This window comes from Arvicanthis niloticus, chromosome 28 (assembly GCF_011762505.2).
Source record: "Arvicanthis niloticus isolate mArvNil1 chromosome 28, mArvNil1.pat.X, whole genome shotgun sequence".
Classification (NCBI taxonomy): domain Eukaryota; kingdom Metazoa; phylum Chordata; class Mammalia; order Rodentia; family Muridae; genus Arvicanthis; species Arvicanthis niloticus.
The window spans coordinates 16,232,252-16,304,340 of record NC_133436.1 but is presented as its reverse complement, the minus strand read 5'-3'; the positions used below and the strand labels follow the sequence as shown (position 1 = coordinate 16,304,340).

The 72,089-nt window shown below is 44.1% G+C and overlaps 1 protein-coding gene and 1 long non-coding RNA gene across 2 annotated transcripts in view; both read left to right on the top strand.

Annotated features, from left to right (window-relative positions):
* Nucleotides 1-29,914: 29,914 nt before the first annotated feature.
* On the top strand, nt 29,915-46,203 carry Iyd (iodotyrosine deiodinase). The gene is made up of 5 exons (XM_076926790.1): nt 29,915-30,129; nt 35,982-36,173; nt 37,778-37,937; nt 41,927-42,083; nt 44,111-46,203. The coding sequence occupies exons 1-5, from the start codon at nt 29,964-29,966 to the stop codon at nt 44,291-44,293; spliced, it is 858 nt and encodes a 285-aa protein (XP_076782905.1). The 5' UTR covers nt 29,915-29,963; the 3' UTR covers nt 44,294-46,203.
* A 22,443-nt stretch (nt 46,204-68,646) lies between these two features.
* Nucleotides 68,647-72,089, top strand: part of LOC143440118 (uncharacterized) — a 15,752-nt gene continuing 12,309 nt past the window's right edge. The window contains exon 1 of the long non-coding RNA XR_013108000.1: nt 68,647-70,939. This is a non-coding gene — a long non-coding RNA (uncharacterized LOC143440118). The remainder of the gene's footprint in view (nt 70,940-72,089) is intronic.

Below are 72,089 nucleotides of genomic sequence, written 5' to 3'. Positions count from 1 at the left end.
CTACATAGCCTACTTGCTTAAATGCTTCTGTAGCCTCTCATGCTTCTTAGGGCCAGCACACCCACCCAAGTTCTGGCCCAAGTGACATCTCAGCTTCTTTTCTAACCCAGTCCTCCCTGATCCCTGGCTGGGTTGCTCTGCTGGCTTCTGACCCTGCTCTCTAACTGTCTGGGTAGTTGGTTTATGGCTCTTCTCTTAGCTGGCTCATCCTTATCCTCAGGCCCCAGCTCTCCTGCTCCCTTCTCTGACCCTGACTTGGGGAACAGCCTTCTTTACTTCCTCTCTGATCCATAATCTGCACAGTGTGCAGACACGTTGCCTGATTTGTCAGCGTTACCGCTCCAGGACTGCCCTCACACTGTAACCTAGTGAGGCTCTGTAGTGAGGAGGGTCGGCACTCACACACCCTGCATCTTGACCCTGAACCAGCAAAGGCAACTTTGAGCTGACGGGGAAAGAACTGTGCAGTGAGACTCACAGAGAAAACCCCTGACTTCAAAAAAGAACAACCTGAGCCCACTAGGACCAATGTTTTGTGACTGTAAAGGTCTAAAGCTCTGTATATCATTTCCAGGTTTATATCCAGTACTTTACTTTTCTGAGGGACTGAAAAGGAAATTACACTTGCTATTCTGTCTCAGATTGCTGTTTTGGGCAAATACTTCAGATTCCTGTTTCTTTCTCTGGTTTTATTTTGTCTCCTTAGAAAAGCTTTCAAGTGAGGTATGCTGACGCATGCATACAATCCCAGTTCTTGGTAGGAAGGGGCAGAGGATTGTGAGTCCAAGGGCAGCATCAACTACATAGCAAGTACACCACCAGCCTGGCTTATAGAGCAACATCCTGTCTCAATAAACCAAACAAAACCAGGAAAGTTTCTAACCCATCTGTCCATGCAACCAAAGTTCCCAAACACCACGAAGTCAGATAGATGACCGAAGCATGTGCCTGGGCAACACGGAGTATTGCCAGTATACACTTCAGTTTTATCAACCAATTCCATGCAGGAGGATTTTAAGAGACATGAAAGATTTCAGCTTAAAGTCTCAAAAGTGAAGTCGAACAGTATCTCTTAGTTAAGTCATTAAAAGCTGTAAGCCTTTGCTGTCCCCATGGGCCAAAGCCACTGAAGGCTGTCCTCACTGATGCTGTCCTTGTGAGCCATGGTATTCAGCATTCACCAGACTTCGTGAAAACCTTCATCTTCATCCCCAGCCCTTGGTTTACATTCATCCATGTCTGAGTTAGGGTTCTGTTGCTGTGAAGAGACACCATGACCAAGGCAACTCTTACAAGAGAAAATATTTCATTGGGTCCGGCGTCTATTTTCATAAGTTCAGTCCATTATCATCTTGGCAGGAAGCACGGCAGCATGCGGGCAGAGCTGGTTCTGGAGGAGCCAAGAGTTCTACATCTTAATATCTTGATCCAAAGACAGCGAGAAGGAGGTTAAATTCCACAGTGGGCAGAGATTGAGCATAGGAGACCTCAAAGCCAGCCGTCACCATGACACACTTACTCCAGCAAGGTCACATCTACACCAACAAGGCCACACCTCCTAACAGTGCTAGTTCCCATAAGCCAAGCATTCAAACACACGAACCTATAAGGGCTATACCTGTTCAAACTATCACAATGTACTTTTAAAATATGGAGGAGAATAAAACATTTGCTTATCTCAAACTAGCTTTATTTTAGGATTCACTCAAACTTTAGGTGTATTTAGATAAAAGCAGTTCAGTTATGTCAACTGTGGCTGTTACATCTCATCACATTCGGGGATGTTTGCATACTTGTTGGAAGCTATGCTTCCTGCCTCCCTCACCCCACCGCCCAACTGAATATAGGATCTCTGTCTAAAGTTAAATCTGGAATATCTGGATACTTAAGAAGTCTACTTTCATTTAATAACCTATGAGGTCCACAAGTTGAAACATGTTTTGAAGTTAATGGGGACTCTGTAATGAAATATCAGTACTTTAGAACTCTAATCTTGAGGTCGGGCCTTGATTTTAATCTTTCACTGTACTGTGCCCTTTTTATTTATAGCACTAAGTGAAAAGTGTCAAAAAAAATCACCTTTCTAAAAATTACAAAAACGAAACAAAGGGATCAACACTGGAAAAACTCTTCTCTTTCTGCGGAAGCTGCACTGGATCCTGTCTGAGTCACACCCAGGACAGCAAAGGGGCCTGCACTGGATCCTGTCTGAGTCACACCCAGGACAGCAAAGGGGCCTGCACTGGATCCTGTCTGAGTCACACCCAGGACAGCAAAGGGGCCTGAACTGGATCCTGTCTGAGTCACACCCAGGGCAGCAAAGGGGCCTGAACTGGATCCTGTCTGAGTCACACCCAGAACAGCAAAGGGGCCTGCACTGGATCCTGTCTGAGTCACACCCAGGGCAGCAAAGGGGACTGCACTGGATCCTGTCTGAGTCACACCCAGGACAGCAAAGGGGCCTGCTAGGGAGCTTTGTTATTCCACACTTGAAACCTTGAAACTGGGAGATGTGATGGGAGGGACTCAGGCAGTTCTGTGTGACAGGCTGTCAAGATGTTCAGTCTCCAGGCACAGGCACGACTGAGGAGTAGAAGTAGGTCTTTCTTTCTCTCTCTCTATTCCTCCCACCTCTGGTCCCACAGAAGCTCACTTTTGCTCCCTGCTTTCAGAGGTCAACCAGACTTCACTGCCAAGCCTCCATTCCATTCAACACCCTTGAGTTGGCAAACCTGTGGGTCAGGCAGAGAGCCAGGCTAAATACACACAGATAAAGGCTATAAATGGAAGTTTTGGCTCTAGGAACAGTGTGTGTGTGTGTGTGTGTGTGTGTGTGTGTGTGTGTCTGTGTGTGTGTGTGTCTGTGTGTGTCTGTGTGTGTCTGTGTGTGTGCTGATGTAGTAGGGGGTACTGAGGCTTATGACTTTGACACCCAGGTGAGAAGAGTCATGCCATCCCAGAGAGACAGCTTCCTTCAAAAGCTATCAAAGTTGAGGACTGACACTTCCTAAGAAAAAGCTCTGGCCTCACCAGGCAGCAGGGACAGCAGGTTTGTGACAGAGTGAGGGGTGACCCTCCTCTCTCCAAGCTCCTCAACTAAGCTGTGGGGAAGTTTCTCTCTTTATCCTACCTTATCCTCCATGAAAGTCTAGCTATGGTGACGGCCAAGATGTCCTCAGCTGAGAGCGTGACCCCAACACTGGCTTTGTGGCCAGAGAAGGGGACACCCACACACAGAAGTCCACTGAGGTCCCACAGTTCACCACCATCCACACACCTCATCAGGGAGTCCCACCTGATGAGAAAGCCTCTTTCCAAAGTGCATGTCCTCCGAGTTTATTAGAACACAGGGTACACTGTGCTGAGAATCCTTTCCGCTAAGAGGTTTTCTTAGAACTTTAAAATTAGCAAGGAAGAACCCATCTGCCCTCCCTTTCTCCTAACAGGGAACATCTGAAGGCTAAGTTCCTTCCAGACACAGTTACTGTTCGGTCTTCTTGCATGTCCCTGCAAATTCTTGCTGGGAGCAAATCTCTGCCTCCCAACTCCCCCCACCCCACCCCACCCCAGTAGTGTGTTTCAGGACACAGGGCTCCTAGTACCTCCCTTTGAGCATGCTAGTTGGAGGAGTGGGCCTCTAGGCTGCAGGGGAGGGGGAAGTGCAGGTAACAGCCTGGCCTGTGGGTGCCGCTGTTGTTCTTGTTTCTTCATTTACAAATTTGGAACAATTACAGAGTGTGAATCAGGGGTGAATTTAGGGACAGCAAAGCTTCCCTTTACAGGAAGTCTCTTCTGACATGTTGTAAAAATCATGATTTTGCAACTTACTGACCTTGGAAGTAAAAACAGAGTTATCAATCAGAGATGAAGTGCCAGGACCACACACCACTTCCTATGGTGGTGCACCAGGGAGCCACCAGGCCGGCCTTCCCTGGGATGCTTGAGAGCCGGGCTTCTGCTCTCCAAGCCTAGAGCCTCTTTTGCCACTACCTGGGCTACCTGGTCATGGGCACCCCACTGCCTTCGTGTCCATTGTAATCATCCCCAGACTCCCTGTTCTCTGTTCCCATGTGGTTAGGGCTGCATTTCGGAGAGTGACCCCAGTCAGTTGAAGTGTACCTACTACAAAGGAGGGGTGTGTGCCATTGGTAGTCTTCTGAGGTCTTCCTCGGCATCTGGTAGCCTGGGAAATGAGATTTAGGAAGCCAACAATTTTCCTGGAATCCGGGTACCTGGGGGCTCTGTTAAACGATGGGTTTTCATTAGGGGGCTTGTGTGCTTTTTGGTTTTTTTTGTTTTTTTTTTTTGTTTTTTTTTGTTTTTTTTTTTCACTGCAGCTCTAGGAATAGCTGGTATAGAAGGGTGTGTCTTGATCTGCTCCTAGCCTGATTCCTAAAAGGAAGGGGACAGGAAGGTGGAAAAGGAGAACAAAGGAGAGAAGAGAGAAATGAAGGAAAGGCAGACAAGGGTGGAAAGAATATTTTAGGAATGGTTAGAGTGTTAAGGAAAGCAAGGTAAGGAAAGTAAGGGAGTTTAATGTGGTCCTATATAAGATAACCTCATTCCTGCCTTGCTTGAACAAGTCTGCAGTTTGGGGTGGATCCTGAGACTGGCCTTAGTATGATGGTATGTAAAGTTACTGAACAGGAGACAGGGCATAGCTAGACTGCTAAAGCTCTTGCCATCAGGAGGACCTGGTTTGATATCCAGAACCCACATAAAATGTCAGGATGCTGGGTACTTATAATCCCCGCTCTGAAGCAGGGGTCAGGACTCCCGAAGCTGACTGGCCAGACTACCTACCCTAATCAGGTGAGCCCAAGGCCAGCGACAGACTCTATCTCAAAGGAGGTGGATGGCCTTCCTGAGGATGAAGCCTGAGCATATCTACTGGCTACTACTCACCTGCAAACACATATGCATCCCCCTGTGAACATGTAAACACATGCAGGCACATATATACCCATTAGGCCCACTAGGATAAAAAAAAAAAAAAAAAGCCATTGGTATGTGATTGCCTGACCCAGTCTCAAAAGATTTTAAATGACCTAAAGAAGATTGTTGAGGAAAACTCTGTAGAGCCTGGTTCCAGAGGCTCCACCATCAAGGCTAGCATTTTTCTTCTTTTTGTTAGGCACCCTCATGTGGGATGGCCTCCCCGTGTCAGATACCATCTGCAGGCTTAGGTTTAGAGAGCTTTTCCTCCCCATCCTACCCAGCAGTTGCTAGCCATCACTCCATCCCTTAGCACGGAAAGGCACTGTGGGAGATTCCAAGGACTTGAGAGTTGGATGCCAGGAAGCAGGAGGAGCAAATATACATTTCATAGCATTACGCTATCCTGGCCCTCTGAGCATGCAAATCCCCCTCCTCTGCTCTGCTGCAGCAAGAGCAAAAACTTGCAATAGGAACTCTTACCATGGGCCTTTTTTGAGTCAGGATCCAGCTAACCAAGCAGTTAATGCTATTAGATTCTAATTTCCAGCCTTAGATAGGGAATCTGCTCTGTGGGCTCTTATCAACAGTGTTGGTCAGATCCAGCTTTGTGTTCCGACTGACATAATTTCTATCACTACACACATTCCCTTGGTTTCTGTCTGCCCTGGTTAGTTTTATGTCAACTTGATACAAGCTGGAGTCATGTGAGAGGAGGGAACTCAACTGAGAAAACACCTCCAAAAGATCCAGCTCTAAGGCGCTTCTTAATTAGTGACCAGAAGGGAGGGCTCAGCCCGTTGTGTGGGCCATCCCTTGGCTGGTGGTCCTGGGTTCTATGAGAAAGCAGGATAAGCAAGTCATGAGGAGCAAACCAGTAAGCAGCATCCCTCCATGGCCTCTGCATCAGCTCCTGCCTCTAGGTTCCCGCCCTGTGGGAGTTTCTGTCCTGACATCCTTCAGTGATGAACAGGCTGAGTAAACCTGTTTCTTTCCAGTCTGTTTTTGGTCCTAGTGTTTCTTCACAACAAAGGCAACCCTAACTAAAACACTGTAGATATTAATTAGAAACAAAGTAGTTATCCCACAGTGTAATATCTCTCTCATCAAGTGTCACTTGACACTTCATCTTCAGGAACCTGTCGGGACTTGAGTCTTACAGGCCAGAAAGGCTTGGGAGGGCTCAGAGTAGGGCTTTGAGCAGAGAATCCCAGAGTCTTGAATGACATCTTCCCCGAGGGGTCATTATCATTTGCACAAGTGTGCAAACAAAATACTATTCTCTGAACAAACCCAATTTCATTTTTTAAACCTGTTTTTCTAGGCAATAGAAGCCAAAATATATGAATAAAAATATTCATTTCTCTAAGATTCTATGAACATGGCCTCCTTGCTATTCTTGGGATGCAGAGAGATGCTTCAAGAGCCCCCTGTAGAGAAATCGGAAAAAGGCGAGCTGGCTGTGCAATTTACTGGACTTTCGAGGAAAATTTTAAGGTTCATTGTTAACTATTGTTAGCTGACATATCTACCCATCTATCAGTTAATTTATTAAGTATTTGTTGGAGGCCTACCTCAGCGGGTACAGAGCTTGTGTCATGCTTTGAAAGTGAATATTAGCTGGAACTGTTTCCTGGGAAGGAAGTCTAAGTTGGAGCAGGATAGCTAATACCTTTGCAGCAGCTGTCTTTCCTCTTAGCATCCACTCCATCCCCTGCGCCCCAGCTGCTCCGCGCCCCCCCCCACACTCCCCCACACACACACGTGTTTCCCTTAGGCAGACACTGGAGCAGAGTAGGAGCCAGTCAGAAGTGGGAAAAGAGAAGCACCACCATGTTTTGTTATTAGTTTGCACGGAAATTTCCTCCAGAGGCTCACATTTCTGTCCAGTTGGCCCCCAGCTGGTGACTCTGGTTTGGAAGGTAGTAGAAACTTTGGGACTGTCATTTAGCTAGTTGGAACTGTTAGCAGGAGATAATATCCACTCCCAATCCCACTCTGCTTCCTGATCCACTAAGATCAGGTGTGGTGCATGCTATAAGCTCCGATGAACACAGAGTCAGTGAGTTTAGCCACCATGTCTTCCCTGTCACGGTCATCTGAAGTGGTGAACCCAAATAAACCCTACCTCTCTTAAGTTGCTTCTGTCAGATATTTGGTCATGATAACTCACAAGTAAAGGTACAGAAAGATGATGCCAGGTATTGGGGTTGTTACTGTGCTGATAAACCTTTATCTTATTATCTGTGAAGGAAGTACCACCCACAGAGGGGAAGTCTTGCCCATTATAATAAAGTCCTACCTACATAGTGGATAGTCTAGTACTGCCTTCTCCTTGTTACATGCCTACCAGTTCCCAAGGCTTCACTTTTTGCCCCTGAGTGTCACAATTGCTCCGTGAGGCAGAAAGAGGGCCAAGGTTTGGTCAGCTTCATTTTACAGATAATAAAAGAACATGGGAAAGTGTCTTAGAGTTTCTACTGCTGTGTTCAAAGCCCCATGCCCAAGAGCACCTTGTCATAGTGGGGCAGTGGCGGGGGAAGGGGGATGATTTACTTCCTCTTACAACTTTCAGGTCATAGAGTGTCATGGAGGGAAGTCAGGCAGGCAGGACCTGGAAACAGGAATCCGAGTCAGAGACCACAGAAAGCACTGCTTATGACCTTGCTCAGCTTGCTTTCTTACAGGCTTCAGGACCACCTGCCCAGGGATAGCATCACCCACAGTGGCTGGACTCCCCACATTAGTCATTACTCAAGCAAATGCCCTACAGACTTGGCTACAGGCTAATCAGATAGAGGTGTTTTCTCAATCGACGTTCCTCTTCTCATAGAACTCTCACTTTTATCAAGTTGACAAACAGCCAGGACAAAAAAGGTTGAGTGACCTGCCCAAAGACAGGCAGCCTGAAGGTGGCTAAGTAAGGGTGGGGTTTGGATGTGTACCTTGGTGTGGCACACTGACCTGGGAACTTTAGGATCCAATGATATGGTGAAAGCTACTTGTCCTTTAGAAAACTGGATCTTGTGATTCCCCAGAGTTTTCTGACATTCTATGATTCTGTTTGCTGAGATGTTTCCATCCTTTTCCATGTTCCACTTATCTCTGGCAATGGCACAGATATGCAATGCCACTGCTCAGGAGAGGTTAGTTTATGGCTTTGAGGCCAGCCTGAGCTATGAAGTCCTATTTCTTTAAAAACATAAATGTACGGAAATTGGCTTTGTAGGTGAATAATTACCAGTGAGAATTCACTTTCTGCCTATAAGGTAGGATAGCTGGAAAAAAAAAGAAAGAAAGAAAGAAATCATTAAGGAATTAGCAAATCCCTCAGTAATCTCAAACCTCCTTAAGTTGTTTGTGCCACAGAAATCCAACATTAAGCTCTGGCTTTGTTCTAGGGCTGGCAAGCTGCCCAGTGGCAGTCCTGCAGGAGTCTCTAGAGTGAGGCAGCAGCTTCACCTGTAATTCTTTCTCAGGAGAGCTGTCATTCAGAAGCTGAGCAATGAGCCAGCATTACAGTCTGGAGCTGTGGATCCTTGGAACTATAGGCCACACACCAAAGCCATTTCCCCATATTCTTCCTTAACCTGTCTGAGACGGGATTTGACCCTTCAAGATGGACCTTTTCCCCATCGGTAATGAGATTCTGCTTTCCAAAAAGAGCCTCATTTCTATGATAATCCACTAAAGGGGAAATAAAAAGATAAGTTAATGTCACATGAATTCTTTAACCAAATCCACATGAAGAAGTAGACTCATAAGGCAAGGCTGCTGGCAACATCCATTCTCAGTTCTCCAGATCAGCCCAGCCCCTGCCTGCTCTCCTGGGAACCGTCACCCTTTAGTGCTGCTCTGTTATTCTTTGTTTACTACAATGCTCTGGTAATTGACGTTAATGCTGCATTAAACAGATAAGGCTATGCCAGAAACACCTTGACTAAAGGCAGTTCAATTCTACCTGATGTGTTGAGCATTCTCCCTTAACAATTTAATTTTGTTCTGATGGCATCTAAGGGGTGATAGCTTTTGAGCCTTCTTGCTCTGTTTCCATTCCCTGCAGATAGGGAATAAGACTCTCTCTCTCTCTCTCTCTCTCTCTCTCTCTCTCTCTCTCTCTCTCTCTCTCTCCCTCCCCCTCCCCCTCTCCCTCTCCCCCTCCCCCTCTCCCCCTCCCCCTCCTCTCCCCCTCCCCCTCTCCCCTCCCCTCCCCCTCTTCCCTCTTTCCTCTTCTTCCCTCTTCCCTCTTCCCTCTTCCCTCTTTCCTCTTCCCCCTCCCCCTCCCCCTCCCCCTCCCTCTCCCTCTCCCTCTCCCTTTCTACCCTCTCCCTATTCTCTCTCTCTCTCTCTCTCTCTCTCTCTCTCTCTCTCTCCCTCCCCCTCCCCCTCTCCCCCTCCCCCTCTCCCCCTCCCCCTCCTCTCCCCCTCCCCCTCTCCCCTCCCCTCCCCCTCTTCCCTCTTCCCTCTTCTTCCCTCTTCCCTCTTCCCTCTTCCCTCTTTCCTCTTCCCCCTCCCCCTCCCCCTCCCTCTCCCTCTCCCTCTCCCTTTCTACCCTCTCCCTATTCTCTCTCTCTCTCTCTCTCTCTCTCTCTCTCTCTCTCTCTCTCTCTGTTCTTTCTATGCTGTCAGAGTTGGCAGAGTGAAGACATGAATGGCCTTTGTTGAGGTGGGGCATAGAACTTCAAATTGCTGACAAATAAATTGGGCTGGTCGCCTCACCGACAGATAACTAGGAGGAAGGAAGAAATTGTGACTAGCACCTAGAACTTGACACTCTACAGAGGTCATTCTGCAGCAGTGATGGTTAATGCTGATCAGCAACTGGAGAGGATCTAGAATCACCTAGGAGACACAATCCCTGGTACAGGATTATCTAGAATGCATCAGCCACTGTATGAGCCTTTGAGGGATTGTCTAGATGGGTTAATTCAGGTGCAAAGATGTACCTTAGTTGCTGTGGCCTCCATTCAGTAGTTGAAGTCCTGGTTTGTTAATCATCACTCTCTGTTTCCTGACTGTGGATACACAAGACTGCTGCCCTCCAGTGACTGAGGATGCCCTGAAGGGCTAAGTCAAAACAGATCTTGCTTTTCTTAAGCTACTTTTGTCCCGGTATTAATTACAGCAATGAGAATAGGGGAATAGCAGATGCAAATGCTGTGACACTAAGTGCCTGGGCTTTGCAGGGAGTCAGTCCTCGGAGATTCAGACTGGGGGCGTGGCTTTTGGGGGCGTGGCTTTTTTCCTGCTTTAACTTCCACAAGTAGAATGACTTAAGCAACATAGGAAGGGAGTTAAACATAGTTTTTCTCAGGATAATTTCTTCAAGTACTGTCCTAGGCCTATGCAATTCAAACCATAGACGTTCAGGCCTGCAGGACACCTTAGGGAAACTTACCCTCTGGAAGGGTATCCATTTCCCAGGTTGTTTTCACAATAAACACAGGCAGGGTGGCTTAAAACAACACAGGTTTATTTTTTATGGCTCAGAAAGTCCGGTGTTAACAAGGCCTTGGCTCAAACCTTCCACGTTTCATCCAGCTTTGTCTACCATTCATCCTGTTTCTATGCCCTTAAGGCTCTGATGCCATCCTCCCAGGTTAATTTTCTAGAGAAACAAACTTACCACCCACGCCAGTCATTGAGGTTGCCAGCCTGCCTGTCCTGGTCAACATGGCCCTCTCCTGCCATCTTGTGGTACAATCTAGGTTTTGGTTGACTTTTTGTTTGTCAGTCTTATTTTGTCTGATGCTGTTTCAAAGCCCAAACTATGTAGATACTGACTCTCCTAAGTCTCCCATTTTGTCCCTCCTAGCCACCAAGCTGAACTACAACTTTAAGCTCACTTTCCTGTGACTAGCCCATTCTGTCCCTAGATGTTCTCAGTGTATCCTTGGTCTCCGCTCACAACTCTAAGACCCCACAGTTCGTTTTTCTGCTCTCTAACACAGTCTCTCTTGGATTTTTTTTCCAGCCATGGCTATTTAACCCAGTCTACAAATGTCAATCTTTTCTAACCAATAAGACCAGTGGCATTCATATGTTTGTGAGTTAGACCACCAGGGAGAAATTAGCTTTCTTAAGTGTGCAAGTGAAAATGTTTTGACTCTCCTAAGTGCCATGAGAAATTCTTTATTGTTCTAGGATGTCATGCATTCATTCTTCTGTTCTAGCTTGTGGGATTGGAGTCCATTAAAAATGATTCACAACCTTTGGTTCCTTTTACAACAGCCATTTACACCAGAGCCTGTGGCAAAATTAACACAGAAACCTGCTTTAACTTTCTCTGTGTATACACATACATCTGTGTGTGTGTGTATGAGAGTGTGTGTGTGTATTAGTGTGTGTGTATGAGAGAGAGAGTATGTGTGTATGAGAGAGTGTATGCGTGTATGAGGGTGTATGTATATATACACGTAAATCTGTGTGCCTCTGTGTGTGTTTGTGTGTATGTGTATGAGAGTGTGCATGTGTAATACACATAAATCTTTGTGTTTGAGTGTGTGTGCAAGAGAGAGTGTGTGCATGTATGAAAGAGTATGTATATGTACATATACATAAATCTGTGTGTCTATGTGTGTCTATGAGAGTGTTTGTGTATATAAGAGTGTGTATGTGTACATGCATATAAATCTGGGTGCCTGTGTATGTGTATATGTGTATGACAGTGTGTGCGTACAGATAACTGTGAATGTGCATGTGTGTGAGGAAACCTGAGGTTGACATTGGGTGCCTTACTCAGTCTCTTGCCACCAGGGATTTGTAATTTCTGGATGGTTCTAGGGTTACAGATAAGTGCTATATGGGTCCTGGGAATCCAAACTCAGGCCCCTGTGCTCCCAGAGCAGGCACTTTACTGAGACACCACCCCAGCCTAGGCTTCAACTCTTACTTCCCTCCTATATTAATTTCCTGCTAGCAACAGGAATAATTCTCTCTCTCTCTCTCTCTCTCTCTCTCTCTCTCTCTCTCTCTCTCTCTCTCTCTGTGTGTGTGTGTGTGTGTGTGTGTGTGTATAAGAGAGTATGTGTGTACATACAAATCTCTGTGTGTACAAAAGAGTGTGTGTGTATGAGTGTATGTGTGTACACATAAATCTGTGTGTACATCCTCTTCTCTCCTGTGCTCCTTCTACTCCTCTCCTCTCTCCTCTCCCTAAAACAGGGTCTCACTATGTAGATGAGGCTGATGATATGCAGCTTAGAACAGACCACACCAGACCAAATGGTTCCAAGTGGGGTTTATTCAGGAGATAGGGCAAAGATGGGGGGGGGAGGGGAAGAAGAAGAGGAAGAAGAGAGCGAGGTCAGGGGGTTCTGCCTGTTTTATATGGGCGGTGACATAGCCTTTTGCAGCTAAGGGTGGGAAGTAGCCAGGTGAATTCTGGGAATGTATGGCAGTTGCCTTGGCAAGCATGTGGGGGTTGCCTAGATGTGATGACACTGAGTTCGTAGCCTGATACCAACATACCTCCCTTTTTCTTATTATAAAGAGAAGAAAAAAGGGGAGGGGAAGCCCATGGTGAAAGGGGAGTTGGGGTGCTGTGTCTCTTAAACTACTTCCTGCTGTGCAAGGGTATAGTCTATCTTGGGGGTGTAGCTGTCTTTCACCATCAGGGTCCACTTGGTAGAAGTGTTCATCAGGTTCCTCTGTGGACAGCAGCTGGTAATCCTGTAACAGAAACTGATTAATAGTTTGGTTAGAAATAATAACATCAGGAGGATGACTAGAAAGGGTGTTACAAGAGAGGATCTACTCTTATGTGGGGTTTTACCCCACTGGGAACCATTTGGTCTGGTGTGGTCTGTTCTAAGCTGTGCACAGACGTATATCATTGGTGTGTTGGGCCGAGAACCTGAAGACTTTGGGAACTACGACCCATGCAGCTGCCACCAGTCACTGCTGGCACTGGGTGCTGTGACAGTGAGGAACAAATTCCATGTGAATTGCTGCCACCGCAACCACTACCGCCACCACCACTGCTACCCCACGTGGACTGTATCCGAAGCTACCCACCATCACCGACCGCATAGATTTCCACCACCTCTACAGACTAACTCCACCCACTGCTGCGAGGCTCACGAAACTTCCACCATGTGAGATGTGTCACTGCAGCCCCACACGTGGAGCTGTGGTCTGCCAAGTGAGCTAGACAGCCAGACAGGCCCCACACAGACCTCACGGTTCCACATTTCCTGATACCATACTGCAGAAGCCTGCAAACACACACTGGCATATTGATTGGTAAGGAGCTTCCAATTCGTGGGAGGGACCCTAAATGCCCAGATAGCACCTGGCCAGCCTTTCCTGGGCTGAGGGGTTGGCGTTTCAATGCCCCAGTCTATTTGACTGGCCTCCTGGCTGACCTACGACTTAGGACTTAGACTGTTGGGTGACTACCTTTCTTGAAAGCATAAATCCCCCAAGCTCTTGCAGCAGCCAATAAATCTCCAGTAACAGGTTGAGCTGCTTTCTGTTGATCTCTGGGAGATCGCCACTGCTGGGGCCCCTAGATATTCTCGTGATAACCTGATATCTAGCTTGCCCATCTGATTTCTTACCGGCTTTTCTCTAAGGCTGCCGATACAAATAGTTCGGTAACAAGCCACCATCACCCAATAGGCATTAAATTGTCTTCGATCGTACCCCCAGACACCCCACTGGGTTGTCTCCTGAAAAACCTCAAATCTCTAAAATTAACACCTAATTTGGGGCCTTCCAAACTGATACACCTCTGCAATAAGGTCTGGATTCAGTACCCTCTAGATAATGGTTCAAAATGGCTACCTAATGGCAGGCTAGACCCCATCATTTTAAAGGATCTTCATACATACTGCCAGCAGTCTGGTAAATGGAAAGAGGTTCCATATATCCAAACATTCATCTACCTTCGCTCTAATCCCTCTATGTGTTCTGCCTGTTCCCCACCCCAGCTTCTTTTAGCCATGAAGCCTACTCAACCACCATTAGATGACACCACACCCTTAGATCCAGCTGACAAACCAACCGCCTCCCTTCCATCCCAGACCTGTTTCCATGCCGCCAAAAACCCAAGCTGCTGCCTCCGTTCTTCTTTTCACCAGGATACCTCAGAGTCTACTAGCCCGACCTCTCCAGACCCCTCCCCTCTCTCTATCCCTCTATACGTCCAGTCACAGGACATATTTGCCTTTACCTGGACAGATCCTGACACCCACTTTTCTACCCAACTTACCTAGACTGTTCTACTTCAGAGATTCCGGGACAACCCACACCTATTTGGCCAGGCCCTGGCTTCTGACCGTCTCTCATTATTTCTCCTTAAATCTAAGATTGTACTTTATGTAGATGATGTTCTTCTCTGCAGCCCCTCTCTAGAGATTAGCCAAGCTTCCACCTCTGCTCTTCTAAATTTCTTTCCAGTCGTGGTTACAGGGTCTCACCTTCTAAAGTCCAACTGTCCACTCCTCAGGTCACCTATTTGGGACTAACAATTACCCCAACCCACAAGGCTATTACCTTAGATAGAAAGAATCTGGTTCAGTCTTTAACTGTTCCTTCTACAAAGGAAGAGATTTTTATTATTCCTAGGAATGACTAGCTTTTTGCATTCCTGGGTTCCTTCCTTTTCCCTACTTTCTCGCCCCTTATATGAAGCAGCATTAGGCTCCACCCACGAACCTCTTTCCAAACCTGTTACTAAGCCCTTTCAAAGGCTCCAACAGGCTCTCCTTAAGGCCCCAGCTTTACATCCCCCTGACCTGACTCGTCCTTTTTCCCTCTATGCAACTGAAAAGGAGGGATTTGCCCTTGGAGTCTTAGGTCATCAACTGGGACCATCTTTTGCACCTGTAGCATACTTGTCAAAAAGACTAGATCTAACCATCCAGGGATGGGCACATTGTATTCATTCATACCTTAGCAGCTGCTGAACTCCTTATTCGAGAGTCAAAGAAACTAACCTTGGGGTTGCCTATAACTGTCCTCTCTTCTCATAGCCTGTCACAGCTCCTGACTTATAAAGGCTTACAGACTCTACCTCCCTCCAGGGTTCTTTCTCTCCAGGCAGCTCTAATAGAAGACTCCACACTCTCCTTCCAATCATGCCTGCCTCTTAATATTTCCAATATTTCTTTCTCAACCTAATACTGACTACTCCCTATCTCACTCCTGCACTGAAACTTTAGAGAAACTATTACCTCATCCTTCACACATACAGGAGGGCACATTGCCTCAAGCCATCTATACCTGGTATACAGATGGCCCCTTGTATACAAGGGGCCAGAAAAGCTGGCTATGCCATAGTGTCAGACACCAAGGTGGTGGAGGCACAGGCCCTTCCTGCTCATACCACCAACCCACAGGCTGAACTAATAGCCCTTACCTGTGTCTTCCAGCTGACACAAGGATAATCCCTCAACATCTACACAGATTCCAAATATGCTTTCCATATCTTACTGTTCCACGCTGCTATCTGGAAGGAGCATGGGTTACTTACCATAAAAGGAGGATCGGTAACTAATGCAAACCAAATTATGGCCATGCTAAAGGCTTCCCATCTCCCCACAGCTATCGGGATTGTCCACTGCAGATCCCACAGGACGGATAACTCTATTGTCTCCAAGGGAAACAACCAAGCTGATGATGCAGCTAGAGCTGCAGCCCTTAGGAGCTTAGACTCATCCCACCCTCCCAGGACATTCTTACACTGCAACTCACATCCCCACCTACATCCCGTGACACTTGTCAAACTCTGTCCTATCTTCACCAAATCTTTCATCCTAACAGCCAAGCATTGTCTTATTTTGCTAAGACCCACCTACAGCCTACTCCTGAGGACTTAAGTTTCTTAAAATCTATCACTGTTTCTTGAAAAATCTGTCAGATATCAGATCCTAACTCCAGGTATCACAGCACCCCTTTTCCTACCCATCAGGCTAGAGGTTCCCTTCCTGGAACTGACTGGCAACTTGACTTTACCCACATGCCCACTGTCAAACGTGTCAAGTACCTCCTAGTCTTGGTAGACACCTTCTCAGGCTGGGTAGAGGCTTTTCCCACAACTAACAAAAGGATTCAGACAGTCTCTGATCTCATCTGAGAGATCATCCCTGGATTTGTTGTCCCAGCCTCCCTCCAGTCAGACAATGGCCCTGAATTTACTTTCCAAATTTCTCAAATTCTATCTAGGGTCCTAGACATCCCCTGGCATTTTCACATTCCCTACCACCTTCAATCTTCAGGTAAGGTAGAAAGAACTAACTGCTCTTTAAAAACCACTCTTGTCAAGCTGTCACGGGAACTTCATCTTGACTGGGTAAAACTCTTACCTCTGGCTCTTTTCTGGCTATGAGCTCTCCCCAAGTGGCCTCTCCTTATCTCACCCTTTGAACTCCTGTATGGCCATCCAGTTCTAAGTCCTGGTCTTTCACCTAAATGCTCTCCCCTCCCAGACCATCTACTCACCCCATTACTTTGCCACCTCCATTCTCTCCTATGGAACTCTTTGCTGACCACCATATACCTCGACCATACACTGTCTCCTGTCCACTGCCTGTCAACATTGGAGACCAAGTCCTTCTCTCCCCCAGAGATCATCAGCCCTCACCCATCTCTACCAAATGGCAGGGCCCTTTTAAGGTAATTCTTGTGACCCCTACAGCTGCTAAAGTCGAAGAACTCTCTCATTGGGTCCACCTGTCTCACCTCAAGCCTTTCATCCCTCCATGTAAAATCAACTCTTCTTCATACATGTCAACCCTAACAGGACTGTGCTCTATTAAGCTCCAGAGGACACTGAGATCACCCATCTTGTGCTCAATCCCAGAAAACAAGACTCCACTCCAGCAGCTGAGCTCAACTTCACTGGACTAGACATGGGTTTCTTGTCCTCCCCCTGCTGCTTGCTTCCATCCTGGTCAGCCCTTACATCTGGAGATTCGAGGTTCAAGAGACCCCCACAGATAACAAACAGTCTTTCCAAACAAGGTCAGGAAATTGCTCCATAGCCGGATGCCGAGAACCAATCCAAATTGCTATCATCTCTGTATCTATTGTCCCATCTAAATATTATGTTCTCTATACTTGCTTCCTCTTTGACCAAATAGAAGATTATTATACAAACTGGCCAGACGATTATGGGGACTGCCCATATTGGTCTTGTCAGATACATATGCTAGGATCAAGGACCAACCATTTCTTCTACCAACACTGCAAGACACACTTTTCTACATACAAATCCCATGGATTCCAGCTGTGGTGCTTCAGAACTGATGGGGGCCAGATGTCTTGACAGCTAAAAACAAATGGTCTCTGCTGGTTCCTCCAAGAAGAATGCTGTTTTTAAGAAACATGAGACCTCCAGTTCTGAGATTTTATTTTATTTTTTAAAAAAACATATAAAAGTAGATACTCTCTTTTGTAATACCCTTTCTAGTCATCCTCCTGGTGTTATTATTTCTAACCAAACTATTAATAAGTTCCTGTTACAGGATTACCAGCTGCTGTCCACAGAGGAACCTGATGCACACTTCTACCAAGTGGACCCTGATGGTGAAAGACAGCTATACCCCAAGATGGACCATGCCCCTACACAACAGGAAGTAGTTTAAGAGACACAGCACCCCAACTCCCCTTTCACCATGGGCTTCCCCTCCCCTTTTTTCTTCTCTTTATAATAAGAAAAAGGGAGGTATGTTGGTATCAGGCTCTGAACCCAGTGACACCACATCTAGGCAACCCCCACATGGTTGCCAAGGCAACCACCATACAGTCCCAGAATTCACCTGGCTATCTCCCACTGTTAGCTGCGAGAGGCTATGTCACCACCCATAAAAAACAGGCAGAATCCCCCTGGCCTCGCTCTCTTCTTCCTCTTCTTCCTCTTTTTTCCCTCCCCCACCGTCTTTACCCTATCTCCTGAACAAACCCCACTTGGAACCATTTGGTCTGGTGTGGTCTGTTCTAAGCCCCACGTGGACATCTATCAGCTGGACTCACAGAGAGCCAGCTGTTTCAGCCCCCCAAGTACCAGTACTAAAGGCCTGAACCACCGTGCCTGATCATGAGTAATCTCTTTAAAAACTAAATTAGACTTAGTATCGTAGGACTGATAGTCCTCCAGCCCAGTTAGAATAAAGTCCACTTTATGGGGTTCACAAGCTCCTTTAGGGAAGGCCCAGCTCCAATGGGACTTATGCTTCCACTCACCCTGGATAGCTGTGCTCCGGTACCCAACCTGCTGGCTGCTTTGCAAAGACCACTAACATTGGTTGTTGCTTTCTTTGAAACTTAATTCTCACTCTCATAGTCTTGTCCTTAGAGTGGCCTTCCCGAGCATCCTATCCAAGTCTCAACACTTCTCAATCTCCCCCTCGTTACTGCACCTACAATAATTGTCCTTCAGAATCCTGGGGGTGAGGGATGTTCTACGAAATTCCTTCTTGGCTACTAAGAGTTAAGATTGCACAAGACCCTAGTGCAAATGGTACACTTTTCACACACAGTCTACACACCTCCCTATGTAGGCTTTAAAACCTCCATATTGCTTAGAATCCCCAATTCAACGCAAATTCTATATAAACAGCTACCCTAATAATTGTGTTGTACAAGGAGAAGACTGTACAAGTTCACAATAGGTCATGTTTTCCCCAAATATTTTAGACCTGGTTGGTTGAAGATGGAGATGCAGAAGGTTTGGCAGGGGAGGGGCCAACTGAACTTGCTGCCCCTGGAAAGCATGCAATGCTTTGCTCCCCTTTTTTATGGTTACCCTGTGAGTGTCAGCTCCACAGGAAGAGGAATGTTCTAGCCTCTGAAGTAAGGGTTGGGGCACAGGTCTTGATCACGGCCAGTTGTTGGCATCAAGAGGAAGAGAATCAACACTGGGCAGGGGAATACCATTCTCAGCCCACCCTTGATGGACGACTGAGAATTGGCTGGCTCTCAAGACTGTCTAGATCTGAGGTTGTTTGGTAATTCAGCGGGCTGCCTCAGGAAGGTGTGATGTTGGATAGGACAGTCCCCCCACTTCACTCCTTGTCCATCCTCCGCCTTCTACTAGGCGCGACCCAGCCGGCTGAATGGTGGTAGTACTGCCACCGTTGCTACCCGATCCATCAAGATTTGCCGCCTTCTCTTTCTCAATTTAAGGTCTTTATTAAGTCTTCATACTCAGTATCACCTTATTCTAATCCTATGCCACGTCCTTGTTAGATTTTAGCTGGTATAAAGCCATTCTAACAACATGAACCGGCGCCCAAGAACTCAAGTAGTTCCATATATGACCAGTAGGTGACAGTATGTTTCCAAGAGAAAAAGAAGAGTTCCTTTCAGTAAAAAGCTGTTTATTTGGGGTTCTTTATTTAATGTTAAGTAGTGATTGTTTTGAATAAAACCATGATTATGTCAATGCTTCTGATGCATTAATTTTCACAGGTAGCCTATGCTGGGTAGGCAATCTGACTGTGGGTGCTCCAGCAGGAGCCTCTGGCTTTATAGGCAGACAGAATCAGTCCTGGCTCACCACTACTGTGGAACTGGGTTGTTTCAAGAGGTGGGGTGGGGAAGAAGGTGTTAAAATTGAGCCTTGTTTGTGAGAAGTGTGCCATCCAATTGGGCCAAACGTTTTCTTTTTGTTCTATACAATGAGAACTGGCACAGGGGTGGTAAGGTTTTCTTTTATATATATTTTTATATGTTTACATATTTATATATTATATAATGTGATGCATCATATAATATAATTATATTATACATTATAATATTATATATTATTACATATCATGTTCATATTGTGTAGTATACATACAATATTATATATTATTATATATTATGTTTATATTACATATTATACATATGTTATATATCATAATAGTAATTTTTATATTATATATTTGTATAATATATAATCATATAACATAATAATAATAATATATAATGTATTATATTATAGAATAACATGTATAATATATTATGTATTTCTTATTTAGTTATGTTTATGTGCCTGGATTTGATTATGTATTCTTGCACACATGCTTGGATTTCATTATTATTTATGTGTACATACTCATTTGAATTTATGTGCAGCATATACATTCAGGTGTCCAAGAAAGTTAGAAAAGCACATCAGAACCCCTGGAACTGGAACTGGAACTAAAGGCAGCTGCAAGCCTCAGGTTCAGTGCTGGGAACTGAACCTGGATCCTCTGCAAGAGCGGCAAGCACCCTAGCTGCTGAGCCATCTCTCCAGCCCCTTCTGTACATATAATAGCCTACTCCTTAACTTCTTGGGTTAAGGTCCATCATTGCATGTATTTCACAAAGGAGTAAATAGAGGATCGAGCCGTTAAGTAGTCTGTTTAAGGTCAAACTATACTTAGCTGGCCAGTTATTGGAAACACAGTCATTCTGACCCAGAGGGGACACTCAGTATTATGGTTTGAATCTTAAATGTCCCCAACAAAGTCCTGTGTTTGAACACTTGGTCCTAGCTTTTGAGATACTATGGAACCTTTGGACCAGTGGCCCCCGCTAACAGAATTGGGTTGCTGGAGGTGGGGCTTGAAGGTTATATTTATCTCCGATTCAGCCTGAACTCTTTGGTTTCTGACCTGCCAGCCTGTGAACAAGCTACTCAGCAAGCTCACACTCCCTGAGAGCCAGGCACTGCATCACCAGCCTTGTGGACTGTATTCTCCAAAGTCGTGAGCGCAAAACAAACCTCTTCTTTAATCAGACATTTTGTCTCAGTAGCAAAAAAGTAACTGATATGCTCGCCATGACCCGATTTTCTTTATAAGCAGTTCCAAGTCCAGGCACATCACCAAAAGAATCCTTATTGGAAATGTATTTTCAGCCTTTAAATTTCACAGAGGTATTACATATATTTGTTAAAACTATGAAAATATTGAGAAATATAAGTAGGGCATTTAAAACCAAGCACTACTCAGAATTTGGTAGTATTCATATTTTTATACAAGCTATTTATATAGATAGGATGTGTACTGGCTAGTTTTATGTCAACTTGACACAAGCTAGAGTCAACAGAGAGGAGGTAGTCCCAGTTGAGGAAATGTCTCTAAGATCAGGTTGTAGGCAAACCTGTAGGACATTTTCTTAATAAGTGATTGATAGAGTAAGGCCCAGCCCATTGTGGGTGGAGCCATCCCTGGATTGGTGCAAGCCATGAGGGACAAGCCAGTCAGCATCACCCTCCTTCAGCTCCTGCCTCCAGGTTCCATTCCTGTTTGGCTTCCTGTCTCAACTTCCTTCAAAAATGGGCTACAACGTGGAAATGAACAATAAAGAAGCTGAATGAACTCTTTCCTCCCCAAGTTGCCTTGGTCATAGTGTTTTAGCATAGCAGTAGTAACCTGAGGACAGCATGTTTTATATGTTCACTTTGTCCTATAGGCTTATATTATAGGCTATAGGCTCTTCTGGTAGGTATGACAAAATACACCAAAAAAGCAACTTAAGGGAGGAAACATTCCTTTTTCCTCACAGTCTGAGAGGTTCAGTCCATTGTGGTGGGTGTGGCTTGCATCTGTGGCAGCAAGAGCATGCGGCAGCCAGGAAGGAGAGCACTCAGGATGGAAATGGGACCGGACTACAAGCCAGAAAGCCTGCCCCTGTGTCACCCACTTTCTCTACATAGTTCCTGGCCTCTGAAGGTCCTATAACCTATTAAGAGAGTGCCACTAACTAGGAACCAAGTACTCACACCCATGAGCCCACTAAGGATATGTCACACTCAAACTATACCAATGCTTCTTAACACTGGAAAACATAGAAGGAATGGATAAATTCATGAGTACATATGACCTATCAAAATTAAATCAAGAAGACACAAACAATTTAGGGGGCTTTGTTGGTGGTGGTAGTGGTGGTGGTTTTTGTTTTTTTGTTTTTAGTTTTGTGTTTGTTTTTGTTTTTGTTTGACCAATGAGACTAAAACAACTGCAGAGACTCTTTAAAAAAAAAAAAAAAAAAAAAAAAAAAAAAAAAAGAACAAATGAACAAAAAACAATTCTGAATTCTGTCAAATCCCACCATAGGGTTCCAAGAAACGATAGGAGAGAATGCAGAATACTGGGTTCCACTATGAAATTCCACAAACGTGTATGATTGCACATGGCTCATATTAATCCCATCACCCTATCTCGCCCCTTTTCCATTTTCCTACCCCTCTCCCCCACCAATAGTCTCACTTCAATGTCAAGTTCTCTCACTTAAAAAAAAAAGAAATCTATATTTCACATATGAAATGTGATATTTGTCCTTCTGTCTCTGGCTTATGTCTCATAATATAATGATCTTGAGTTCCAGCCATATTCCTGAAAATGGCAAATTTTTGTTTCTGTTTTTAGCTGAGTGAAACTACATTTTATTTATATGTCACCTCTCTGCTATCTATCTATCTATCTATCTATCTATCTAATCTATCAGTCTATCATTTATCTATAGTCTATATTATCTATCTATCATATATTTATAATCTCTGTGTGTCATCTATGTTTGTATGTATGCATCATTTCATATGTATGTATGTATGTAGGTATGTATCTATCTATCTATCTATCTATCTATCTATCTATCTATCTATCATCTCTGTCTGTGTGTCATCTATGTACATATGTATGTATCCATCCATCCATCCATCCATCTACCTATCTACCTATCTACCCATCTATCTTTTGGTGGATATCCAGGTTGGTCTCATGCATTCCTGAGCTATCATAGAAAGCATCACAGTAAACACACCTGTGTGGTCATCTGGGTCATGGACTGACTTAGATTCCTTCCAGGTGGTTCCAGAAGTGGCATATTTGGATCTTATGTTTTAGATTTATTGAGGAATGTCTGCATCCAAGTCTACAGTGGCTGTACTAATGTACACCCCACAAGCTATGTCCGAGGGTCGGCACTGCCCACATCCCCACCACTGCTCGTTATTTACGTTCTCGATGGTGTGATAGCTCCTTGGCCGAGATGCTGGAATCTCGGTGTAATTTGATTTGTATTTCTGGGCTGGGGAAAATATTTCATAGTCATCTGAGCTTCTTTTTTAAGAACTGTTCAACTCATTTGCCCATTTACCGGGGGTGATTTGGTTGAATGTACTTTTTTATATTCTTTGCATGTTTCAGATCATAACCCACTGGTGGATGAATAGACGACAAAGATTTTTGCCCATCCTGTCTAAAGCAACTTTAAATGAACAAAACACATTTTCTCTGTGTCACATTTATTATACCTGTTATGGTTCATTTTGAAGTTTCACTCTTACTAATTTTTAAAGATTTATTTATTTTATGTATGTTATGTATTGTAGCTGTCTTCAGACACACCAGAAGAGGGCATCAGATCCCATTACAAATGGGAGTGAACTACCATGTGGTAACTGGGAATTGAACTCAGGACCTCCGGAAGAGCAGTCAGTGCTCGTAACCACTGAGCCATCTCTCCAGCCCACACGTACTATTTTTATAAATAGGGGTTTTGAATATTTCCCATTCAAATACATACTAACTAGGTCCAACCTGCTTACTTCTGAGGTTGGGTGTGCTCAGGGTGGTATGCATGGCCACAGACAATGTTTTGAATTCCTAAGACAACATCAGTTTTATGAAATGTTCTTCTTCTGACTTATTCTGCTACTTTGATTTTTTTTTTTAAGTGTCTTGGCCAGGTGTTCTGGCAAGGCACCTGCCCAGGACCTGAGCCGTGGTTCTGACCCCCTTCTCCCTGCTCCTTCAGAACCCATTCTCCTGGACGACATCATTGGCCGCTACTTCTGGGGTTCACAATGCAGCCTGCTGGTCATGGTGTTGTCAAGAGCATTCCAGCCCAACTACCACTCAAGGGTTCCCTTTGACCCAAGGAAGCTCACTTATGCAGGCAAGCATGGGATGCTCAGTAGCTGTCTCCATGGGAACAAAATCACTTGTTGACAGACATACCTACTAGCAGAAACTTATAGATCAAACTCTCCTTGAAAAAAACTTGATACATGCTGGAAGCCAAGACTTCCTTCTTCCTGAGAGCAAATGTTAAGTGGGTAGCCTGAGTTAAGGAAGACCTTATCAGCTTTCCTGCCTGGGAGAGAAAATTAGCCTAACAAATGTTTTACTGCCCTCTTGCACCAGACAAAGTGGTTTCAGCTAAGGAATGCTTGCAAGAACTTAACAATTACTGGATGGCCCTGGATCCTGACCCTGATCCCTGCTTGCCTTTACAATGACAATCCAAACAATAAAGTTTAAGCACTCAATCAGACATTCAGACCTGTGCTTCTTCCTTGTGTCTCTTGTGTCATCTTTCGCGCCCCCCTTCCCTAGGGTCTCTCTGAATTCCTGCGGGCCAGGGAAGATACAGGCTTCTTGACCAAGCTCTGTCATCAGCTGGTCTAGTCCAGTTTGGGCAACAATACTGCTGAGTCAGTTTTGTTAAAAATTCTCCAGGCTCAATACCTAATCAAATTGCTCATATCCCATTCTTAACACCTTATCACCCAGGCCATTTTCTGCTGACAGCCTGTTATGCAGGTCAAAGGAGAGTCCTCCTCCCTTGCCGCTTCCGTGATTACTTTCCATCCACTGACCCCTCAGCATTTCCTTTGGTATCTAATTCCCAACTATCTTTGCTCTATTTGATGCTGAAGCCAATCTTTTTCATCTACATTGGTTAGAGCAGTTGTTTACAAACGTAGGAATGAGTTCCTTGTTAAGATTATATAATACTAATAGGATTGAAGAGTGATTAACATTTGGGAACCCTGTCTGATTATTTTGTAATGCCACTTGTATCAGGTAATATTTAGAAAACAGTGCTTGGTCCGGCTTGGTCCCGGGCAGCCGCCATTTTCTCACTGCTCTGGCTGTGACCTCGGCTCCGGCTATCTAGAAATTCTGGCCCTGGCACCCATAAGACACCAACGTGGTAACTGGCTCTGCCAATCCATCATGCTGTCTCCACAAAGCTTGGCTGAGCCCCTGACAATACCCACCATCCTCGCGATACCCAGTAGAATGAAGACTCTTAATGCTTAAAGATCATCCAATGGATTTATATATTTAGAAATACTCAATTAACCATATGCCCACACAATTAGAATAGTTACCCAATATCTAACCTTTTAATATAAGTTCCTACCCAGAACTGCTTTCAATGGATCCATCCTTCTAGCTTCGTTTTTTCTTCCTCTTTCTCTCCTTCTCTCCTCCCAATTCCTCACTCTGCCTACCTCTCATACTGCCCAATTGTTGAGCTTTATTGCAAATGTAGAGGGAAAATCTCACTACAGTGAATATTTGTCCAACGTGCAGAAAGTCCCTTTCTAAGACATTCTTCCAGGGGACATTGGAGTGTGGGTCCAGAGGTTCTACACTGGGAATTTCAGGATGACACTATCTACACCATACTGTCCAGTGTAAGCATGGCAGTCTGTGATGAAGGCACACAAGGATGGCGCTCATCTTTCAAGGTTTAATTTTTTCTCCACCATAAGGACAGTAAGTGTGTCTACCTCAGGGTGCTCCAGGTCCCTTTCTCTGCTCCTTGGAACTCAGACCCAGACTCAGAAATTGCACAGTTCAAGCCAGAACATCGGTTTTATTACTGGTAAATGTCAACTCTAGAAAGCACTTAGATGTGTGTGGAATCAGGCTCCCCTGTCTTCTTTACAGCTCCTGTCATCATGGATCCTGGCACCTCTGAGCCCCATTCTGCTCTGAATGAACAAACAGCACATGGATGCTGTCAAGCCTGGAAACCATACGGCAACCCTCCATTGGTATGCTGTGATATGCTGTGTGCATGTGTGGGTGGGAGAATGGTCTGGGAAGCCAATGGTAGCGGTGGAAGGGGGATAGGCACGTTATGTAATTTTCCACCATGAAGCCAGGCTTACCAGGGGAAATGCTCAGGACAAGCATCAGTGGCCTGATAGTATCAGTAACTGTTGTTACAGCTCAGCAAGCACAGCTGCTGTCTCCTTCTTCTTGCCATTTGGCCTGAGGCTGAGCTCTTTCATAAGAAAAGCACTGGTTTCAAAAGATGATGTAATACAGAGATTGGAGAGTTGCCATGGTTTTTCTTGTGGGCTCCACTTGTGCCCTGAGAAGCACAGCTTGGATACTGCTCAGGTGAGGGAAATTCCTGGAGGCTCCTCCAGTCTCAGAATGATTTCCCTAGGAGCAAAAACAGTCATGGATGAACACATGCTTTCACAGTTACTGGCTTTCTGGGATCCGTGACTTCTCTTATGTGTCTTTCCTGAGAATTGTTTATAGCCAAGAGTCTGTATTTGGTGACTCTCAGAACTGGCGAAGCTTAGATGTCCATTGGGATAAAAAAAAAAAAAAAAAGTACATCAAGCCTGTGAGATCTCACGCTTTTCTTCTATGGGGAACATAAGGAGCAGGACTAAGAATAGATTTTAATGTGTGGTTTGCTTGGAGAGGGAAGGTATAACCTTTGATTTTACAGGGTAATTAATCTCCAGTGTCACATCAGGCACTGGTGAGATCCTGAGAGTTGAGATTCCTGTTGTCTGTTATCTGAATTCTAAGAATTTGTAGAAAAGCTACAGGAAACGCTACTGTTTGCTTTCTCGGCCACAGCCTTTCTTGGCACCTGATTTAACATGACCAGAGTCATCTTATATAGTATAAAACAAACAAACCCGTTTTCATCCTTAAGACTCTGAATTGATGTTTATCGGTATTTTGTTGTCTGTAAGATACTGTGTGCAGTTGAAACATGCAGTAGGAAAAAAAAAAAAAAAAAAAAAACGTTTCAGTTAACACTTAACCTTAACAGTAGGAAGTTCTGCTTCTCTCGGAGGTGTGGGAGCCTCAGTCTGAAGAATCTGAATTTGGAGTAAAGTCAGGGTTGAGTGTCTTCCCTCTAGGCTAGTCTTTCTCAAACTGTAGCCAGCAGTAGAGTCACCTGGGGGGCTTGTGAAGACCAGACTGCTGAGCTCTTCCCTTGGGGTATATGACCTGGTAGGACTAAAATTTAGCCTGGAATTAGCACCTCTAACAAGCCCCCAAGGGATGCTACCATTAGAACTAAGGTCTTACTTTGAGACCCCCCTTGTCTCACTTGCTCCTCTATACAGCCAATGACACATGTCTCATCCTGTGGACTCAATGGGATAATGCAGAGGCAGACTTAACCATCACTGGCACAAAGATACCATGAGTGTAGGCATGATGCAACCCAGTGAGTGTCAGGTAGAGACATATCCTTGGGCGGGATAGTGTCTTAGTTAGGGTTTTACTGCTGTGAACAGAAACCATGACCAAGGTAACTCTTATCAGAATAACATTTAATTGGGGCTGGCTTACGGTTTCAGAGATTTAGTTCATTATCATCAAGGTGGGAACATGGCAGTGTCCAGACAGGCATGGTGCAGGAAAAGCTGAGAGTTCTACATCTTCATCTGAAGGCTGCTAGGAGAAGACTGACCTCCAGGCAGCTAGGATGAGGGTCTTAAAGCCCACACCCACAGTGACACACCTACTCCAACAGGGCCACACCTCCTAATAGTGCCATTTTGTGGGCCTAACGTATATAAACTATCACAGATAGAATAGGTGGTCTGTGCATAGATGAGTCTGACTAATTCATTTAAATGGACTTGTAAGTTCCTATGTCTCCCTGACTTCATACTTGATCTAAGATCAGATCACAGAGTTCAGTCCACCGTACAGTGGCGACCTGAAGCTTTGCTCTGTACCAACACTGTCATAAGCTGAAGGCCTGGCCACTGACAAGGTGTTAAGTTTAGAGGACAGTGAAGCCCACTGGGTGAAAAAAAAGGAATTCACTTGGCAAAAGATGGAGAGTGGGACACACTCTTTCCACCCCCATCGCTGTTCTCTGAGACCTGCAAATGCACCAGGACAGGAGGAACTTGGGTGGGTTTCAAACTCTGGAGTTGCAGTTTCTTTCCTCTGGAAGCCTTGGCTAATCTCCACTCTGCTCTGTCGTCCATCCTGCTGCTGATACAGCTGCCAGGCTTATTGCCCCTGCACTGTGCTTAGTTTTAAAATCTCTTTTCGACGGGCGGTGGTGGCGCACACCTTTAATCCCAGCACTTGGGAGGCAGAGGCAGGCGGATTTCTGAGTTCGAGGCCAGCCTGGTCTACTGAGTGAGTTCCAGGACAGCCAAGGCTACACAGAGAAACCCTGTCTCGGGGGAAAAAAAAAAAAAAAATCTCTTTTCTCTGAGCATGAGCCTTGGCAGTCAGGTAGCAATGCCAGACTGCTAGATGGTGTTAGACGTCCACGCGCAGCTTACAACAGACCACTCCAGACCAAATGGTTCCAGGGAGGGGGGAGTTTATTCGGGAGATAGGGCAAAGGTGGGGGGAAGAAGATGGAAGAAGAGAGAAGAAGAGAAGTAGAGGCCGGCCATGACCACGTGGAGAGAGAGGAAGAGAAGGGGGAGGGGAGAGGGGAGAGAAGCTAGAGGCAAGAGAGCAAGAGATTAAGAGATTGAGAGAGTAAGAGAGTAATAGGGAGAGGAGGGGGCAAGCAGCCCCTTTTATAGTGGGCCAGGCCTACTGGCTGTTGCCAGGCAACTGTGGAGGTGGAGTTTAGACAGAATACTAACACAGACAACCCTTACCCCAGCTTTCCCTGTAACCCAGGCAGGTTCAACAAACATTTCAAGCTTCAGAGTTCTAGTCCACACTGCAGAAGAACCCAGCATGGGCTCCTTTTAGCCAAATAGAGGCTATTTATGGTCCATTTGTTTTCTACTGGCATTTTGCATGTTATTTGAACTATTCGTGCCTCGTTCATTCGAGCGAAAACGGGAGCCGTAGTGGGAGCTGTGGCATGAGGATTTGTGAAGCATCTGTGATTTAGTATGTGGAGTATGTAGGGGTCACACGGTAAGCTTTCCATGAGTAATGGGTCTCTCCCCAGTTCTTCCTTCCTCCCCCATCCCCGGTTGTGAGAACAGTACAAGCCAGGAGGAACAGCATGCTGGTCCCCAGGGCTTGGACGGCTCAACCTCTGGAACTGTGAGTCGCACTGTTTCTGATATTTAAGTCTCTCAGCCAATGGCATTTTTGTTATGACGGCCTGAACAATAAAGACACAGGCAAGGATAAAAACAAGGACAAAGAGCCGGGCAGTGGTGGCGCACGCCTTTAATCCCAGCACTTAGGAGGCAGAGGCAGGTGGATTTCTGAGTTCGAGGCCAGCCTGGTCTACAGAGTGAGTCCAGGACAGCCAGGACTACACAGAGAAACCCTGTCTCGAAAAAACAAAAAACCAAAGCCAAAAACAAAAAACAACAACAACAACAAAAAAAACCAAAACAACAACAACAACAAAAAAAAAAAAACCAAAAACCAAGGACAAAGAAACAAAAACTCTCAAGTTTGGATATAGTCATCTTAGACTTTTTGCGTCACTTCCCCCCCCCCAGATTAAAATCTTTCTCTATTATAAAACATGAGCCTTCTCTGTTGCATATGCTGGCATGGCTGTTAAAAAAAATTTACAACCCCAGGGCAGTGCTTCATACATATGCTTTTGAAAATATACTTTGACAGCCTCTTTCTGGACATCTTCTTTCAGGATATCAGAATCTATATTTATAATTCTGTTCTTTTAAAAAAAAAAATGAGCTTTCTGGGCAATTCCTGGCTTCAGGCAGGCTGAAGATGCTCTGAGAGAATAGTTAAATAGGAGAAAGGTCAAATCTTTTTTTTTTTTTTTAAGTACCACCAGTAATCTAGTACATTACAGTACTTAATACACTCCATAGTCATTAATGTCTGAAAATATACTGAGTAAGTGCACAATTTTAAAAATGTTTGCATCAGAGCAGGACCAAGCCCACATGTACTGGACTGTGAACTTCGCTTCTTTGTAAAGTCCTCATGGAGTTTGACAGTTTGTACTTTGCTCCTTCCCTGGCACACCTCCCCCTGTCTACATCGACTCCCAGCATTCCCTGCTTCCATCTCTGTTTGTATAAAGGCCAGTGCGGGAATGTGCACACCTTCCGGGTCGGACTTCAAACCATGTTTCTCCTCACTCCAGTCTTGGTAGCAGTTGTCTGTATCTTGGTTGTATGGGTCTTTAAAAATGCCGACAGGAGCCTGGGGAAAAAGGAGGAGGAGGCTCAAGCTCAGCCCTGGGTGGATGAGGACTTGAAAGACAGCACGGAACACCCTCAAGTGGAAGAAGGTAACAACTCCCTGCGGCGCCCAGGGCTTTGCCCTGAATGTGTTTATGTGTTTATGATGACAGAGAGCAAGCCATGGTGGCAAACCATCAATCCTGTTGTGAAAACAGAGCAGTGCGTGGCAAGGATGGTCATCTCAGGTTGCTTGCTGGTACCTGTCCCCTACTCAAGTCCAAAGCCATGAAGGCTTAGATTTCTCCTAGGTCCGATCCTCTGTCATCCAACACCATCTCTCTCAGGGGTGGGGTTGGGGGCGGGGTCTCCGTACAGAGTGACAGCACCGAGCATGGCCAGGTTTTGATTAGGATTGCTGAAACTGAGAAAGTGACCCGTCTAGGGATTGGCTTTTTCTTATGCCAGGCCCTGTACATTAGAGACAGGAGTAGCCTCCATGCCAGCGAGATAAAGGTCCGGTTTAGGGAATGAGGTAAAATAAGGAAACAGATAAACTCCGTGGAGCTAGTATAAGGTGTTTAGGAGAGGCTTGGGGATCTGCTGGGGCCTTGGGAAAGAGCAAAGCTGACCCGCGGGTGAAAGACGTGAGCAGCAGAGGCAGAGCGTGTCGGGGGAGCACAAAGCCTACACCCACGGTCTAATGCTTGGGACCAATTCCTGGAAGATGGAAGACGTGCAGACAGGGAAATGGGGAAGAGAGGGCTGGCATTAGACCAGCATCTTCTCAACCTTCCCAATGCTGCAACTCTTTAATACAGTTCCTCACATCAGAGTGACTTGCGCCTGTAAAATTACTTTCACTGCTACTTCATAACTAGTTTTATTACTGTTATGAACTGTAATGTAAATATCTGCTACGCACAATATCTGGTCCCACTTGGGACGTGCTTCCCTCACCACAGAGAAGCGTCTTCCTTAACACCGACTCTGCTCTAAAGTTTGCTGAGGAATGATGCTTTGGTGGGAGGGTAGTGGATACCCAAGTCACAGCAAAGAACATCCTGTTTTAGATATTGGGGGAGATGGAAAGAGTGGCTGTGTCACTGTCACCAACGGACAAGGGTGGGAAGATCTAGTTTCTGTGAGTGTGTGCTGCATTTAAGATATTCAAGATGTTAAATGAGAGACTCTGGCATCAACTTGAGGCAGCACTCAGAGGTTAAAGAACTAAGGATGTCACTAAGTGGGTACTGTGAGAGAGAAGGCTGAGGGAAGAACTTGGGAGACACCTGAAGATAAGAGGGACGTGGTAGAGAGATGTACGCACTACAGAAAGAAGATGACATGGTTGAAGAGCCTTGGGGACCACAACACACTCACATAGCATGTAGTGGATCCAGCTGGTGCCAAGTCATATACAGAGTAGGCCCCTTCATCTTCATGGTACTACAATGAGGTAGGCATTATCATTACCTCCATTGCAGGAGACTGAGGCTGTGGTAGGGTACCGCCCACCTAGGCAGGTAGGACTCTGGCAGTATATTTCCAGGGTCCAAGCATGTAGGGTCTTGGGTGTGTCTGCTCTGCCCTGTCGGCCACAGGGAATGGCTACTCCAGGCAGAGGAACACGGGAAGTAGAGCTGGCTTATCCCATGCTGTTTCTGGGTGGGTGGTGGGCAGTAGGGAATGCTGGGACACCGTTCTGGGGGTGGGAAAGTGCGGGGCCATCTGGTTTTCACGACCTTAATATCCAGGTGCAGCTGGAAGCCACAGAAGAGCTGAGAATGAAGTGCCCCCTCCCACCCCCTGAGGGATGTAGCCCAGGGCCAGGGTAGGGGGGTGGGTAGAAGTAAGGGGATGGGTAAGAGTGTGGGGTGGGTATGGGATGGGGTTCGGGTAGCTCCTGCTGGTCCCTAGGAGAGTCCTTGGCTTGAGCTTGGTGGTTGGCTTGGTGGTTGTGGTTGGGAGCACAGAGAGACCTTCTATGGGAGACTAGACAGTGGTTCTGTAGGCAAAGACCTTCTCCATGGCTCCCCCATGGAAGATCCTGATGAAAAGAGAGTCTGTGGTTCCAAATCACTTGTTGTCATTGTGTGAAGTAAATGTGTAAAACTGTACCCCACTTCTCAGGATGGGCCTGAGGTTAAATACCTTTTGCAGGAAGGAGTGTCTGGGAAGGAAAGCTTATTGGCTAAGCCCTCCAGGCTTTTAGGTACCTCATTAAAATGGGAACCTGTCTTAAGCCTATGTGACCACAGGTCATCTCTTCTACAAGTGGAGGGATTGGAGCATTGCACTTAGGGGACTGGTGGCCACAAATCTATGGGGGGTGGTGGGGTGCACTGCAGCTAGTGACAGGGCCCTGGTGCCTGGAAACAGGCAAAGCTTATACTATTCCTTCAGGGTCTCCGGGGCTTCTAGCTTTAGCCCAAGAGGGGACCATGCTACCTTTCAGGGTTCCACACAAACAAAGAGCTGTTTGCTGGATAGCCTCTCCCACAGAAAAGCCTAGAACAAAGGAGTCATGAAATGAGAAGTTCCGAAATAGATTTCTTCCCTTCCAAAGCCACATTCGTGGGAGCAGTCAGGAGCTCCAGAGCAGGGAGAACTTGCATTTAGGGGTCCCTGCTAACTCTCCACTGCTGTCTCTGCAGTGTTCCTTATCTCAGGAAATGGTCCACCCCCGACCCAGGTCCCAAAACCAGAAACAGAAAGGACCTTTTTCCTTCTCTGTCCAGAAGCAAGTCTCCTGGGTTTTGTCACCATGATACTTTGGGAATCTGTTGTTCCTTCTGATTCCCTGATGGGCCAGCTTCTGTGTGACCTTTCTTTAGCATTCTTGTCTCTAAGATGTCCCTCTACACACATGTTAAAGTCTTCTCCTTATTTCCCTATGGATGGCTTTCTGTGGCACCAAATCTTAATCCACATTTGCACTAGAAGCACATTCCATGGGCTCATTCACCCTGGCTTTTGGACTACTCCACATTCTGTGAAAGCTCTCTCTTCTGTGTCCATTGGGACCCAGCCATGGTTCCTTTCAGCTGCTCAGACTGGCCTGAAACAGACTTTGCCACTGTCACTTTTCTATCAAAAACATGTATTATAAAATTCATTATTATTTTTAATTGAAAACATTATTAAATATCAAACAATTTTCATTTTTTTCTTTCTACTTATTTTGTGATTTTTTGTGTATGTGTTTGTGTATGCAGGCATGTATATGTCATGTCATGCATGTATGTAAGTCAGAAGACAATTGAGCCTGGGTTCTCCTCCCACCATGTAAGTTCTTGGGATTGAACTCAGTCTGTCAGGCTTGGTGGCAGTCACCTTTACTAACTGAGCCATCTTACTGTTTATCTGTATCTGCCCCAGACACTGGCTGCTCACATTCCTTCACAGTCTCAGACCCCCTGCTTCTATCCCTTGTTTTCCTTCTCTGGGTCATTCCTCCAAATCTCTGTAATTTCATTAAAAAACAATCTACCCCATTGGGATGATAGTTTATTATTCTATCCTTAAACATACTTGCTGGCTTGTTTATGTATATAAGCTCTGAGGATATAGAAATCATGTTCATTTTATTTATAAATTCTCAATAAAATCTTGTTGAACAAATTGCCTATTTTAATATTCCAGGAAGGGTATGGGAGTGTTGATAAAAGTAATGTGTATTACACATGCATGATAGTTTGTGTTTTGCAGCTATGTAACTAAGACATTGAAAAAAAAATTCCTAAGTTAATCACACCCACAAAATGTCCCTCAGCCCAGAATATCATCACCACCAACCATGGTAAAATCATGGCTCCAGGCATCTCCCGAGCATGGCCTGGAGAAGAAAACTGCTCATCCACTCATTGTCTCAGTCATGATTTGACATGCTTTTTCTCACTTTGCTTCTTATAGCTGGTGTATGTGTAGTGCATGTGTAACTCATATGTCCTCCAAGCTTGCCTTATTGGGAAACAAAACAATCAGACAACAGAACCCAAATAACCAAATGGCATCCAACCAACCAAACACAAAACAACAACAGCAAAGATTTAAAAACAGTCTGAATCGTAGGTACTGTGGTGTGAATTGGTGAAGCAGGGGCAGATGAATCTCTGACGCTCACTAAAGCCACCCTAGTCTACATGGTGTCCGTGTGTCTTAGGGTTTTACTACTGTAAACAGACACCATGACCATGGCAAGCCTTATAAAGGACAACATTTAAATGGAGCTGGCTTACAGGTTCAGAGATTGACTCTCTTATCATCAAGGCAGGAGCACGGCAGCATCTAGGCAGGCATGGTGCAGGAAGAACTGAGAGGTCTACATCTTTATCTTAAGGCTGCTAGCAGAATACTGACTTCCATGCAACTAGGACTAGGGTATTAAAGCCACACACCACAGTGAAACACCTATTCCAACAAGGCTACACCGCCTAATAGCGCCACTCCTGGGCCAAACATAAAAACCATCACACCATGCCAGTAAAGAAAACCTATCTCCAAAAAAAGATGAAGGACATTCAAGGTTCAAGGTTGTTCTGTTACACACACACACACACACACACACACACACACACACACACACACACAGACAGAGAGAGAGAGAGAGAGAGAGAGAGAGAGAGAGAGAGAGAGAGAGGAGCAGGGAGTGGGAGAGAGAGTCAGCTTCACATGCTTTCAGGAGACTGATGCCTCTTAACAATTTTTGAGGACTTTGAGGTAACTAATTTCACAGAACTGTGCACTCTGAAGTTCAGCCCCATGGGCTCCTGCTTTCTTCTGTGTTCTGACTTATTCATGCAGAGCAGCCACTTTAATCTTTCATGATGTCTCCAGGTCTCCACCACTCATACAGCAGGCTAGCATTTGGAGTACACCCTCCCCCTTCTAAAGACCTTTTCAGATACACTTTGTAGGCCTGCCTTTTGGTATTCACTGCAAACTCCATTTCCTTCACACCCTCATCCCTACCTCACAGAAGCACTATAACTCTGAAGCTTATTTTTTTCTTTGCTTTTCTTCATGCTCCTAAATAAAGTGGCTCTGGTTTTTCTTGATCATTCATCTATGTTCTCTGTCTTTTGCTCTTTGCTCTAGTCTAGAATTTTATTTTATTTTATTTCTTACTTACCAGCAATTTAATCTAAGTAATTCTAGTTAGATTATAATAATCCCTAGAAATTTTTATAAGTATATCATTTTTTTTCTTCTAAGCATAGTGTCATAGTTGTTTGCTCTTCTGTGAATTCTTGGAGCTCTGCCACACCTGGTTTTATTACTAAGCATTGATTTTACTAATTTTTACTCAAGATATTCTGCTCTCTTGGATGCAGGATTACATTGATGAATTATTAGAAATTGTTTTTAAAATTCTTTACATGGTGTCATTTGCTTCTGCTAGACAACTTGGATGCTTCCAAGAATAAACACTGAGGTAGAAGAGAAACACACCAAAAATATCCTAGGCCCCTGAAGGATGGCATCTTTACAATCCACTTTCCCAAAGGATGTAACTCAAGGGTCTGGGCTGATTCAACTTCCTATTGTGTGGGCTTTGGTTTGGGTCATCCTTGATGCTCAGAGATTAAAATGGAGACTGGACCTGTAGAAACTGGCAGATGTAAGCAGAAAACATGAGCCTCTGTGTTGTTAGCCCAATACTTTGACAAAGGCAAAACCTGCCATATTTGGTGACCTGAATGGGGGATTGTGTTAAATAAGCTATTCTACCATTTAACAGGACTTCCATTTGTTAATTATTTTTTGTAGTCTCGTTTGATTTGTAACAGCTCTAAATTCTGAAGAATGATCATGATCAGTGGTCAAAATTCTACAGATCTACTTTTTTAAAAATTACATCACCATATACACTTTTCTGGAAATTTATTCCTCTGACCCCAAGCGACTTTATAACCAGGGAGGTGGCTGAATTTGCTGTGCTCCTGCCTCTTGTTTGCAGATGCTGAGGAATGGCAAGAGTCAGAGGAGAGCGTGGAACACATCCCATTCTCTCACACCCGATACCCAGAGCAGGAAATGAGGATGAGATCCCAGGAATTCTATGAGCTCCTCAATAAGAGACGCTCTGTCAGGTTTATCAGCAGCAAGCAAGTCCCAATGGAAGTCATTGACAACGTCATCAAAGCAGCAGGTGGGTAACTGCATGCTGAGCCTTGCAGAATGTCAGATGCTGTGACAGAGACAGTGTTGGGACAACACTGAAGTTCAAACATGCCGGAGTGGTGTGTTTATCTATGAAGGCATCATAGTTTGGGTTTACTGCTGTGAAGAGACACCATGACCAGGGCAACTCTTATAGAGGACAACATTTAGTTGGGGCTGGCTTACAGGTTCAGAGGTTCAAGGTGACAATTAACAAGATGGGAGCATGGCAGTGTCCAGGCAGGCATAATTCTATATGAGCTGAGAGCTCTAAATCTTGTTCCAAAGACAAACAGGAAACCATTCTCAGGCAGCTAGGAGGATGATCTCAAAGCCCACCTCCACAGTGACACACTTCCTCCAACGAGGCGACACTTCCTAATAGTGCCTCTTCCTGGGCCAAGCATATCCAAACCACCACAAAGGTTTTCCCATTGTTAGTGATTGTCAGAAACATGGATTTCTCCTGCCTACATTTTGATTCTTTATTTCTTGGAAAACAGATGTGACAGCCATTAAAAATCTTTTTAAGTCAATACATTTAATAAATTTTGTTTAAAGCTAAAAATTCTGAATATGTTAGTACGCATTGCAGGAGAAACATCTCTCCCCTCTTCAAAGCAGGCCCCTTACTCCACATTCAGCTCAGACTTATATGTTTGACTTCCAAGAAACAAACTCCAAGACACTCTAGTACAAAATTTTTTTTTTGTTTTTTTTGGGTTTTTTTTTTTTTTTTTGGTTTTTTTTGGTTTTTGTTGTTGTTGTTTTGTTTTGTTTTGTTTTGTTTTTTTCTTTTGGTTTTTCGAGACAGGGTTTCTCTGTGTAGCCCTGGCTGTCCTGGAACTCACTCTGTAGACCAGGCTGGCCTTGAACTCAGAAATCCACCTGCCTCTGCCTCCCAAGTGCTGGGATTAAAGGCGTGCGCCACCACCGCCTGGCTCTAGTACAATAATTGGCTGAATGAGCAAGACAGCAATGTTTCTTTATGTGAGTTTATAAAGTTAACTAAAGTAAGATAAATTCACTTTAAATGTAAATTAATATCTCCGCCCAGGGGAAACCAAGAACTCTGATGGCTACACTCTCCGCTAGGATTGTTGTGTCTGTTATCTGATGCCTCTCTAAGACACATTTACATTCCTGTGTGGCGCTTGTTGCATACCCATTGAGAGCCATCTTGAATCCAAAAGGCTTCAAAGAATACTTTGTTTCAGTCAAGAATACAAATGCCTTGGATAGTTGTATCCTTTACCTAAACAGCAAGAGTCAATAGTTCTCACCCTGTGAGTGTATGTGAGCTTAAGTTAAATTCCTCCCCTTCTTCCTCCTCCTCCTCTTCTCTTCCTCCTCTCTTCTTCCTTTTCTTCTTCTTCTTTTCCTCCTCCTCTTCCACCTCTTTCTGTCCGCCCTTCTTCCTCCTTCTATAGCTTTTTGACACAAGATCTTCCCATCCTCCTGCCTTAGCCTCCCAATTGCTGAACGGGCTTCCAGACATTCATCAGCACAAAACCTGCTAGTGCATTTCCTCTTAATGATCAGTTTTACATTCCTCTGCAGTCTTACACTCATTTTTAACTTAATGGGCAACAGGAACAGCTCCAAGTGGGGCCCACACAGAGCCCTGGACTTTTGTGGTTGTGAAGGACCCAGACATGAAGCATAAGATCCGAGAGATAATCGAGGAGGAGGAAGAAATAAATTACATGAAAAGGATGGGAAAGCGGTGGGTCACAGACCTGAAGAAACTGAGGTACAGAGCTGATGGAATTAGAAGTGCTTGGTTTGCCTGTTACTGTGAGAAATTACCACTGCAGGTCCTGGGTTTGTGGGATTTAAAATCACTTTTTATTATCTTATTTTGATGATTTATTAAGTGTTTGTATTAATATGGCTCCGTGTAGCGTTTCAGTATTTGCATACAGAATCAGGTTTTACCTTGTTTCTCTTGTTTGTTTTGTTTCTTCATTTTATTTTAACCCTTTGCAAAGGCTCTGACCAAAATAATTGTTTCTTTTAATTATTTTTTAAAATTTTTTTAAAGATTTATTTTATGAGTGTGTGTGTGTGTGTGTGTTTGTGTGTGTGTTTGTGTGTGTGTTGTGTATGTGCAGGTTCCCATAGAAGCCAGAGGTATCAGAACCCCTGGAGCTGGAGTTACAGGCACTTGGTAACTGACTGATGTGGTTGCTGGAAACTGAACTTGGGTCCCATGGAATAGCACAAAGTGCTCTTAACTGCTCAGCCATCTCTCCAGCCCAGAAACTGCTTGTTAGCTAAAACTGAAGAATTACTTCACTTTCCACTAGTCCAGAACATAAGATTGTGACATGCTTTCCAGGATCCTGAATGAAGCAAATCCTGTTTTGCTACAGTGACAGGATTTGTTCCAAACAGGGTTACCACTTAACCTTTAATTAAGGGCACCCTTAGTAGGTCTGCACTATCAAAAATATGTTAGTACTGTGGGCTCCTCCCTTCAAAAGAAAACAGAGTGAAAGTCAGGGTGACCTAGGGCAGGGGTGGGGGGCAAGGTGGGTGGGTATTGGCTCTCACCTCTCAGAAGGCCCTAAAGGAGGCAAGCCCAAGTTCTCAGCTCCAGGTAGTGCAGAGAGACCCACTACCTCTGTCTCCAGCGGTGGCCTTCTGTGGCCAGTTCTATCACCTGCCATCTGACACTTCATAGTGACAGGAGCCTGGGAGAGAATGTTGGGATCACAAGCTTGGTGATGCAGTGAAACTTCTAGTCTAGGAATGATCATGAGAGTAAGGAGTAATGGATCTCTTGGCCCTGCTGTTACTGTGAGGGGATAATTTTCTCTTATGATGTTTATACTATATAGGAACTGATGTATTATGGCGTGTATTACACCATACTGCGCTCTCAGATAAGTGTGCGGTATTAACAATGAAACTGTAACGCTTACTGAACATTCACAAAAAAAAATAGATAAGTCAAAGTCGAAGTGGGCTTTGCATTTAGTGAAACACAGGACACCAGCTGGACACAGTACCTTCAGAAATCATCTGTCACTTTCTGTCAGTGAAAATTAATTGTTCTCTCATCTATGTGCCCAACTCTCCTTAAGCGCACCATTCATATATCTAAAATAGCTATGACCACTCAGCACTTTAATTATTAGTTCACTTTCATCTCATTTCATAGATATTTTTGTTTAGAAACCCATAATACAAATCAAGTACATCTTGAGAATACAATTAAGTTACAGAGTTGCTTAACCAACAGTATGTGCATGGGGACACACACACACTCACACAGATACATATAAGACATATTCACACACACACACACACACACACACACACACACACACACACACACACTAGCAAATGGACAATGTGCCCAGTCACCTTTTCCAGCTGCCTTTGAAGCCCATAGCTGGTATTTTTCATATATAATGTAATATTCAACCTTTACTGTTTTGGGCTTGGGTAACTGTCTATCCAGATCTGAAAATGCCAACTCTCTCCCCAGTAGTCCCTGTCCCCTGCAGCCTTTTTATTTGCTCTAATATGATGCCTTCATGAATTAGTATAAAACTAAACTAACCAAGACTAAACGAAAAAGATCAGTTGATAAAGTATGTTTAGGCAAAGTAAGTATGAAAATATTTTTGAATGATTGACTTGCCTTAGAAGCTAGGCAGCCTGTTAAATCTTCCTCAAATATATATTTTAAAAATTTGCATTGCTTACTTCTCTACACATATTTTATATGTGTTTGAAATTTAATCAGATCTGGAGAAAGAACTAGGTGGTTGAGACCACTTGCTGCTCTTACAGAGGACCTAAATTTGGTTCCTTGTACCTACCATACAGCTCACAGTGGTCCGTAACTCTGGTCCTAGGGGGTCCAATGTCTCCTTTGGCTTCCTTGAGCATCAGGTATGCACCTGGTATACATACATAGATGCATACAAAATACCCATACACCGAAGATTTTTAAAACTAAGTATTTTAAAAGTTAATTTTAAACATTAGGAATATGATCAGAATCTTAAATTATAAAAATACTCAAACCTATAATGCAATTTACATAGCAGAATGTAGCCTTGGGGCACAGGCACGGCCTTTTGGCAGCATTAAGCTTCCTCAATGAATGATGAAAACCAGCTGCCGGGCCTGCTCTTGGCCTGAAGGCAGGATGTGTTACCGGTAACAGCTTCATGCTAGAAATCCAGTGAGTTCAGTAAGCGATCAAAAGGGATCTTCGTATTCATCATTTCTGTGATCTCAGAGTGTGATGTGTGTTAGTAAATGCCGCTTTCCATACCTTATCTTGCTTCATCATCACAGGGACCATGCACAGGAGCCAGCTTTACACAGTGAGAACAAAAGCAGCTACTCTGGCCCCAGAGCTGTTCTAAATCATGAATGTCCTCTCTCTGCAAGGTGAAAAACATACTAGCCAGTGGGACTAAGCTAGGTGAGGTGGGAGGGCAGATCCCGAAAGCTTGAGGTCAACATGATATACATTTCTGTTGTGTTTTAAAATGTTGACTCGTAACCAGACTAAACCATAAAATGAATAGTCACCATTTCTTGATAATTATATGTAATAGCCCATAGGGAAAAGGCAGCTGTTTGGAACAGATAATTCTACAGGCTTGTATCTCTCTTTTCGGTATCTGTTCTAGAATGAAGTTTCAGCACAGATGTAGGGGGCAGGGCAGTAGAATCAAGGAGGATATGTTTAGAGTTGGAAAACAGAAATATCAAGTTATCATTAGTATCCATATGACTGGCTTCCCTCAGAAGCGCTCTGCCTCGTTCCACAGCTCGGATTTCTTCATCTGCTCATTCTCGTTGGCACCATTGCTGTCCCCATCACTTGCTTCTTTCCTTGTTCTAGCAACTGTAACTCTTCCCTCAGTTCTCCTTAGCCTGGCCATCCTTTGACCACCCTCCTGCCTGGGCTACAACCATGATCCAAGATCTGGGTCCCCTACCATTATGATGGCTTTGTAGTTGGTGTTTCAACTGCCACTCTTGGTGATGACACTGCAAGTGTCTAATCTCAGGCAGGAATCTAAATCTTAGGCTAGAACAAAGAAGTAATTTCAGACAGGAATCTAAATTTTAGGCTAGAACAAGGAAGTAGGCTTCAGACATGAAAATGACCTTGGGCTAGGACAGGGAAGCAGGCTTAGATACTTTGGTCATCCTGATAAGCCTTTAGAAACAGTGATCATGGAAGTGTTCACAGAACTTTGTTGACTTGCTTGTTCTTTGACTATGTTTGTTGTCTTACTTGTTCCTTGACTATTTGTATCTATTGTATTGCTGGTTCCTCAACCTAGAACTGACCTTAATACTTGCATGTAATTAAAATGGTATAAAAGCGAAAAGGAGGAAGAGGTTAGGGGTTTTCTAGGGAGGGGAAGGAAAGGGGATGGCATCTGAAATGCAAATAACTAAAATATCCAATTAAAAAAAGGATACTCTTACATCTTTCTGTCTCCTTCAGCATTTTGCCCACTTTTCCATTATGGGCACACACACTATCGTATGTTTATTAATTTCATTAACCTTATAGAAAAAGATAAATATCACAAAAATTTAAAAATCTAGTCTTTTTCAACTTTAATAGAAAAAGACAAGGAAATTTGTATTTAAAAATCATAGATAAACTGATGTAGTTTTTAAAAAGGGAGGGAAAAATAACCCTTAAAATTTAGAGTAAATAGTCTTCTAAATGTTCTTTCTCCTCTGTCCCCAAAGAACCAACTGGATTAAGGAGTACTTGGACACTGCCCCGGTTCTGATCCTTGTTTTCAAACAAGTCCACGGTTTTGCTGTGAACGGAAAGAAAAAGGTCCACTACTACAATGAGATCAGTGTGTCCATCGCCTGCGGCATCCTGCTAGCTGCATTGCAGGTATGCTGCACACCCAGAGGCACAAGGGGGACAGGAGGACCAAGAATGACTATAGCAGAACGTTTCAGCCAAGTTTCCAACTGGGGGTCATTTGGGAATTGTTTACCTAGAGCTGAGTCCCTCAGAAAGATAAGTCCAATGTGACAACAAGCCCTAGAAGCCTGGATTGGTGGGTAACATGTTTCTGCAGGCTGAAATTCTCCCTGGAAACTCACTTGTAACAGCTCAGGGTCACAAGAACTGCTGTGACTGCTTTCTTCCACAATAGCATGTAGCTTGAGCATCTGAGCAGCCATATGAGAAGAAAGCCAGAGGCTCAAAGTCTTACAGATGCGCCCCTTTCACGTGTACACTCGCCTTTCAGGCTGGCACATTGATTAAACAGCCACCAGGCTCTTAGCATTCTTCCTGAGAGGCTTACTGTGCTGCATTCTCAGAAAAATAGCCCTGTGCTTACAAACGTTTCTATTGAGATGCTTGAACCACACGAATGTGATATAGAGCAGGGGTGAGCTCTGCCTCACAAACCCCTGTGGCATCTCTGGGACACACTGGGGATCAGTTAACAGTTTATCTGATGGAGATATGGGGTTCAGGTGAGGGATGAAAGAGAGATGCTAAATGTATAAATTAATGCAGCAAACAATACCATAAGAGAGAATGGCCTTGCTTGAAGGAAGGGTTAGTTCTATGTGTGTGTGTGTGTGTGTGTGTGTGTGTGTGTGTACATGTTCGTGTGTGTGTGTACATGTTCGTGTGTGTGTGTGTGTGTGTGTGCATGCGCGCACGCATGCATGCATGCATGCATCCGCATGTGATAAGATTCCTCACTGCCTCAAAGAAAGATGTGGCTTGTATCTAACCCCACTGCTTCTCAAACTACCCTGAAGAAGCTGGCATTTGGTTTCCCTCCTTACAATGTAGGCAGATACATGAAGGTGACCCAGAGAGCAGAGACTGCCAGTGTCAGACCAGAGAGCACTACAGAGGAGATAAAGTTTGGGAGAAGCAGGATAAGCCGGCCTCCTTCCTATAGTGCTCTTGGCCTGTGAATAGGGCTAGCCAAGCTAGCTTTCCTGTTGAGCTTGCTGCCTTCTGTTTTCCCAGAATTCCAAGGTAGGTTATGACTGAGACGTGAGAGAAATCTGCTCCTGGAGCCTGGTCCCCTGCACAGTGACTCTCTGGGCTGGCCTGGCCATGCCTAAAGCTCCCCGCCTTCCTCCTGGTTCAGGCTCCAAGGTGGCCAGGTGACTGGGGAAGCATGGATAGGAGGGGAAACAGCTAGGGATCTAGAGGTCACTCTGTGTCTGTACAGATACATCTGTGTCTTCTTCCCCCACAAGTGTCACCATGGCGCAATTTGTATTGCTTTAGTATGAGTTCTGGGAGGTACAACTCAGCCTTATTCTTACAAGGCAAGTGCTTTACTGATGGTGTGATCTCCTTAGATATTACATGCTTTTTATGGATGATGATGTGTGGTGGCGTGTGTAAGTCCTCAGGAGAGCCTGTAGTAACTCACTCCAGATCCCTGTAATTATATGGGTTCAAATGTTACTATTACAGCTATGAATACCTAAATATAGTCTGATAGGTAACTGGAATTCTAGGAAAAATCATCTTTCAGGAAAATTATAGTGGACTTAGGCTGAAGACAGTGCTGTTGGACTGCTATTGCTGTTATGTCCGATAAAAGGTACAGACTATCGCCTAACGCTAAAAGCTTATCTTTGTCATTCTTTAACAAAGCTTACATTCTTCAACCTTGTTTCTCTAAAACAGCTATTCTCATTGCTCCAGCATCACTGGAAAATACGACAAATTATTCTCCCAGATGTTTCCAGTTGATTGTCTAAACGAAGGCAGCAGGTTGAAAGGCACAGGCAAGGTTCTCAAGGTTCACAACACATTACCTGAGCTGAAAGCTTCTTTGCTGCCTGGCGTCAAGGGAAAATGAAATGATGCCAGGCAGGAAGAAGAGCTGTGGTTTTGACTGACTTTAAAATGTTTTTTCTCTCTTGTTTCAGAATGTAGGGCTAGTGACGGTCACTACCACTCCCCTCAACTGTGGTCCTCGTCTGAGGGTTCTCCTGGGCCGCCCCTCACATGAGAAACTGTTGGTGCTGCTTCCTGTGGGGTACCCCAGCAGAGATGCCACAGTGCCTGACCTCAAGCGGAAAGCTCTGGACCAGATCATGGTGACAGTATAGTCAGCCAGTCCAAGGAGATGGATGCTGGGATGCTGGGATGCTGGGATGCTGGGATGCTGGGATGCTGGGATGCTGGGATGCTGGGATGCTGGGATGCTGGGATGCTGAGATGATGCTGGGATGCTGGGATGCTGAGATGATGCTGGGATGCTGGGATGCTGGGATGCTGGGATGCTGGGATGCTGGGATGCTGGGATGCTGGGATGCTGGGATGCTGGGATGCTGGGATGCTGGGATGCTGAGATGATGCTGAGATGATGCTGGGATGCTGGGATGCTGGGATGCTGGGATGCTGAGATGATGCTGGGATGCTGGGATGCTGGGATGCTGGGATGCTGGGATGCTGGGATGCTGGGATGCTGGGATGCTGGGATGCTGGGATGCTGGGATGCTGGGATGCTGGGATGCTGGGATGCTGGGATGCTGGGATGCTGGGATGCTGGGATGCTGGGATGCTGGGATGCTGGGATGCTGGGAGACACCAGCTTATTTCTTCCTGGGTCTTCTGGCTCCTCTTGTTCTCTGAGTGAGGTCTTCTCCTGAAAACCAGTGTACAGGGAAGGCCACTTTTCATGTAGTGATGTTTTCACACTTCCTAGAACTTTCAGTCCAGTAAGTAGTTTTTTGATGGACTGTTTTAGTGAATATATGGGGCAAGAGGCCAAAAAGCAGGCACACCTTAACTTCTCTACAAAACTACAGATAATTTTTCATTTACTTATAAAAGTCATATGTAGAAGTCACATTAGGAAATTTGCTATAGTTACGAGAGTTACCTACACAATAATTTTTAACTTAAATATTGACTAATCAAGTGGTCTTTCTGCTCTCTGCTTTCTGGCAGCATTGAGACTGAGAATGTACTATTGAGACCTGTTCTTTTACTGAGCCTCATAGAGATTCTGCCAATCTTGAATAAATAACTTTAAAGTAAGCAAAACATGACAGTCACAGAACCAGAGAGGCATGTCTACATGCCATGGATGTACCTGGCAATTATGTGAACATGAGTTGCATGGGGTGTGTCGGAGCTGGCTTGTACTAGCACAGGGAGGATGGTGGTTAAATATTCTGAAATTATACAACGAAGTATTAAACCATTTGTATTTTGAAATTGTCCATTATGAAGGTGTTTACGCCAAAGGAGTCGACAAGCACTGTAATGCAGTGTCAGCTTCACAGAGACACTGTTTACCATACACAGAGTTTCCTTCCTGTTTGCTCTGATGAAACACACTTACCGGATTCTCAGACAACAGCAAAGCTATTTGGGACTGCCCTGGCTGCATGTGTACAGATGGACTTGCCAGAGCTAGTCAGTCACCCATCCCCACCCATGTCCTCCCAAGGTCCTGATGTACATGCCTTTGTTGTGGTGGTGGTGGTTGTGGTTGTTGTGGTTGTTATTATGGTTGTTGTTGTTGTTTGGGCTGTTCTCCATCCAGCTAGTCTACCCACTTCTTCTTGTCACTACCATGACATCCTGCTCCTCCTCCTCCTCACCTTTGTCTCTCTTTTTATCCTTTTTCTCCCTGCTCTCTCTCCTTTTCTTCTTTGCAACTTGGCTGGACCATTAATAAGAGAGAGCTGGCGCCACCTCCTGTCCGAGAGAAGGAAGGCATTTCTTTGCTCTGAAATAGAATGAGAACAGAAAGCAGCACCATCAGCCTCCAGGTCCTTTGACATATCTAGGAGTCCCCAACATTTACACATATCTCCAGTTTTCTCTGCGTTTGATTTCCTTCCCTTTACCTGTGATAAGTATGGTCCCTGGTGCATTACTGAAATGGGGTTCCTTTTAATGCTATTGTGGCTTTGGTAGACTCTAACGGGTGGGAATGAGAACCTATTGCTTATTGTGATATTGGACAAAGTTTCTCTGGCTTCCAAATATAAGAATAATAAACATACTTCCTTGTCACAGTATTAATACACACACACACACACACACACACAGCCTTTCTCTAAGGTCTGGAAACGGAGCTTATAAAGTTCTTTGATGTGTTGTCATCTGTTCTATTGAGTGAAACTGAGGCACAAAAAGGACATTGTCCTCTTCATTGGGTCCCCACTAGCCTCCACATGAAGGGGAGCTAATGATGAGATGGAAAGGCAAGAGGGTTCCCGGTGTGACTGTTCAAGCATACAGCCAGTAGAGAGGATGAAGAAAGTCAAGGATTCCACAGGAACAGAGTGATTGACAGGTCTTCAAGCAAACAGCATCATAGGGCTAGCTCATTATTTTCCAAGCATTGTCCACAAAGATATGTGATCCTGGTTTTTCATGTAAAAAAAAAAGTTAAATATATAGCTCTGGGAAGGTTTGTAGCAGACATCTTTGGGTGAATTTGGGACATAGTGACAATGGTGGTGACGTAGTTGATAGTGTGATGGTGTGATGGTGGTGGTGGTGATGGTGGTAAAGATAATGGTGGATATTGGTGATGGTGATAGTGGTGATGGTGGTGGTGGTAATAGTGGTAGAGATGATGGTAATGATGATGCTGGTGGTGATGACAATGATGGATAGTGGTGGTGGTGGTGGTGGTGGTGGTGGTAGTTACTAGCTAGGTATCTCTGTGGGTTTGGTGTTGATAAATAGTCCATGTGTGACTCATGACAAAGTACAAAGAGACAAAGCACCTCACATACAACTTACTAGAAAAAACAAAGAAGGAATTCGTAGTATTTACACGTGTGTGAGAGAGCAAAGGCTCACTGGTGTCCTCCAATGATAGGTAGAGCATACATTGTTTTGGCTGAAATATTTGTAACTGGAAGAAACAATAAGTATCAGTAGATATTTTGCATGAAAGGGACAAGAAACGTAATGACAATTTTCCAGCTACCTTCAGAGTATCCCCTTCTGATTTGGGTGAAATAGAATTATGAAACAACGGTTCTGCCTCTATGATGGTTTCACCTCCCCCACTAAGACAAGGCAGAGTGGAGAGTGCAGCCAACATCCTTCTGGGTGGCCTCAGCTAATGTGGAGAACGTGCTGGGGAGATTCATGAGGGGACAGTGTCCAAGCAGCAGCAGGGCAGCCAAGTTAGATGGAATATGAAATGCTACAATCCTATTTTGGGGAGTTTCTAAAGAGTCACAGGAAGGGGACTGGTGTGCGTTACGACCTGAGAACCACAGTTCAGGGTTAAATGTGACAGCATCAAAGCATTTTTAAGGCAAGATAGATATATTTGGAACATGGGTTCCAAAATGGCATTCTTTTAAAGACCACAGAATGCAAGCCCTTCATCCATGTCGTAATAACCCCAAACAAGGCTTAGGATTCCTCGGCTCTGGAGAGCTAACCTCATTCCTGCACACCCTCCTCAGCTGGTAGACATCAGTCATGCTGTTCTCATGAGCTGCAACCTTGCAACTCTGAATCCCATGGGGTACAAAGTGTCCTGGGTCATACTGAACCAAACACAGAGGTGATAAAAACCATCGCATCCATGTTAATGATACTTTCAGGCTAACTTTAGGGGGGGCATTTTGTTGTGTTGTTTTCCTTGTTTAAGTGAACTTAATGTTTAAAGTGCACAGGATCTTGAGGTAAAATGCAAAATTGATCTTTGGGTTGTGATTTTTGACAGAAATGTATAAGAAAGCCTGGCATAGCTCATTAACAATATTATAACTTCACCAAAATTAGTAGAGATGGTTAGATAAATATAAATGCAAGGCATGGTGGTACACACCTGTAATCCCAGCTACTCAAGAGACTGATCCCAGAGAACCTTTAGGTTTGAGGCCAATCCAGGCAACAATGAGACTCACCATCTAAAAAATACATTTAAAAACTACACAAGAATGCCATAATTGGCTGTAAACCATCATCATGTTAATTATTTGAAATGCTAAAAATTCAAATATAATGCGTTTACACAAAGAGTTGGAAGATTTTAAAAAGATTTTAATTTATTTTGTGTATTGTGTCAGTCTGCATAGAGGTCTGTGCATGTGTAAGTGCTGGTGCCTTCAAATTCCAGTGCAAGGCGTCGGGCCCCAGAAGTTGGAGTTACAGGGAGTTGTGAGCCAACTGACATACATGCTAGGAACTTGAATTCTCCAGAAAAGCAATAAGTGCTCTTAATTGCTGAGCTATGTCTCTAGACTCCCCCAGTTGTACATTTTTAAGAGACTTGAGATTTGATCGAATTTGTCTTGGTCAGTGTGGCAGTTTGAATAGGTTTAGCTTCCATAGCCTCATGTGTTTGAATGTTTGGCCCACAGGGAATGGTACTATTAGAAGGTATGGTCTTGTTGGAGGAAGTGAGTCATTGTGGGTGTGGGTTTGAGGTCTCTATGCTCAAGCTCCACCTAGTGTGGAAGAGACCCTCCTCCTGGCTGCACACAGCAGACAGTCTACTCTTGGCTGCCTTTGTATTGAGATGTAGAACTCTTGACTCCACCAGCACCACGTCATCTGGCATGCTGCTATGTTTCCCACCATGGTAATAGGGACTGAACCCATGAAACCATAAGCCAAGCCCAATTAAGGGTCCTTTATAAGAGTTGCCTTGGTCATGGTGTCTCTTCACCGCAATGGAAACCCTAACTAAGACATTCAGCTTGAGTTAAGGAAATGTTTATCTAAGTTGCTCTTCCCTAAGAAGATTAATTTTGTTTTATTTAAGATGTATATATTAATACTATGTGTATCCAGAAACTTTTTTTAAAAGATTTATTTATTTTATGTATGTGAGTACACTGTAGCTGTCTCCAGACACACCAGAAGAGGGCATCAGATCTCATTACAGATATTTGTGAGCCACCATGTGGTTGCTAGGAATTGAACTCAGGACCTCTGGAAGAGCAGCCAGTGCTCTTAACCACCGAGCAATCTCTCCAGCCCATATCCAGTAACTTTTAATTTATATCATCATGCTATAATAAAATATTAAAGATGAGGTCATTTATAAACAAGGGAAGTTTCTTTAACTTAAAGTTTGGCAGGCAAGGGCATGTTTACTGGAAGTCTTTAGGTGTGTTATAACATGGCTGCAGACATCATGAAAGTAAGGTCGGAGAAGTCAGGACCAGCTTCAGTGGTTCTCTTATCATTATCTCAACCATAGAGGTTGCCATGGTATCAACCATCACAACCAAACTCAATTCTGGAAGCACCGTAAGTTTTTTTTTTTTTTTTTTAATAAGATGTACATATTGGATGCATGTGGAAATACCAGTCTATTATCCAACTATGTTCTCATCCATCTACCTATCTATTGGATCACAACATGTTACATGAAAGAAACAAGGAACTTGTATTTAACAGTAGCTGCAAGGGATTCTGCTGTATTTAACAGTAGCTGCAAGGGATTCTGCTGCCCAGGTGAAGAGGGAAGGCTGGTCAACAATCTCTAGCAGACACATCAGTCTTAGGATAGTCGAGACCTTGCATTTGCCAAGGGAATGTTTACCAGCTGTCTTAGTTAGGTTTTACTGCTGTGAATAGATATCATGACCAAGGCAACTCTTATAAGAACAGCATTTAATTGGGGCTGGCTTACAGGTGCTGAGGCTCATCAAGGTGGGAACATGGCAGCATTCAGGCAGGCATGGTTCAGGAGGAGCTGAGAGTTCTACATCTTCATCTCAAGGCTGCTAGCAGAATACTGGCTTCCCTTGTGGCTGGGATCAGGGTCTTAAAGCCCACACTCACAATGACACACCTACTCCAACAAGGCCAACCTATTCCAACAGGGCCACATCTTCTAATATTGCCACTTCCTGGGCCAAGCATATTCAAGTTATGACACCAGGTGTGCCTCCGGCTTTGGACCTTGTTCCTAAGCCCCAAACTCTCACATCTGACTGTTTTCCATGCCCCTTCCCATAGTTACCTTTTAGTCATCAGCTTTTCCCTGCTCAAAGTAGGACTTTTAAGTCATCAGGTCTTATCTGGAATATCAATTCACACTCCTTTTCATAGAGTACCAGCTTAGAAAGCATTTTAAATGCCAATCATTCTCTCACCCCTAACACCCAAGCCCATTAGTAAACATTACTGATTCTAACTCCAAATATTTTCCATGGCAAAAGGAGCATAAAGAAGCAATGCGAATGAAGAACTCAGGTCACATGCAGCTGTGAAAAATAAAATCTTTACTCTGGTGGTACAGGAGTCTTGTCCCTGTTTCTAGCATCATCCACAGTGTCCAGTATGAAGGCAGGCTCCCTTGTAAACTCTCGTGTGTGTGTGTGTGTGTGTGTGTGTGTGTGTGTGTGTGTGTGTGTTAAACTCTCAAACCTATGACAGAACTCTACACTAGATGCTCTCTCTTACCCCAACTGCTCCTGGTTTAGATTTTGTTGTCGCTGGCTGCTTCCTGTTGGCTATGTTTTTAGTTTGAGACCCCTTTTCTGAGAAGCCTCTGGAGACTACTCCATCCTTCCCTGCTATGTCAGCTTCTCTCACTCAAATGACTACCCGTGGTAATGGAATCCACGAAAGATTTAGTTTGGGTCCTACTTCCGGGGTTCAGCTCATGATGCGTAGAGCCACTGTTTGCAAGTCTCTGCTAGTACTGTGCAGATGAACACATCCCAGTGAAGTGATTTTCTCATGGACAGGAAGTAAAAGGGTCTTTCTGTGCCCTTTAAAGGGACATCCCCAATGACCCAAAGACCTCCCTGTCGTCAGCTAAATGTTCTGCTGCCCTTCAGTATCTCATCTGTAGGGACCAAGACTTTAAAATACAAGCCTTGGATAGCATTCATCTCTACTTCTTTAATGCTTAGGACGATGGGTTGCTACACGCCTCTGTGTTGAATGTCTGAACAATAGAGGCTGAAGAGAGCTGTGACTGCTTTAAGGTCACCCACCCACCAGGATTTGAATTCCCACCATGGCACACATCAAACCTGACTCAGGAACCAGCTATTGTCAAAACCGTCTTCTGAGCTATGTTTCTACATGTTCTGACCCAGGGAAGAAAGCTGAGCACGAACTCACCCCATTAACCAGAGGCCTTTCCCACACCGTGCCTGAACTGACAAAAGCCAAACACACGCTCCCAGTGCCAAGCAGAATTGCAGCTCCAGAAGTTTCTTCTGCAAATGACCTTAACCCTTGTGTACCAGAACAGACCTGGGAGGTAGGGGTGGATGGTGGGGGTGGCACCATGGATCTGAGGTAGTAGGAACCTAATTGGGAGAGAGCAAGGGTTTGGGTCACTCCAAGAACTAACAGAGACTCCCTTCTAAAACCTGAGTTCATGTTGATCTTTAATTTAAAAGGCATTGGAGGTGGCATCAAGAGGCTTTGCCCCCAGTTCCCCACATGTCCTTGGGGGGCCTTCTGGATTCTGCTTTGAGCTGAGATGGGGCACCCTGCACAGCCCAGATGTATGCATAGGCTTGGAGACCATTGATTTGTGTTTACCCTGGCTCCTCTCTAGTCCTCTGCATTTGGTTTTCATCCCACATTGTCTTGGAGGCAGCCTTGGTGAATAAATCACTCAGTGAGCAAGCAAACAGCAAGGCCACCAAAGAGATGAAAAATAAACTCCCCACAAAGAGGGGTCAAAGAAGAGCAACTGGGAAAATGGAGGAGGGGAATAAGGAAGGGCAGAAAGAATCTGAGAACGTGCTCTCCCAGGGACTTCTATAGTACCGCCTTATCCCTCAAGAACCAATCTTATCCCCACCCATTGCTTGCCTGAACTCTTTTCTTCTCTTTCTTCCCCTCTTTTCGTTATTTATATATTTTCAGATAGAGAAAGACAAGGACAAAGATAGAGAGGAGACTAAGCCCATGTAGAAAGATGTAAAAGAGAGGAAGACCAGATATCTAGCTTTGGGAAGTTTGGCCATTATTTCCACAGTCCACTTCTCAGGAGAACTGGTTAGTCACATTAGATCATCGGCTGGCTATACCCTTAAAGTCTTGTTTGCCTCCCTGTGCAGACCCAGAACACCCTCTCAGTTTTATAGTCCCATCCTTTCAAGTCATGTCATGTTTTTGAAAAACAATCCAAGACATTCCAACCACGTTGGAGTGACCAAGACCAACAGTAAAAGGAAGACGAAGGTTTGGCTCTTCTAATCATTCTGAAACTTTCACATCATTGCTAGCTGTTGGTGGATAAGAGCTAAGTCTACCAACTGTGTGTTCTCTAAGTACCCAGGCACAAGGCTGACCTATGTCCACCCTTGGTAAAAGTTGGTTCGATCGATGAATAATCCCCATACTTCAAACGGCATCACAGGGAGTTTAAATATCACATATTTTTAGCCTTTAACCAAACATACCTCTTTCCATCAGTGGAAATCGAGTGTTGTCTTGTCTTCCCGCCAAATTTCACCTGACTCAAATGCAGTTAAACCAGAAGCAGAAGGACAGAAACACAAGGTAAGGCTCTTTTGTATCCAGATAATATTTCAGTGACTGCCAAGCTCAGTTCCTGACCCAGCAGGAATCAGGGTCACCTGCTTCACCACTGAAGTGAGCACCCTGCAGTCAGCTGGTGAAGTGGATATCTAAAGCCATGTCACAGTGCCAGATGAGTGTTGGGGCCTAGGCTGCCCCACTTTGGGCAGCCTAAAATGTTGCGGCCCTCTCCACTCCACGCTTGGCAGCCACTGTATCCCGGCCCAAGCTGCCACTCTGGTCCGCGGGTCGGGGTTCAGCAAGAGAGAGAGTGAGGACGGACTCTAAGAATGGAGACCAGACAGAGTATGTTTCGATCCCGTTTATTCTTCAGTCTCTCTACCTCCTACTCCTAGTGTCTCAATCCCTAGTGTCTTGAATCTCTCTCTTTTATATGTCTCACTTCTAAGCCATGCCTGTAAGTCGCACCTTTAATCATGCCCTTAGGTCTTGTCTCTAAATCTGATCTCTAAGTCACACTCTTAAGTCACACACCTTTAATCTCACACACCTTTAATCACACACACCCAAGGAAAGTCCTGGGTATCTAAAGCAAGATGTTATCAGAGTGTTCTCAGCTGTTGTAGGCTATTGTAATCTAAATCTCATGTCAGGGTGTATGGCTCAAGATGGCTGCAAAGCTGATAGCCGCTTTCTGCTAAAAGTCGGCTCCCAACAGATGAGTCCGGAGGCCCCACTGGGGATGGATGGTGCCCCGGCCTTACCACTGGTTGGCAGCTGAGCCAGCTTATTCAAAACCTATTCCTCTGAAGTCGGGTTTATGAATGAGCTCTCCACTAGATTCTGAATGGTCCATCTTTCCTTCCTTGCTCCTTTCCTTCATTTTCTTTGAGAATGTGTGTAATATAGGAACATTTACATGGGCTCCTGTGTGTGTACATCAGGGCATGTGCACAAGTGTGCACACATGTGGAGGCTAATGGCCAATATCTGATGCTTTCGTCCATCACCCCTCCCCCTTATTTTGAGACAGGTGTTCTCACTGAACCTGGAGCACATTGATTCAGACAGTCTGGCCATCCAATGATCTCTGGGGACCTACCTATCTTTATACTCCCCTAGGCTAGGGTGACAGCATAGTGTCACATCTGGCCTTTTACACAGCTGCTGGGGGATCTGAACTCAGTTCCCCATGCTTTTGAGGCACATAAAAGCACTGACTGAGCCATGTCCCCGGCCCTCTACCAAGCAGTATTTTTTGTTTGCTTGCTTTAAAGATTTATTTATTTTGTGTATACTGGGGTTTTCCTACATGTATGTACATGCACCATGGAAGTACCTCATGTTTGTGGCTGGTAACTGAATAAGTAATGTATTTTATTAAGTACAGTACTAATTTGTTAAATAATAAAATTATGGACCATGGTTCACAAGTATTTGTGGTGTCAGATACTATATAGTGAACCCAGTGAAGTAAACCAGGACTATATTTTAATATAAGACTCTAGAGAGATCAAGCATTTGTTTTATAAAATTAAAACAAGGTCTTTGGACTCCTATCACAGATATGTGGTATGCCTAAAGCTAATGGACTTCTGAATTTCAATGAGGTGTTTAAATGTAATTAAATTAACACTTCTGCAATTCCCTTAATTAAGGGCCAAGGGAATGAAGTGATTTGACTCCTGCCAAATTTTTGTCTGTGTCTGATTTTTTTTTTCCACATTGAATGCAGCTCTCAGAGTTTCCTAGCTTAGAGGCAGAAACTAAACCAGAGCCAGCATGAACCCTGGCAGTGACCTATGAAGGGAAAATTGTCGGGGAGAAAAAAGCCGGGGCAAAAATCCAGCTTTAAAGAGGCAGGATGCCCACTAATTAAAGCTAATGTGGGGCCTAAAAAATCAAAGCGGATGGACAGTAGCTTTCATTCCTTCGCAACCAAAGACCTGTCTAATGGCCACAAGCCCACTGGATGTAATCTGGTATTTGTTTAACACATGAAATTTATCATTGACTTACTTACTTCCTTCCTTCCTTCCTTCCTTCCTTCCTTCCTTCCTTCCTTCCTTCCTTCCTCTCTCCCTCCCTCCCTCCCTCCCTCCCTCCCTCTCTCACTCCCTTTCTCCCTTCTTCCTTCTTTCCCATTTGACTCCCTCTTTTTCTCCCCACTTCCCTTCCCCTTCGTTTTTCTTATTCTTTTTTCTATTATTTTTGTACTTGCTGAAAGAATGTTTACCCTGCAACTCAAACTAGCTTGGAATTTACTATGTAGCATCAAACTTACGGCAATCCTCCTGCTTCAGCCTCCCAAGTACTAGGATTACAGGTTATCCCAGTGTGTGTGTGTGTGTGTGTGTGTGTGTGTGTTTACACAATAGAGATTGAATGTACAGCTTTATTCATGTATGGTAGTGAGCGCCTTCACCATTGACCCAAATCTTAGTTCTCTTTAATCTTGTTAATACCTACGTTTTAAAAGGTTTAAAGCAGTTGACACTACTGAAACTTATTTTTAAAAAAATAAAAAACCAGACTCCACAAAAAGACCATTAAGGAAGACAGCGTGTGTTGAGGTGCACACCCTTAGCACTTCAGTACCAATTCATAGAACTTAATTCCAAATGGTCACACTGCACTGAGCTAACCAAACAAAAGATCTCTTGAAAGCAGTCCTAAGTGTGCAGGGACTTTTTGCAAGAGTGCTTCAGTGTTTACTCTTCAGGACATAAACCTGAAGCCACAGCCAATCTTAACATGACATTTGAGCCTCAGATGGGGCTATAGATCATAGCCATTGAGATAAATGGCTCACTTCAAAATGATAAATGATATCACGGTGCTAAAATAACTCCAAGCCTTTCATAAAAACAGCATTTAAAATTCCATTTTCCCTTCTCAGCTGTATTTCTATGATTCATTATGAAAAAGTAAACTGGGATACGTGCCAAGCAACTCCCAGATCTATCTTCGCCAACAGGGAAGTGAGAAAGGAGGCTCACTGGCGTTATTCTCTAGTGTGCTATCAGGTCAAACAGTTTATCAGATGAAGACTTGATGTGAGGACTCTTTGCTACATTTGAAAATTAGAAAGCAAATGCAGGTTCAAAATTATTAGGCCAACATGGGCCGGGATCCTATTTATTACAGAAATCCAGCCCATCTCAAAGGGGAATGCTGGCAGGCACAATCATATTGGTTCTTTACCAAGCTTCTAGTCCCTTCCATCTCAGAAGACAGAAGCTAGTCTTGGCTTGGTAACATCATCTTGCTTTGTCTTCACTGTTCACTTAGGAAAGTCTCAGGAAGATGACTATTCAAGGTACCCTTAGTTCAGATTCACAGTGATTTTTTTCCAGAGGTACTTGCCTATTACCCTAATGTTGAGATGTTGGGTGGTGGATGGATGGACAGATAGGTCCCTAGAGTTCACTGGCTAGCCTAGCTGAGTAGCTCCAGGTCCAAGGAGAGAGCCTGTCACCAAAGATAAACTGGAGAGCAACTAAGGAAGACACTTGACATCGCTCTCTGGCTTCTACAAACACACATATGCACACATATATGCCTCTCTGCAGCAGCACTTGTATTTAGATATGACCATCATAGTGGAGACAGAAATACCGGGGATACTGCCAACAATGCTTACTCCATACGATGACTCTAGGTCTGTTTCTTTGAAACAGAATTGATGTAATCACCCTTAATTGGAAGAGACAAGGAAATAATGGCTGCATCAGGATGAAGTCAGAAGAATTCAGGAATCATTGGGATTTTTGAATCACAGCTTATTCTACACAGAGCACGATAGATTAGATTCCTAACATCTTGGGTGAGCACGTAATTGTGTGAAAGATATTTTAAAAGTTGCAGCAACTAGGCATCTTAAAGTTGTAACAACTACAATAATAATATGCTACCCCCACTCTGTGAAGCAGAGCCTATCGTCCAGATGAGGCTTAATCCCACTCACATAACCATGGGATACAAATTAAGTGAATTTGCTTCATTGAGGGACCAGGAAGATAGCACAGTCAATGACATGTCTGCTGTACAAACATGGGGACCTGAGTTTGGATCCCCAGCAGTCACGTGAGCTGAGCATGGTGGTAACCCGAGTGCTAGGAGGTGGAGAAGTGTAGAGGCCTGCCTTTCTCTGGTTAACCAGTGCAGCCAAACTAATAAGCTTCTGGTTCAGTGAGATCTCATCTTAAAGATAAGGTGGAGGGATGATAGTAAAAGGCTCCAGATGTCACCAACATCTGGCCTCAACATAACAATGACACACACACGCACACACACACACACACACACACACATGTGCGCAAGCAAGCAGGAAACAACCTTGTTACCTAATGACAATGCAAATGCTTCACGTGTCTTGTTTACCTTGCAGAGCTGCAGCAGTCTACACACATAGTCTGTACAGGTGAAAATGAGATTTGAATAAAATTCCTAGCAAATGCGTGATTGACTCATTGGTAGATGACTGGATCTTGTAGCTCATAAACCCCAGCCTGGGAGTGATTTTTTTTTAAATAACTCACCCTAAATCCATTCTAGAGATCAAGATCAACACACACCCCCGTAAAGGTCTTCAGAAATGTTGAGTATCTATTTCACAAACAGTTTTAAATGGCATAGCTAACATTTCAATATTACTAATAGTAAATTTAAATAGGGATTTAGGAGGCAAGAAAGGGGGTTAAAGTACAAAAAGAAACAAAGAAACAATTTAAAGAATGACGTGAACATTGGGAGGACAGGACAGCTGAGGATAAGAGAGCTTGCTGCTCTTCTAGGGGACCAGCGTTTGGTTCTCGGCACCCACAGCACCCTGAAGCACACAACTGCCTGATATTCCAGCTTTAATGCCCTCTTCTGGCCTCTGTGTGTACTGCACTCACGTGCATGGCCTGTACTGCCCACACACATAATTAGAAACAAATTTAAAAACAAAAGACCCTCAAAATAGCTGGCAGCTTACTAACTGGTCAAGGCCAAGACATTTGCCGAAATGAATTTTGCTGTCTGAGACAATTTTAATTCACTAAGGAACTTGTAAATTTTTTTTTTTTTTTTTTTTTTTTTTTTTTTTTTTTTTAATGTTTCTAGATGGCGAGTGAACTGTCAAAAGACAAAGGAGGGTGTAAGAAAGTCGTATTTAGTTTTATGTTTTGGGGGAAAATTGGAGCTTTTATAAGAAACATGGAGGGACATTTCTTTCCTATCTGGTAACATAGACGTATAATCCATAGTAATACTGTGCTGTACTCCCCACCCCAAGCCCAGTACAGTCAATTTGCATAAGATGACATCGTATTATGATCCACTTTGCAATGGCCTGGCTCTATAAATAGAAGCTAATTGTTGGAGCTACTTTGGGGAATCTGCAAAACAAACTGGGTTCTGGTTTTCCAGTGTTATCAGTGAATGTCCTTCTAGAATACACTATGAAGAATGCTACAAACACTCAAAAAGTGTTTAAAAAAGAAAGAAAGAAAGAAATTGCCTCTTTACTGACCTATGTTAAATTTATTGTGGTAAGTTTAGACACCTACAGTGACTCACATCTGTAGCCTCAGACACTTGGGATGCTGAGTTGAAGGACACGAAGTTTGATTTCAGCCTGAGCACTTAAGAAAATCTCCATCTCAAAATAAAATTTAAAAGGGGTCAAAATGTATCTCAGTGGTAAAGCATTTGCCCATTATACTGTAGAAAGAAAGAATGAAGGGAGGGAGGGGGGAGAAGAGAGGGAAGGAGGGAAAGAAGATATGCCATGCTAATCTGTGATTGATTGACAACTAACTAAGTTATGCTTGGGTGAATCCAAAGAATTCTAGAAGAGAGAGTTGCAGCCTAAGAAGATGACATTCAACAGGGATTAGAATAAAAACATAGCCTATAGGCTTTAAAAACCAGATCAACTACCCAAGAACTGTAGAGTGACCAAAGGTCATTTCCAACAGTTGGAAATATTAGCTGTCTGGTGGCAGACCCAATTTTAGCAAATGTGTTCGACTGTCACAAAAGCACTGAATTCTTAGGGTCAATTATTAAAAGAGACACAATAGGACAGACCAACGATGCTAGCTTTGCGTGCACAGTTGCTAATATTTAAGACCTGTTGATGCTCTCCTGGCTAATTTTATATCAGCTTGACACAAGATAGAGTTATGAAAGATGAGGGAGCCTCGGTTGAGAAGATGCCTCTATAAGATCCAGGTGTAGGAAGGCCTACAAAGTATTTTCTAATTAGTGATTGATGGGGAAGAGCCCAACCCATTGTGGGCAGATCCACCCCTGGACTGATGGTTCTGAGTTCTACAAGAAAGAAGGCTGAACAAGCCACGGAGAGCAAGACAGTTAAGCAGCACCTCTCCATGGCCTCGGCACCAGCTCCTGCTTCCTTGTTCCTGCCCTGTTTGAGTTCCTGTCCTGGCTTCCTTCAGTGATGAACAAAGATGTGGAAAGTGTATGTTGAATAAACCCTTTCCTCCCCAGCTTGCTTTTGGTCATGATGTTTCATCAGAGTAATAGAAACCCCCACTAAGACAGGTGCTGAAACATTTCACACCCAGGAGAAGGCATTAAGACCAGCAAAGGAACAGAAGCTGTGTAAAAATTAATATTAATATGTAGGTATGCAGCAAAGTAATACAGCAATTGTTTTCTTTATCCCAGCTAGTTCTTCAAAAGACACCAAGATTTATTTACAACTGAAAAGCACAATAACTAGGCATTATAATAATTCTTTAATCTGATCTGTCTACCTCTCAGCCAGATTCCCTGAGATACTAGCATTTTTTTTTTATTGGTCTGGATATACACACTGAAATCCACAGGCCCAAAGAAGCTAAATAACAAGGGCCCAAGGCAGGATGTTTGAATCTTACTTAGAAGGGAAAATAAAATAGACATCGGAGGTGGAAAGATGGAGGAAACTGGATGGGAGAGGGGATGGGATCAGGTGTAGGAAAAGCTGGGAAGAGAAGGCCAGGAGAATGGTGCTGTAAGGGGGTTGGGGGACATCACTAGGACATACCAGAGAGACCTGGCATGGGGGGAGGCTCCAGGGAGTCTATGAGGGTGACTTTAGCTGAGACTCAGCAGTGGGGGATATGGCCACCTCCTGTAACCAGGCAGGACAACCAGTAGAGGGATAAGGACAGTAACCCACTCACAAAATCTTTGACCCAAAATTTGTCCTGCCTACAAGAAGTGCAGGGACAAAGATGGAGCAGAGACTGCGGGAATGGCTGACCAATGCTAGGCACAACTTCAGATCCATCTCACCAGCAAGAACCAATCCTTGACGTTATTAAGGATACTCTGTTATGCCTGCAAATAGGGGCCTAGCATAACTGTCTGCTGAGAGGCTCCACCCTGCAGCTGGCTGAAATAGATGGAGAGACCCACAGCCAAACATTGGGCAGAGCTCTGAAATCTTCTGGAAAAATTAGGGGAAGGATTGAGAAACCTGGAGGAGATAGGGACTCCACAAGAAGAATAACAGCACCAGCTAACCTAAATTTTTCTTGGTGGCTCTCAGAGCCTAGACCATCAACCAAAGAGCATACAAGGGCTGGACTTAGGCCTCCTAAACATATGTAGCAGATGTACAGCTTGGTCTTCATGCAAGTCTCCAATAACTGGAGTGGAAACTGTCCCTGATTCTGTTGGCTATCTGTGGATTCCTTTCTCTAACTGGACTGCCTTGTGTGGACTCAGTGAGAGAGGATTGCCCAGGCCTACAATGACTTGAGGTGCCAGGGTGGGTTGGGACCTAAGGGGACCTCCTCTTTCTCAGAGGTGAGGGGGATGGAGGGGTCAGAGAGAGGCCATATAAGAGGGGGATTGGGAGGAGGGGGGGGAACTACAATTGGGATGTAAAGTGAATAAATAAATTAATGGAAGAAAAATATATCACCAATAACCACTTCATACCCTTAAGATGGCTATAATAAGCGAGTTTTTTTAAAGGCATTGGTAAAGATCTTAGGCCTATGGTGGTTTGAACGAGGATAGCTCCCATAGGCCCATATATTTTAATACTTCCAATTGGTGAAACTGTTTTGTATGGATTAGGAGGTGTGGTCTTATTGAAGGAGATGAGTCGTTGGGATGGGCTTTGAGGTTTCAAAATACTTCCACTATTCCCAGTATGCTCTTTCTGCTACCTACTTGTGATTTGAGATATAATTTCTCAGCTGTTCTAGCTACCATGTCTTTGCTTCACCATATGGACTCTAACCCTCTGAAAACATAAGCCCAATGAAACACTTTATTTTACATTACTTTGGTGTCTGATCACAGCAATACATAAGACACTAAGATAGGCCCTTTGTACATTCCTAGGAAGAATGTAAAATAGATGGCATAAATTAGCTGAATAATGAGTGATCTCTCTCTCTCTCTCTCTCTCTCTCTCTCTCTCTCTCTCGTGTCTCTCTCTCTCTCTCTCTCTCTCTCTCTCTCTCTGTGTGTGTGTGTGTGTGTGTGTGTGTGTGTGTGTGTGTGTGTGTGTTGCTGGGGATCAAATCCTGGATCCTTATACACCAGCAGTATTTTACCACTAAACACCCTTCTCTCAACTCTGGAAACATAAAGTGGTGCAGCCACTGTGGAAAATAACACACTTAAACATACAATTACCAAGTGATCCTATAATTCTTCTCCCAGTTATATACCTGACAGAATTAAAACCATATTTATACCGAACCTGCAGATCAATATTTATGGCAAGGTTATTCAAATTTAGTTCAGAAGTGGAGACAACACCAGCGTCTGTCTACTGAGGGACACACAGCTAATGTTGGTACAGCCTTACCATGAGGAATTGTTGAACCACTGGAAGAACAAAGAATTAAAATATGACCAGCCAATGAGGGAAGTCAGGCACTAGAAATCATTGCTGTTTGATTTCATTCATGTGAAATGGGCAAGTCTACAGAGACGAAAGATAGAGTTGTGGTGGCCAAGGTCCGCAGCAGGAAGGGGTTAACAAGGAGTGACAGATATGGACATAGAACTTCTCCTGATGAAGTAATACTGTTCTAGAACAAATCTGAACTGATAAATTCATGGACCTGTGACTATAATTTTTAAAAAATCATACTGCTGTGCACTTTAAAGCAGTGGTTTTAGTCTGTGGTTTTATTAGGAAAAAAAAAGTATTGCTATGAATAACATGATGTGGGATACTCTAGCCTTAAGAGTTTTGGTGAAGCCAGGCTTTCTTCTCAGCTCAATGATTTCACTATTGTTTATATTTATTATACATTTAGTTACCACACTATTCTGTTTTTAAGATTTATTTATTTTATTTTTATGAGTACACTCTTGCTGTCTTCAGACACACCAGAAGAGGGCATCCATTACAGATGACTGTGAGCCACCATCTGGTTGCTGGGAATCAAACTCAGGACCTCTGGACAAGCAGCCAGTGCTCTTAACCACTGAGCCATCCATCTCTCCAGCCCCTACCACACTATTCTTTGCATTGACATTTCTATGAATCTTCTTGGAAGAAGCAGTTGTTTCAAAGCAACTAGAAAACATACACTGTAACTTTTCCTTGGCTGGGGAAACAATTTAGCAAACAATTTAGCAAACAACCTTGTAGATGGTAGCAGCTGAGTCTGCAGAGACATCCGGTGTTTGGAGCACAGTCATGGTCCTCTTTGGGGCATCAAGTAGACACTTGGGCATGATGATATCAGCAGTTTGAAATCTGGCATCTGTGTGATGCTTATGAAATCCCTTTCCAGGCTTGGGCCAAGAAACTTGAAAGCAGCCACAAATTAGCTACATGAGGGTGCCACCCAGGCTACACTACCTTCAACCTCCTTTCATTATGGCAGGGGGGAACTACAAGGTGCCCCTTCTAATCTCAATCTGATTCCCATCTGAGGCAGCCACTGTGAAACCACTAGATGGCACAGTCTTGTCAGATGTGGACCAGAACTTGGACAATGAGTCTTGCTAAATGACATCATCAGATACTTAAAGGAGCTTAGTTGATTGTTATCCAAACCCTCCCACCTCCCAGAGGTTTCCTATGTGTTGGCAGTTTATACTCTCCAGATAGGGTAAATACAGATGTGTTGCCGTTAGTCATCTAAGTCATGTTCAGCAACTGGAGCCAGGCTGGGAAGGGCCACGTCCCTTTGTTTTCTGTTCAAATATTTTGATGATTCCTCTGTCACACATTCTTTAGTCTTTCATACGGTTACATCAGCGCCCAGGGCCTCTTTTCTTCTGTACACATAGAGATACATAGGAAAAATCACTCATCTTTAATACACAGGAAATTCTTGTAGAGCAAATAAAATTTCCATCTTTCATGAAGATGTCATTCATTTCCTTTGCAATGTGTTCTCCAGCTTTGGGGAAGATCCCAGGAAAGGAAAATGTCCAAAGACCTAAAATAAATAACTACTTGGTTTAATATTTTATTTATCATGTTTTAATATTTACTTATTTGTGAAGAAACACATGCAGAGGTCAGAGGAGAACTTTTAGAAGACAGTTTTCTTTTTTTTTTTTCCCCACCATGTGGGGTGACAGGGATCAAACTCTTGGCAGCAGGCCACTGAGATATCCCGAAAGCCCACGATTTTATTTATCCATCTTTGAGATTTTTCTCTCCAAAAAAGTAAAGAAAAGGTTTTGTTTGTAGTCAGGGGCTGTACTCGAAGGACCAAGAAGCTTAGTGAGACTTTGCTCATGGTCACTTAACACAGACTACCTCCCACCCCATCTGCGGTCTCCACCAGCACCCATCCCAGGGAAGAAGCGTGGAAGGTGGAAGGGCTTCATGACAGACAAGTTCAGCTGCAACAAAGGAAAGTAATGAAAGTGAATAGATGAATTTAGCCTGAGCTCACATCATATGGCCAGCAGGAGGCCTGTCCTTTAGGACCATGACCTGAGAACTTGTAGAGGTTCAGATGTCTGGTGGAAGCCAGAAAATTGGGGCACTGGGTCCCTGGTGTTATGCCCTGAAATGTTGGCCTTTGAGACCTCATGAAGTGCGAGGCAATCCTACAGAGGGCTGGGGAGATGGCTTAGTTGGTAAAATGCTTGCTGAGGGACACTGGCCAACTAGCATAGCCCACTTGGCAGTCTCAGGTCCCTGTAAGAGAAATTCTTTCAAAAAAAGGCAAGATGGCAGATGCACATCTGAGGTCGACCTTTGTCCTTGACAGACGGCATGCTTACATAAATGCACGCACACACACATGTACACAAACGCACACACTCACATGCACACGTGTGCGCCCCCCCCCACACACACACACTTTCTCCCAAGCCTCTTGAGGTGATAGCAGCCCCAGAGTGGACAATGGCGAAGACAGGAAGTCACATCTAAGGTGGGAGATGTACAAGGTGAGTAGACCCCATTGGTCAGTTCTCCTCCACTTTCTTTGTGGCACCAGGTTTGCTCAGAGAAAGAACAAAAACAATGGAATCCTAATTACAAAGCAAGGGTGTGATCTAGGGTTTTTTTTTTTTTTTTATGGTGTTTGAGAAACAGCCTTCGATTGTGTCAACAGGACTGTAGGAGCTATTTATGGCTGTATTACTGCACTCTCTGGAAATGACCTTTAATTCTAGAACTATATGGTTAAAGATTTTATTTTTAGCCGGCCCATTCTCTGTGATATAAAAAGAGTCTTGTGGCACTTTGACAGTTGTTATGTGGTAGGACGTCTTTAGTTTTTGAATATGTGGGATCAATATTTATACACCATTACAACATTTTTATACCTTTATTCACCTTCTGGTTTTAAGCCCCACCTTCCTCCTGACTGTTCTTTTGACCCAGATACTATCAAACAAGCTCTGGCAAGGCACTCCTACTTTAAAAATTGCACATCCTATGAGGAAACACAAATATTGAGGGAAGTGGATATGGATTCAGTTTCATAATACCTAAATTAAATCTCAAGGTGTCTGGGACTTATCTGATTTGTTCTTGACATTGGCCATAGAAAGTAATGATGGATAACGGTCACAATACCCCAGATATTTCTGAGATTGACACAGGGCAGGTGTAGTTACCACATCCATCACAGTGCAAGGTGGGTCTCTTCAGAGACAGAGAGGGGGCTATGCTACGTGTACTCACTCAGGTATCCAGGCTCTTAAATCTGGCTACTCTACACTGTGGTTCTCAACCTTCCTAAAACTGTGACTCTTTAATATGGTTCCTCATGTAGTGGTGACCCTCCACCATAAAATTATTTCATGGCTACTTTGTAATTATCATTTTGCTACTGTTATGAATAATAATGCAAATATCCAATATACAAGATATATGATATGCGACCCCTGTGAAAGAGTCTTTTGACCTGCAGGTTGAGATCAACTGCTACAGTCTTCTCTTGCCTTGACGTTCTCTCCCAATGCATGGCTTCCTATAAACAGGTTAAAAAGGTACAAATGTGGAGGGCAGGGGCGGGGCATGTGGCATAGTTAAGGATTTGTAGTCCACTTCACTGTTGCACAAAGCAGGAGATACATTGTTTCGGCTTTTATTCCATTGGTGAGAACTAGACCCCGAGAACCATCTCACAAAGAAGAGAGCCTGGGCGTCATTGTAAAATGTTCTGGCCTCTACTACACACCAGAGAAACATGAAGTTCAAAATGCTAGAGCTTAAAGGCAAGAAATACCCAGCTCTGCTCTTTGATGCAGTCCTTCCACAGAACCTGTCTACTCACATCATACCCAGGACTTAGAACATGCGAGCCCAGGAAATAGATTCCCCTCTTCAGTTTGTGTCTAGTCTAAGAAATCTGTATGAGTCCTTGACTAAGGAAATCTTGGTGTTTTTCAAACTCCTCCTTATGAAGAAAATAGCTCTAGGTCCGTGTTTCTCAACCTGTGGATCACAACCCTTGGTGGGAAAGTAGTTGAATGTCCCTTAGACAGGGGTTGCCTAAGACCATCGGAAAGCACAGATATTTATATTATGATACATGATAGTAGTAAAATTATACTTATGAAGTAGCAATAAAAATAATTTTATGGTTGAGGGGTCAACATGACATGAAGAACTGTATTAAAAGTTTGCAGCATTAGGAAGGTTGAAAAGCAAAACTCTAGGTTCTTCGTTTCTGCAGCTGCCACCTTAAACCGTCTCCTTCTGCATGTCTCCTTCTGGAGTGAGGAAGGCTGACTGTGTAACCAGGAAGATACTTTGAAACTGATGGAGAAGAGGTCAGAGACATCTTTGTGGCTCCTTTGTTCTTTCTTCGCTGACTCATTTTTGAGGGAAGCCAGCGGCCATACTTGAAAATACCTGAGGGTCCCTATGGAGAAAAAGGTTCACGTGTCAGGGAATGAGGTATCTTTCCAAGAGCCAGAGCCATCATGCCATCTTGAATGGGAATACACCATCTTGGAATCATCCCCCAGTGCCAGTCAGAGCTATAGAGGGCTACAATCCTCAGTGATCTTCAGCCTACAATGTCCCGTGAGACCCCATACTGAAACTGCTCAGTCAGGACTATCTAAATTCCTGATCCACAAAAATAGTGAGAGATAATAAAAGACTATTGTTTGCTTAAGCCACTAAGTTCCGGAGCAATTTATTCTATGGGGACTGCTAGCATAGTCTGTCTATACAATCTATTATCCTGTCCTGAGTTACAAGGTCAGCAAAGGCAGGAGAGTGGACTCCTTGCTTCTTTTTGTTCCTTTGGTTACAAACCTCTTTGCCTTAAGTCAGTGGTTCTCAACCTTCCTAAAACGGTGACTCTTTCATACAGTTTCTCATGGTGAGGTGATCTCCCCCACCACTAAGTAGTTTTTGTTGATACTTCAAAAATGTAATTTTGCTACTGTTAGGAATTGCAGTATAAATATCAGTGTTTCCCAATGGCCTGCTGGGGTTGCGACTCACAGGTTGAGAATCAATGACTTCAGTGGATTCATTGGTTTTTATAATTTTATTTTTTTTTATTTTATGTACATTGGTGTTTTGGCTGCATGTATGTTTGGGTGAGGGTATCAGATCCCCCTGAAACAGTAGCTATAGTTATGAGCTGCCAGGTAGGTGCTGGGACTTGAATCCAGGACCTCTGGAAAAGCAGCCAGTGCTCTTAACCACTGAGCCATCTCTCCAACCACCTGTCTGTCTTTTTTAGCGTTCATAAAAACATTGCTGCTTTACCTAGATGAAGTTTGCTAACATGCCATCTACGTTAGCCAGTGTATTACATGGGGTTCTATAGAAGATGAGAATCAATAGAATGTATATACATTAGAAAGGGGATTTATTACATTGGCTTACATATTATGGGCTGGATAGCTGGTATTTTTTGTCTACACGTCAGAAAGACAACGAACCCAGTAGCTATTCTTTCAGTGAAGCCAGTGCTTCAGGAGTCTGCATTCAGTGCAGGCAGACGTTCTGAAGGTTGGCTAGAGAGCCTGATGGTCAGTTCATGTTCCAAAGCCAAAGAGATGGAGGAGTCTGACGGGAGAGGAGTTCAGCAGAAGTAGCGACAGCCACAGTTGCTTTACACCCACTGAAAGCTGTCACCCACTTTGAGGGTAAGTCTCCCCCACCTCAGCTGATCTTTGAAAATCTCCTCAGACATGTCCAGAGGCATGGCTCCTCGCTGAGTTTAAATATCTCCAAGTTGACTGTCAAGCATCGCAGCAAATCAATCTTGATTTGTTTATCTAAAAAAAAAAGGTTGTTTGTTTATCTAAAACTTTTTCATTATTTATGAAGGTTTCATCCATGTACACAACAGAATGGGATCCCATCTATTCCTCTCTTTCCTCTCCCAATCCTCTTACATGCCTCCCAACATATACTACCAAACTTCACATCTTTTGCTTTGTTTTTGTTTATTGTGGATAAATCTCCAGTCCAGTTAGAGATGTCCACAGTGTGACGTCTAAGGAAGCTTGGGAAACCCATCACTGGCCATTAATTCATTTCTCAATAAAGAATGGCTTTTCCTCCCTTGGCAACTATCCACTGTCAATAGCTCCTCAGTGTGGAATGGGGTCTAAGGATCGTCTATTCTGTCTATGCCAGGACATTGGCTTGATCTTGTATAGCTCTGGTACAGCTAACCACAGCTGCTAATGTCAGGTCCTAAAGGCAGCATTTCAAAGCACTTCTTCCCATCCTCTACCTCTTCCACAACATTCCCTGAGCCTCACTGGTGGTGAGGTTAATAATACAGATATCCTATTTGGGGTAAGCACAGAGTCTCTTATTCTCGGACCTTTGACCTGCTCTGCGTCTCCTATTGACTACTGTCCACTATAAAATGAAGCCTCACCAACCAGCGTTGAGAGAGCAGCCAGGTCTGTCTGTGCCCAGAGCTCAAGATTGATTTGCTTTTTGAGAAGAGATCCCTTAAGTAGAGTGCTATTCATTTAAATTTTTACATAAACTTTAATTGGTAGGACGTTGGCACTCAGTGGTGAGCAGATGGAGTCTTGGAGTGTTTAAATAACTGTATTCTAAATTGCAGTCAGGGTTCAAAACCAGAGGAGTACAGCTTTAGAAGGAGAAAGTATTGCATCATGGACTCACTGGAGGTCAACCTGGTTTCTCTGTGAAGAGTGAAGACCCCAAGGGAAGGCACCATTTACTAGAACAGAGTACATGATCTTACTAGTTTGTAGATTCACGATGGTGGTGGTGATGGTGGTGGTGGTAGTGGTGGTGGTGGTGGTGATGGTGGTGGTGGTGGTGGAGATGGTGGTGGTGGTGATGTTGATGCTGGTGGTGTTGATGGTGATGGTGGTGTGATAGCCTGTTACTAACCATATTCAGAAACTATTTCAAACGCATTAGCTCAATTCACCACACAAGTGTATGGTAAGAACCACTGTTATCACTCTTTTACTGATTAGGCACCAAGGCAAAGAGAGATGAACTCACCTGCTCAATCTCACCTAAAAGTAAGAGGTGGATCAAATCCAGTGAGGCTAAGCACATGGTCTATGTATCTTTCTTGTGCCATATTCCTATCTAGGCTAAGGAATTATCAAGGTTGGCTTGCCCTACACTGGCTGGCTTAGTAACAACTCCCTTACCATACTTTATGTCTCACTTTCTGTCTTGCCACTATTTAGACTACTGTTTGTTTTTGCTCACATGAACCTATAGGAGTGTATGACCTACTAAGTAGCATGACCTACTAAGCTGCTTGACACTCTGTGTGATATGTATGTTATGACTCCTGGGGACATGTGGGATAACTTTGCTCTGTGTTACAGTCAAGCATATGGGTACCAATGGCTGCGTTCCCCCATCTTGACAACCTTCCTGTAGCCCGAATCAGTGAGTGCTAAGAAGTCCGTGCTTAATCAGGGCATGGTGCTTCTCAAGTTATGGCATGAAGGGCAATCACATGGAGGATTCTGCTTCCGGGAGAAATCTAGAGCTGTGGGCAAGCGCTGGTTACTATGCAGTAGGAGAGACATCCTTAGCTCAGGTTAGAACTTAGGAAGGGTACCCTCTTCCTCTCATACCCCCATTCTCCTTTCTAAGTGGTCACCTGTTTCAAGTATCATGTCATACTGTTTAAGCTTATTGTTGATGCAGAAATACAATTTCAAAAACACTATGGATTATGCAGAATAGAAATTCATTTCTTACAATTGTGGAACCTCAGAAATTTAGCGTTAAGGCAGATGCCTTGTCTGGTGAGATACTGCTATTTGGTCCAGAGAGGGTGGACCTTTATCCATACATAGTGACTAGGAATGGGTTTCTCTGTATAGCCCTGGCTGTCCTGAAACTCACACTGTAGACAAGGCTAGCCTTGAACTCAGAGATTCACCGGGGTTAACGGCATGCACTGCCACCACCACTCTGCTAGCTTTTACGTTTTTAAGTGATCCTAAGTATCAAAATACAAACACCATTTTATGGTGCAATATAAAAGTCCAATGTTATTTTGTATGAATCAGTCTCTTATTGGAGCATAGCCTAAGTGTTTGTTTATGCAGTTTCCATGGCTGCTTCTGTGCATTGAATCGCTGCACGGAGATTGTATGATCCGAAAAGCATCAAATATTTACCCTCTGGCTCTGGAGAACAGACATGTGCTTACCTTTGATCCAGGTGGAAAAGGTGCTCTGGTCAGAGGCATAAGGCCAGAAAACAGAGTGTCTAGGAAACTGTCAGCTCTGAACAATATCCTCAGAGGAAAGATGCTCTGGAGGAGAGAGGAGGTGGCTCAAGATACACTAGGTGGTTTGGGGGCCTTACCTAAAATCATCCTAAGGAGAATGAAATCAGGGCAACACAGCAGAAAACCGAACAGTAGAGCCACAGTCAGCCATTTGTCAATTTGGGAATGCATTGATTACTTTTGTAATTGTGGTGACCAAATGCCCGACAAAAACAAAAAAGGACTGGTTTGTGTTTGGTTGGTTTTTGGTTCATTATCTCAGACGGTTCAGTTCATAGTTGCTTGGCCCTATATACTTGAAGAGGACATCATGGCAGCCAGATACAGGAAGCAGAGGGCAAAACAGGAAGAGGCTGGGACCCACCCACAATGACTACTTCCTCTAGCTAAGTACTACCTCTTAAAGCTTCTAGAACCTCCCTAAATAGTCCCACCGAATGGGAACCAAGTATTCAATATACAAGCTTGCAAGGGACATTTCATAGTCAAACCATGACAAACAGGATGGAGACAGAAAGGGGAAGGGCAGGAGGCACAGACAGGGGACTAGGCAGTGTGCAGGGGATGCAGTTCATCAGGCAATGTCACAAAAGAGGGATAATCCTTAGCTGCTACGGCCACACCATCTTGTTCTTTTGGTTTAGCCCAGTGTCTGAATAGACTATGAATACAGGTTTTCTCTGTGTTGCTTATTTTTCTAGTCCATGAGGAATAGTCCTAGTGGGAAGTTATTCTTTTGTGATTCTCAGACCAGTGTTCTGAAAATATGATAGCATCCCCCAAAGACAGTTTATAATCAATAAAGGATAGTTTTGATTGACTGCGGCATGATCAGGGCAAGGTCATACGCAGTAGGACTGCAAGAGAGGAGCGATTGCTGTCCTTTCTTCATTATTGACTGTATCTGTACTTTATTTCAGAGGTGGCAATCGTTCAGCAACTGTGCCTCTTTTCCTATGACTTTCAGCATGCGCTTGTGCCCACAAGTCCCTAGGCTGGCAAACAGGTTAACTATCTCCCATGTCTTGTTCACAGCAAACTAATACACGGTTCACCTACTTGAGGGACTCTCGAGGACATCTTGGAAAGGGGGAAGTCGGCATCTATGACTTAGCTCTGTCTTATATGGTAATTAGTCACTCAAACATTCGTTCTTCCAGTAAAAGGCACGGACTCTGTGAAGGACAGGAACTGTGGGAGGGTGGAGAGGAAGGATGAAGTACTTAAGACACTCTTCTTAACCTCAAGTCTACCCAGGGAGCCATGAGTCTGGGCACAAAGACTAGCAGAGTGAGGAGGAAGCCACACGAAGTGCTTTCTCGGCACTATTTTGTCTTATTTTCTGTTTGGGGGGAGTGTCGGGAGGGGCAAAGAATGAAGTCAGAATTATTTTTAAATAAGATTATTTTTTTTAAAAAAAACTCAGACCATTAAAAGGTACAAATTAAATATTCATAAGCACAAGCCCACATCCTTTCTAGGCCGTCCTCCACTATTTTGTGGGATATCTTCCTCTTAGGGACGGAGAAACAGTAGTCTTAAGTGGAGTCAGTCCCACAGGATCTTCCCAGTTCAAGCCTCTGCACCCTTCTCCTCAAGTCAACCAGTCTTGGACTCTAGATACAGCCCACCATGCTTGTTCCTCTTGATTTTCTAGCTTTGTCTTTTGTCCAGTGCCACAAATGCAAGCTTTGGTTGGATAAACTGGTCATTTCCCTTCAACGACTGTCCTTACAAATTTCCTCCATTTACTGTGTGTATGGAAAGAACCAACTTGGAATATGGAAGAGAAACCCGGAGTGGGGGGGTGGAGGGGAGGAGCCCTTCCGAGTTGCGAGAGATGAAAGGGATTATTTTATTTCCACTGAGCACAAAAACCCCAAGATCAGACTAGCTCCCATGACCTTGAACCTTTTTGTCGCCTTTAAAAGGGGTGAAAATGGCTTTTGAAAGCTCAGTCTACCATGGACGAGGGTTTAAGGACTAGAGTGGATTCCGAGCATGCATGTGAATTAATAGACAATCACACACAGAGCAAAAGGAACCGGACTCTTAGCACTGGTCACTTAGAACCAGACACTTCTCAGCAGTGTCCCTCAGACACGGGTCTGAAGGGCTTGATGCAAAATGAAAACCAGGGTTTCCTATTAGAACATCGTTAAGACAGTTAAGACAGTCAAACCTGGATCACTAATTCATGTCATGCTTGGGTCCCTGTGCAAGCAGCCACACACTCTGCATACCTACAAAAGTTTAATGCAACTTTCAAAATGTGTCT

Bases quoted from the DNA above. Each gene is read 5' to 3' on its own strand.
- Iyd (XM_076926790.1), top strand. From the start codon at position 29,964: ATGTTTCTCCTCACTCCAGTCTTGGTAGCAGTTGTCTGTATCTTGGTT. The intron at 36,174-37,777 runs GTGGGTAACTGC...AATGGGCAACAG, and splicing joins CAACGTCATCAAAGCAGCAG to GAACAGCTCCAAGTGGGGCC. The intron at 37,938-41,926 runs GTACAGAGCTGA...CTGTCCCCAAAG, and splicing joins ACAGACCTGAAGAAACTGAG to AACCAACTGGATTAAGGAGT.